At 35.4% G+C, this 72,089-nt stretch overlaps 4 protein-coding genes across 7 annotated transcripts in view; 2 read left to right on the top strand and 2 right to left on the bottom strand.

Moving 5' to 3' along the window:
- Positions 1-2,517, bottom strand: part of LOC133864378 (LOB domain-containing protein 31-like) — a 2,656-nt gene extending 139 nt beyond the window's left edge. The window contains exons 1-2 of the mRNA XM_062300688.1: positions 2,163-2,517; positions 1-401 (exon numbers count right to left, since the gene is read on the bottom strand). The exon at positions 1-401 is cut by the window's left edge and continues 139 nt beyond it. Of these exons, the coding sequence (XP_062156672.1) occupies positions 84-401; positions 2,163-2,447 (603 nt within the window). The 5' untranslated portion in view covers positions 2,448-2,517 and the 3' untranslated portion in view covers positions 1-83. The remainder of the gene's footprint in view (positions 402-2,162) is intronic.
- Positions 2,518-19,920: 17,403 nt separating this feature from the next.
- On the top strand, positions 19,921-23,588 carry LOC133864045 (LOB domain-containing protein 18-like). Its single transcript, XM_062300239.1, has 2 exons — positions 19,921-20,684; positions 23,068-23,588. The coding sequence occupies exons 1-2, from the start codon at positions 20,355-20,357 to the stop codon at positions 23,434-23,436; spliced, it is 699 nt and encodes a 232-aa protein (XP_062156223.1). The 5' UTR covers positions 19,921-20,354; the 3' UTR covers positions 23,437-23,588.
- A 17,388-nt stretch (positions 23,589-40,976) lies between these two features.
- Positions 40,977-48,586, bottom strand: LOC133864586 (pentatricopeptide repeat-containing protein At1g01970). 4 transcript variants are annotated; one of them, XM_062300967.1, is made up of 7 exons: positions 47,482-48,586; positions 45,833-46,697; positions 44,866-44,981; positions 44,186-44,389; positions 43,836-43,897; positions 42,171-42,479; positions 40,977-41,179 (listed from the first exon to the last, which is right to left on the bottom strand). In XM_062300967.1, the coding sequence occupies exons 1-2, from the start codon at positions 47,929-47,931 to the stop codon at positions 45,906-45,908; spliced, it is 1,242 nt and encodes a 413-aa protein (XP_062156951.1). In that variant the 5' UTR covers positions 47,932-48,586; the 3' UTR covers positions 40,977-41,179; positions 42,171-42,479; positions 43,836-43,897; positions 44,186-44,389; positions 44,866-44,981; positions 45,833-45,905. The 4 variants fall into 4 exon arrangements, with proteins under 4 accessions (XP_062156951.1, XP_062156950.1, XP_062156952.1 ...); XM_062300966.1 differs by lacking the exon at positions 40,977-41,179 and having other exon boundaries at positions 41,954-42,479; XM_062300968.1 differs by lacking the exons at positions 40,977-41,179; positions 43,836-43,897 and having other exon boundaries at positions 41,954-42,479.
- Positions 48,587-50,186: 1,600 nt separating this feature from the next.
- Positions 50,187-62,566, top strand: LOC133863901 (brefeldin A-inhibited guanine nucleotide-exchange protein 2-like). The gene is made up of 11 exons (XM_062300040.1): positions 50,187-51,628; positions 53,871-54,188; positions 54,391-54,736; positions 54,837-55,259; positions 55,385-55,677; positions 56,269-56,542; positions 57,932-58,437; positions 58,539-58,860; positions 59,014-59,392; positions 59,534-60,195; positions 61,721-62,566. Exons 1-11 carry the CDS (start codon positions 50,460-50,462, stop codon positions 62,327-62,329), a joined length of 5,301 nt encoding a protein of 1,766 aa, XP_062156024.1. The 5' UTR covers positions 50,187-50,459; the 3' UTR covers positions 62,330-62,566.
- Positions 62,567-72,089: the final 9,523 nt, after the last annotated feature.

The following is a 72,089-nucleotide window of genomic DNA, read 5'->3' as shown; positions in this document are numbered from 1 at the left end:
GTTGCTGATGACTCACAATTCCACTGGACCCCCAAAAAAACCCATCATTAAAAGATACAATAATAGATCAGAGAGCTAAAAATCTAGTGAGGACTTGAAGCCCGGAATCTTACTCCGGGCAAGTACCTAGAGATGATTTCCCTAGCCAATGCTTGGACATCATTATCCTCGAGTTCTTCATCCACCGGATTGAAATAACTCGCTAATTCTGCTGATGTTGGTTGCGGTTGCAGAGGATCAAAATGCATGGACAGGTTAAAGCTGGATGATGCCAAATCTGATGAGGAATGGCGATTTGTAGGTGATGAGCTCTGAGATTGAGGTACAGGCAGCGGAGGAAGGCGTTGCAGCGTAGCAAGACGGGCCTGGACGTATGCTAACTCGGCCTGCAAATTCACCACCTACAAAGCATATAACAGAAGTTTTTATCAATTAATATTGTATTATGACCGTTAAATATTTAATTGAAAAGAAAAATGAATGACTTAGATTGAATTCAAATTAAATAAAAAAAAAAGGGGACAAATACAGATACGTGAGACAACAAAGTTTTCATAGAAAGATATCCATCTCCATCAAATGATGCAGACTATATATGTTTATCAGTACTTTAAAAGCATACATGTAGGATCTATCATATCTTTTTCACTATATATTGTGTAATCTTTATCCAAATATGAAAACTTTGAGAGAGAGAGAGTAGTCAACTCTACCTAATAAGAGGGTAATGGAATTGTACCAAATTAAAGCAAAGAAGAGAGAGCTAGTACTGATGATGGTGCTTTATCTTTCTTCCCAATGGGCCATAAAAATGGAAACAAAAGGCCAAGAAAATAGTAACAATAATAATTGTTCTAATTAATCATGAGATCACTGACTGCACGAGTGACCATACTCCCGTACATAGGCGCGCAATAGACAATAATAATATTACTGAATTCTTGAAAGGTTATGTTTACAAGCGAAAGGTTGTTATCATATCACGCATAAGATTATGCAATCTCAATGATTACCAATTATAAACGGCTGCCGTGAACAAAAGATTATGATACATCTTTTTTACAGGTAACAACTCACATTCATCTGATTAAAAGAACTATATGGCAGCTAGCTAGAGTGCTTTCATGCCAGAAAAAAAAGGAAAATAAAGAAGAAGTTAATAGTTATGGTTCGTCATCACCCATGCAATGAAATATTTTACTTACTAATAGAAGTATAGATAATGGATAATTTTTTAGTGGAAGATCACGGATCCAGTACTATATATTAAGATTATTTACTATATGTAAATAAATATGTACGTCCTCCAGGATATAAATACTGAGAGGGAAAGTCAAATTACAAATATTTGTATATTTCTCGAGTTGCTAAGTTTGCTTGGTAACTCCGGCAAGCAACAAGGCCCCGTAGTCATCCTCCCCAGGTCATGGCGGCTAGCTGCCACTTCTCTCTCTCTCAAGAGTGCAAGTTCGATAGCATGAATTTCACAAATTTTTGTTATTTTGAAAACTAAAAATAGTTCTCTCTTCATAAGTGCAAGTTAGCATGGATTTCATGCAATTTTTATTGAAAATCCAAGAATATATATATAGTTGCAGTTATGAAGAGGAATTAACCAGTCTCCTTGAAAACAAGACCCTGCATCGGCGCACGTCAGCATGTCGACCGATCATAGAAAATGCACCTAAGACTGACTGACAAAACGTGTCAAACAAACAGTAGTGTGAAAACCTTGACCAACTCGGATTACAATATATAAATATATATATATATATATTCTATAGTGCAATTTGTCGAAGCAATTGCAGGAAAAAGTATAGACTTGGGCGTAATTGGCTTTGTCTATACAATTTGAGAAAAACGCAGCAAAAATGACATTAATTCAAAATCTTCTAAAGCAAGAAATAGCCCCTGTTGGGTTACTTCTTCCCAAGAAGCTATACCATTCTTCACATGCCCCAAACCTTGACCCATTCCTACCTAGAACAATATTAAATACTACTTATATATATATATATATAAGTAGTATTTAATATATATATATATATATCCAGGTGCATGTTAGCATAACTTTATAACAAATAAATTTCTATGGAAACAAGAAAAGAAGGAAAAAAAGAAATAGTACAAGTAAAATCGGCAAAACGGAAAAAATGGCTGACCTGCTGTTGGAGGGTAAAGATGTGACCGACACAGCCATAGACGGGGTCTCTAACCCTAGAAAGAGCCTCATAGCAAAGAGTAACGACGGCATCGAGGCGCTTGTGTGCTGGAATGCGCAAGAGAAGCTTGGAGGCATTGCTAGCGCCGAACACCTTGTGAACGGCAGCAAAGTGAGCAGTACCTTGCTCCGAGTCAAAATAGGGCGCAAATATGCAACCGCTAACGCACTTACGCCTCAGGAACTTGCAGGCGCCACAAGGCCCACCTCCGTTGCTTGCACTCATTACTCTCCCTTTCTCCTTTACCACAGAGATTAGCTTCTTTCTGAGTTTAAGTTTGTGGGGTAGACAGATCACAAACAGAGAGAGAGAGAGAGAGAGAGAGTGAGACAGAGAGAGATAGATGGGTATTTAGAGACAGAAAAAAAGGGAATTTATTTATTTTTTTATAAGAAATATTATTTAATAGACTATTATACACTACTATACAATTAAGATGACATGACAGTAAGAATCAGCCTTTAGATCAACAAGGGCTTGTTGATTTAAATGCTGATTCTTACTGTCACATCATCCCAATTATATAACAGTTTATTAAATGACATTTTATTTTATAGGCAGTTAAGGTATCCTACATTGCCAAAAGATATATGACCTGTGGACTTTATAAGTCATGAGCACTTTTCCTCTCTTAAAGCATCTTTTGAAAATGAGTAATGCCCATGGACTTTTACATGGTATCAGAGCAGGTTCCTCGGACGATGATGACCTTCCCTCCCAATTTGAACACGTGTTTGGCCAAAAGTTGCCACACGTAAGGAGGCATGTTAAAGTGTCCCATATCGCCAAGAGATACATAACTTGGAGACTTTATAAGCCATGTACACCCTTCATCTCTTAATGCGTCTTTTGAGAATGAGTAAAGTCCATAAACTTTTACATAGGCATTGTCACTTTGTATTGTTAAATATTTAGTAAACTGTTATAAGGTTCTTATATAATTGAGATGACATGATAGTAAAAATCAGCATTTAAATCAAATTTTGTAAAGTAATAATAATAATAATAAAAAAAAAAAAACTAAGAGCCAACTTTTACTATTACATTATCAAATTGTATAACAGTCATACAACAATTTACTAAATATTATTATTTTCTCATATTTGATTGGATAACATGGAAGCTTTGGTGGTGTGTCATATGAGATCGAGGGTCTAGTTTTTTATATTATATTATTATTTTCTATGTATATTTCCGATTTATACATAATAATAAATTTAGTATGGGTGGTCAATTTTGTTCAAACTTTAAAGCCACGCAAGTCGGGGAGAGAGGGCAATTGGGGTGGGGGGGAAGGGAGCAGCTTGCGTGAAGCAAAAAACATTACATGCGGTGACAGCAGTGTCAACTTCCAACGGCCGCAGTCGAGGCCACGTGCGAATCCCACCCCACGTGGGACAAACATCCTATCTTTTCCATCCATCCATCCATCCGTCCATCCCATTTTATGATTTTATATCTTGTCATTTCTACTTCAGCTATGTAGCTATGTGTGTCAGAGGGCCGGGCGTACGTAGTTTTATTTTTATATAGGAAGGAGGTGTGCTTGATGACTTGATCTATTGCTAAAGCCTAAAGGAGGGTATGGCCGTAGTTCTTGGTTTCACCTAATTATGTGAACTGTGAAGTCTATGCAGTAATTTGCCTTCCATGGCTTCTCTCTCTTTTCTCTCTACTTTCTTCGTTTTACGCTTTGGATTAAAGCTTGCAGCAGTTAAAAGGAGGTTCTTTTTACCAAATCCGGGAATTTTATTGCAAACTTCAATGTACTGGCAACCTCCTTCCATTTCAAGACGAGTTGCCTCTTCACAAATTTGGGATTCAATAATAACTCATCATTTGGATAATAATTTAAAATTTTCTCATAACATCATGCACACATAATACTAAACAACAATATATATAATATATATATATATATAGCGGAGTGATTCCTTCTACACAACTTTTATACAACCAAAAACGGAGCTAAAAGCTTTTATGAGTAAGGGTTAGTGGCCAAAAAAATTTCTTGACATGAGCTAATAGACTAAATTTTTAATTTTTTTCCTTATATATATATATATATATATAATTTTTTTTTTCAACCTTCTATATATATATATTTTTAAGAATTTGGGGGGGGGGATGGCCTTTGCCAATCTCCCCTCTCTTTGTCACTGCACATAGGTTTGACAATTTTTGACATGACTCGCGAACCCAATACGAACATGACACGAAAATATATGGTTTGAGTTTAGCATTATCGGGTTCGGGTCATAATCGGGTCAACCCGATTTTAATTGTGTTTGGCGAGTCAACCCGCTAACACGGTTATATATATATATATATATATATAAACTTCAAGAAATAGCTAATCAAAACCTATTTTATTGATTTATTTTAACTAATGGGTTTCAAAAGATACCATACATCTGATTATCTATTATTTCACTATATCATTTAAATATATATTTTTTTATTTTTTATTTTTTTTAATTCTTAGATTTTTTTTTAATGATAAGTCATTTTTTTTAGCATGATAATTGTTTTTGGATAATTATTTGCCATAAAGTCAACAAATTTTTTGTTCTTACTTTAGGTAGTTCGTACGTATGAGTTCTGTGCCATACACCCCAGAGTTTGTATGGCGTCACCCCAGTAGACCTCATCTTAGACTCTGGCCACTAGATCTGGTCGTGGAAGGTGACCTTACATAAAATAACAAATACAGATTTTGTCATATAGACATACTTTGAAATACAATTTTCCAGATTCATATATATATATATATTAGAATATAACTATGGTGTAAAATGAGTTTTCGTGAGAGAGAGAGAGGGGGGAGAGAGAGAGAGAGAGAGTGAAAGAAAGAGAAACAAATTAAAAAAAGATATGCATGTGTACAAATGCGTTACAAATGTATTTTGCATTTGATTTGCATAATCGGATGAATGAACTTTTCAGTGAATTGATTAACTATTTTAGCCTAAAGGTGAAAATGACTAAGGCATTGGAAATGCTCTAAAAGCATCTTCAACAACAATAAGTAAAATATTTAGGAAAAATGTGTTAACTTTTTACAATAGCTTCTTCTTTTCTTTTTTCTTTTTTCTTTTTTCTTTTTCATTTTTTTTCATTTCTTTCATTTCTAATTTATTTTATCTATATACTCTCTATTTTCTTATCTACTTGTTTTAAAATATTATTTCTCACTCTTTTTTTATTATATTATATTTTTATGAAAAAGAAAAAAAAACAATAAACAACTAAAAATTAACATGGAGAAATAGCAAAATATTTATCTAGTGTGCTACAGTAAATAGCAAAGGTTGTTATTCACTGTAGCGCTGTATGAAGGCCGATTGATATTTTTTTTTTAACTAATATGCAATAGTCAGATCTTCCTGCTCAAGGGTGTCTAAGGGCCAAAGGAGTGTCTCCAAATGACTATAGGGAGATGGCTATTCCATTTTACTTTCTTTCATTTTTAATAGAAGCTATATATATATATATATTCCACTTTTCTAATGGAATAGTTATTAACCATATATACCAAACCTATCATAAGTGTTCATAATTTTCAAGAGTGGTTGAAAAGAGGGGAGAGAACATATTGATCATTGACCAAAGTTGAGAAAACGATATAGAGTGGAGTAGATGGAGATGCATTTCCAAATCAATCTTTGGTGAATTTTCGTTCTCCAAAAATTCTTTCAATCTTGCTCATTGAACTGATTGGGTCGCTAGGGGCTTGGTCATTTTGTTGAAGATTGAAGATTTGTTGGAATTTATAAGTTGATCGGACCAACGAGCATAGGTACGTATCAAGGCAGCTCTTAATAGCAACAACTTCGTTAGATTTGGTTGCAAAAAAAAAAAAAAAAAAAAAAATATATATATATATATATATATATATATCAGCAAATAGGAGTTGGGAAATGGTTGGCAAGGATCTCACCACTTTAATACCACGGATATTGCCTTTGATTTCACCAAATTTATAAAGAGAAAGGGGAAAAGGGGATCTCCTTTACAGAGTCCTATACTAGAACTAATTTTTCAAAGGGAGTTCAATTTAATAGAATTGAGAAGGTGGGAATGTAAATGCATTGAGAAAACTTCAAGGGTCCGTTTGGTAAAGTTTAGAGTTTTGAAAAGGGTATAAGTTCATAGTTGATTAGGTAAGGGACACATTTTGAGAAAAGTTTTGGTGTGCGATTTTTTTTGTTGTTGTATTGTTTTCTATTGATCTCTACTGCATACAAAATTGTGAATAATGAGGAAAACAAAATTAGAAAAAGATATTTGGAAAGGTGAATTAAATTGAATATATTTATATTCAATAAATTTTTAAAAAATAAATAAAAATAAAAAACTGGGATTTTTTTTTTGGGGGGGTGGCTGATCTACCCCCTTAGTTGCGGGGGTGGCTGGACCAACCCTAGACACCTGGGGGTAGCTTAGCTACACCTAGGGTTTTTATTGTATTTTTTTTTTTTTAAAAAAAAAAAACAAATTGGGTTGAAAAGAGTTTGAAAAGAAAATAAGTTGCTGCCAAACATGAATTCTTAAAAAAAAAAATAATAATAATAATAAATGAGTTGAGTAGCTTACCCAAACATGCCCTTAAATTTGGTTTAGTAAAGTTTTGAAGAGTATTTTGTAAAAAAAAAAATAAAAATTAAGAAATATTTTGTAAATAAAATAAAATTAAAAATGAAAGAAAATGTTCCACCATGACGGCGGCATCGCCATCGTGCTGGTGGTGATCTGGTGGCGTCGGATGCCATCAGCCTCGTAAGTGTTAGGTTAACATGTCCTATACTCCTACTTAGCAGACTACAAGTAAAAGCGCAGATTCCAACTTTCAAGAAGTGGAATCTAGCTGTTAAACTTAAACATGTAATTTAGGGGTAAAAATGTAGATATTAGCAAAATTTAAATTTGCATCGGCATAATGCGTTTATCACTTTTAGGTATTCGCATCCGCGCGATTATTGTAGTTATTATCCGCTATCCGTATATGAGATAATAAGCATTTTGAATTACTATCTAAATCTATATGCAATATTATATAATGCGGTTATTAATATATGTAAGCCTAAATAAAGTAAAATTTAACTTATTACATCATTCACGATTATCAACCATAGATGGTCATTCTCTCGTAGAGTAATTGAGATTTGGATTATCCAAAGAAAATAAAAAAAATAAATGTAGTAAGGTATGACTTTGAGATGATAGTGAAAAAAATCTAACATAATGTAAATGTCCTAAACTTATCAAATATATTCAAAATGACATTGTTTTAGTGAATTTAATTAAATATATATAAGATATATTATATATAAAGGGAATGTGAATGCGGTTAATAACGGTATCCGTATATCTTAAAACCGCTATCCGCATATGTGAATAACGAGCTTTGATAATTGCATTCGCATGTGCGGGATAACAGATAGCGGTTAGGTGCGGATGGCGGATGTGGATAGTTATTATTCGCTTGCATTTTTACCCCTAGCGATACTAGTGTCCTTTTGTCTTCCTGTAATTCAGAACATTTCTGGTAGTTGAGAAAATCACGGTTTTATTTTATTTTAAAAAAAAAAGAGTATATGGTCCCTCGCGGGTCAAGTGGGTTGACCTATTTATTAAATGGATTAAGCAGGGTGACCCGTTTATGACACGAACCATTTTATGTCAAACGACTCAAACCCCAATTATCTAATTTCGTGTTATGTTCATGTCAAATTCACAAGTTGTGTCATAAGTTGTCAGCCATAAGTTGAGAGTACTCTATAAAGAGGCTAACAATGAAGAATTAATTGAATACATTTTTTTTTTTATCTACCCACAAATAGGGCTGTAATCAAGTCGAGTTGAGTTGAGTATTAAATGTTCAAGCTCGGTTCATTTAATTTTTTTTGAACACGAGCCGAGCCCAAACTTATCATCGAACTGGATAATTTGTTCAAGCTCTATTCATTTATTTTTTTCAATCAAACTCGAGCTTGTTCACGAGTTACTCAATTAATTTAGTCATTCCATATGTAAAATAAATATCATGATTGTTTAATTTTTTTTAAAAAAATTAATATTAATTATTAGTTATTTAATAGTGAATAAGTTTTATTGTTTGAGTAATTAGAGAAATTAACTCAAATATTAAATAATATAATCTCAATTTTATATGTTTGGCAAATGACATTTGTACACTACTTATATTTGGTGTGGGATTCATGCATATGGAATGGGTCCCACATGAATGCGTCGCACACTAAATTTTTTGAGTGTGTATACAAAGTGTATACAAATATTATTTGACATATGCTTATCTCATGACATGTGCTAATTGTACAATATATGATACATTGTCACTCTAAGATACAACTTCTGACCATCTTTGCTCACGTGACAATTTTTACTTTTACTTTATTTTTTTTTTTTTTGAAAAAAAAACCTTAAAGCTAGCTAGGAGATCACCTAGCCACATGGGTAAGGTGATCAAGAGTTGTGTCTTGGGGTTGTAAAAGATCATCTCTCTGTTTGTACACATACTTAGATTTGGCGTGGGATCTATGCATGTGAGTTGAGTTTTACATGCATGAATTCTATACCAAATATGAGTGTGTGTATAAATATCATTAGCCTTATATATATATATATATATATATATATATATATATATATATATATATATATATATATATATATATATATATATATATATTCATATACACACATATATATGCATAGATAAGCTCACTCATATACACACAGACACATATTTTATATATTCAGACTTACAATTACAATAATTCAACTTATATCTATTACATTATGAAGAATATTTATTTTTATTTTGTAAATACTTAATGCATTTTCATTATAAAAATAAAATTATATAAGCTTAAATTTTTTATTTCAAACTTTATTCATTTACTAAACGAATCCATGTAGGGCCAAAGTAACCTGATGGGAACTCAAACATATTCACGGATAGCTCTACAACCACAAGGGTTATGTTTATATTCGAGGAGAGGGGTTGGGGAGCGTGTTGTACACGGACGCATTTCGGCGCGTGGTACGATTGATTTTGTGGTATTATAAACGAACATGTTACGTCCTATCTGTAACTCTCAGGAAAAAAAAAGGGACTTTAAATCCGAGAATTTTGCCAAAAAACTCAAAAAGAAAATAATAGTGGGGTTGAAACATGTCTAATCACCACCTCTTTTCAGGACTTCCTCACGCGCGCACAATGTGGCGTGTCAAAATATAAATCTCACACGAAAGCGAACTGCGGTCAACGTGGATTGAAATGAAATTTATGGTGAGATGGAACAGCCTAGTCAAGCCCCACTCTCTGAGTAGCACGAAAAACCATGCTGAGGTAAATTTTTACCATATATCAAATCACGACACGTGTCAATCTGAGGCATGGTTCCATTTATCGTCTCTCTCAAGGAAGAAGAGGTCAGCAGTCAGCCAGTCAGCCAGTCAGCCACAGCACATGGGGATGGGGGGAAGTAAGCAACAGTACTGTCTCTCTATCATGTCCCTCATCATCAACAAGTTGCTTCGCTTTTGCTAATACAGTGACACGTACCTTCTTCTTCTAGTCTCTTTCGCGTGTGGGAGAGACTAGAGAAGGAACCTTATTTATTTGGGTATATTCATATAATCCATTTCTTATTAACATTGATCGATGTGATGTATTTTAAATAATTTTTTTTTTAAAAAAAATAATTTTTTTATTGTCTTTATGTTTTTTAAATCATATTCATAAATTTTAAAAAATATTAATTTAGTGTATTTATTTTTTAATTTTTCAATTTTTAATTTTACTAATCCTTTGAATTTTTTCGTTAAATCCTAATAAAGGGATGTCAAAATTCTTAAAATATTCATACTTTTTTCTAGGAAAAAAAAAGACAAAAAATGCAAAGATTTAGACGTTAGTCAGGATTTAACGAAATTTGTAAAAATATTCATGCTTGAATATTTAAGAATTATATATATATATTATAGAAAAAATGATATGAGTGTTTTAGAAGTTTTGACAGGATTTAATGAAAAATTTTAACGACATAGATGGAATTTAAGAAAAAAAAAACTGAAAAATAAATATACTAAATTAACACTTTTTAAAGCTCATAAATATAATTGTAAAAATGATAAAAGATCATAATGATAAGTAAAATTTAACCTATTTCAAACGACTACGTAACATGAGAAATCGACAACTTAAAACACATACGCTACGGGATTTGGTATGAAATAGACATGAGTAGTACTCTTCATTCATAGATCGATGACACTAATTATTCCGCACCAAAAAGAGATCAGGGAGAGTCGTAGTTGTTTTCTTAAATTTGGAGAAGAATTTCGATTTTCAACCCCGGCCCAAAAGATGCAATGCACTTGTATGAGCAATCAGACTGCAAGTGGGTGGTGGTTGAAGAAAAGATTGATCAGATCGAGAAGGCATAGTAGAGACTGTAAGCATATATGGTGCTTAAAAAACTAGTCATTTCTAATCGCTGAAAGTGAAATAGGTCATTTCATGGGGAATATTGGATTAAAATATTTGAGCTTTTGCTTTAGAAACACATTTTTTTGTTTTGGTCTCACTGATCAGTTATATTTATCCCATAACTTGTAGATCGACTAGACGCCTAAATAGCTGGATTTCAAAAACTAACACACTTTTAATTATTAAGGCTCCAAATTTCATTTAAATTGAGACTCTCTCTCTCTCTCTCTCTCTCTATATATATATATATATATATATATATATGCTATGGCAATTGTGAAGCACTCATGCATGTTGCCTCAATGACAACATTTCCCATCAAAGTTGTAAATTCTTAGACGCGCATGCGTTGGCAATAGGATTTATATACATATGGTGTTGAGTCCACTTAGACTAACGTTAATTAATTAATGTGCTTGTAGGGTATGGTTTCCCACGTAAGGGTCCAATTATGTAGAGATAATTAATACTCATGAAAGGTAAATATATTGGAAGATTTTACTATTATTTTTGTTGCTATAATAATATTTTGTGGTGTTTATCAATATATATATATAGCCTTTTGGTTCAGAGGTACACATGACAATTACAAAGTTGAAAGAAGTCAGGAACTCTTATTAGAAACCAATGGTATTCATTATCGTATTTGTATGTCATTGGAAGCCTTTGGCTATGAATTAAATTATTTTGAGTCATGTGATGCACGTTAGCATTGTGAGATAGTCATATGATAAAAATATAATATCTAACGTTAATTTTTGTTAGGTTGTAAATAAACCAGTCCCTTCGACAACCCGTTCGATTTAGTTCGATCCATACTTGAGCCCGATACTGTAAAAACTCGATTGTTATTGTAAAAATTCGCTTGATTAGTAAGTAATACATACCCAACTTGCTTGACAAAACTCGATAGGGGCTCACGACCTCAGTCCTTTAAAACTCGACTGGATCGCTCGTACGGCTCATTAGTCTGACTCGTTAGCTCGTTCATATCTCTTGTGTGTGTGTCTATATATATATATATATTACTAAAAATGAGTTATATAAATTTAAGCATGTATATTAGTAATTAAGTAATCTATGTTATATATGCTACTTAATATTTATATATATGTGTATTAGTTAGCAAGCCAATCTTAAAATTTAAAAGTTGAGCTGCGCTGGACTCGATAATTACCACCCTGATTTTCGTCTTTGAACTTTTTGCATGATGAGGAATCCCTTGCCATCTTTGTAAGGACTCGTGATAAGTTAATTTCTGGATGCCTGATTGATCTCCTTTCAAATCCAGTCAATCACTTTAATTGGTGTTAAATTATCAATTACCTAAAAAACTTAATTAAGTCGATAGAAAATAGAGAATTAAATCATTTCTACTATGCCCAACTATATATAGTAGAGCCAGTTGCCTGCCAAACATCAAAACTGTTCTCCATGCATGGAGGCCTTGAGAAAGCGATTTGTTAAAATTTGACCACGAGGGTGTACAGTACTGTACACAGAGAAGCCCAACCCGAAAATTCTCGCCATTCGCTCAAAGACAAATGTTACCTGGCTCTTCTTTGTTGCTCTCAAAGGTTCCATAGCCCAAATCTCATGGAATTTTCCTTTGATGACTTTGCCTAATTGCCACTCAAGTTGAAATTGGATTCAGTTTTTTCTTCGTAATTTATTTTTTATTTTTTTTACATGTCCACACAAAAGAGGGAGAAGAAAATCGAACTAATAACCTCCGATCTTTTCACCGTTAATTAATAAAATAGATATAACAAGCTCTCTAGTTCGATCAGTTTTTTGTTCTTTTTTTTTTTTTGTTTGAAGATTCGAGTACTCGTAGTCAAGAATTTCGCTTGGAAATTATTGTTTATTCATCCTTACAATGAGGAAGATGCCATGTTCCTAACGTACTGTGTAGCTTACATGCATTAATTGTTTACCATATAATATTAAGAGATGTAATATATTACCAACTTAAGACATAATTTCTGATCACCTTTGTCCACGTGACAATTTTTACTTTTACTTTTTTTTATTTTTTTATTTTTAAAAAAAAATTCTAAAGCTAGTTGGGAGACACCTTACCAAATGGGTTACGTGGTTTAGAGTTGTGTCTTGAGGTGGCAAAATATCATATCTTTAATATTAATTAACGTAAAATAATGTACACATTTTATTCATTGATCATTCAGTTGTATTAATAGTTTTTGAGTTTTTATTTCGTTGATATATCGATCTAATATTGTGGTATTCAATTATTCTAGTTAACTATTTTCAATCATTTTTTTTTTTGAAAAAAAAATGATTGATAACTGAAAAATTAGTTAAATAAGAATAACTAGCTAGCTAGATATTATAAAAGATGTAACTAGGGAGAGATATGCGTGAGTGAGTCACTGTGAGTGAGAGTACATATGAAGTTAGGGACGGAACCAATTAAGACGTTTATCTAGGGTCGTCGGCCAGGTGTAATTCCAAAATAAAATATATATTTTTAACAATTGGTTTACGACTAAATCTTTAAATACTTATACAAAAACATGCTTTATAAAAGTTATTAATTTTGGCATAATTTTGTTTTTACACAGTACGTATGAGATATATAGTATATAGGATGGTTGAATCTCCGATCCAATTGTTAATTTGTTGAAAACAAATAACAAAAGTGAGAAAGAAAATGGTTTAACAAACAAATTAAGGCAACTACGATCGATTGTGATCGATACAACTGTATTGCATTAGATATATTCAAAGATCATAGAATATTTATAGATACTTTGACTATCATATCATGCATGAGTATTAAAGTGTTAAAAATATTTCCAAGAGGGGTCATGATTAGTTGGTCCAAAATCATCTTCCTTTGACTCCTTTAATTACTTTCATATAATAGTGCCTATTATAATCTTCAATTCCTTTCTTCCTAAAGTAGCTTAATTAATTAGATGACACTTAGCAGCTTCTTTGCCGTATGTTTGGGTGACATCCTGTAATTTAAAATCAGAATTTTTGAACAGAAAAATTTCAAAAGAATGATTTATGGTTATACAATTGCATGATTTCTAGGTGTTGACCGCACGAGTGGGGGGAACTCGTGGGTCTGTTGCTACACATTATTGAGCAGTGATGGGGGCAACATTGATGTTCGCAAGACACTACCTAAACACGAAGAGACAGCCTAAGGATTTCAAAATAAACAAAGCACTAGGAAACATGTGTTTCAATACAAGTGGGTCAGCTTTTTGAAACCTTTTAGGGACATTGTTGCCTGGACATCCTACATGAAAAAGGATAATCATACTCCATTTCAACTTGGTTATAATTTTATATTTGATGATGATTTATTTGTGTTGAAACCTAACTTGGACTATCCTTTTACTTTAATATTGTCCCAAATTAACAACAATAAAAAGAATGAATATATTTCCTAGTGGAATAAAGAAACTTGGGAAATTCAAGAGGGAGGGAGACAGAAGAATGAAAATCTCATGCATGTTACTATCAAAATCATGGTAATTAACTTCTAGAAGTGGATATGGCTGATGGCTCCCTTGTATGTGTTGAAGTTAATTAAGGGTTTCAAACAATATTATAGTAGAGGCAATGGTGTCGTTGGGGTGAGAGGGGATAAATGACTCTTTATTCTCCCTAAAAGCATATATATATATACAATTACCAGAGTACTAGTTAGAGACTTAGAGTAGTACTAATTGATGTATATGCAAAGAGAAATGCTATACTTTTTAAAAATTCTCTCTTAAATTTGCCCTCCAAATAATGTCACAATCCTATGTAATTTATTGTTTTGAAAAATGTGTCTCAATCACCATCTCATAAGATTATGACACATTATTTGGGTAGCAAATTTGTAAAATTTCTTTTGAGAAGGGTAACATTTTTCATGTGTGAATGCATGTCCTTAATTACACCTTATTTATTTATTTTTCGGTCTTTGTCCTGCATAGGCCATGAGAAAGTTAACCCCTCGTTTTATATAACTGCTTTAACCTTTATGAAATAATAGCTTCCAGTTGAAATTATAAAAAGAAAAAAAGTGGTACTTGTCCAAAATGTATGACTATTTATGTAATCAAAGTAAGAAAACATACAAACAAAATCATTTAGTTAATTAAAAATGAAAAAAAAAAAATCACAAACATGATAACATGTAATCATTGTGTGTCATGTTTAATTACTAAATTGTGGATTTACGCTTAATCTTTTCTACCTGTAAATAAAACATTTGTGTTTTATAGTTGTTGACTCTTTTGAGGATGGATGGGGATTTTAGCAAGACGCCAGCTTTGGACAAGCGATCGATCTAGACTGATCCTTGAGGAGTTAGATCCGCACTTGAGCGTGGAATTGTGGCATGATTTTGATAATCCTCTTCATGACTCGCTTTTGAATATTTTTTTTTGGGTTATTATCAAATTTATTGCGACCCTTTGGTGATGTGAAACTCTCCGTTAGGTTTCAAGTTATGTTGAGAGTTTTAGCTTTGGTTTGTAATAATTTATGTTTGACTTGGTGATCAGTTTGAGGACGAGACTTTTGATGCTAGCTTATCTTTATGTTATGATGTTTTCTTAGATGTTGCTATGGTATTGTTATTGTTGTGGATATAATAATAGTTACCTTAATGTATTACAAAAGTCTTCTGTTGTAGGATCTGTTGTAGGATCTCTAAAAAGAGCTCTTGATCCCTTGATCTTATGCTTTGGGAAAATTCGACAGGAAGGCATGCATACCAACACCCAAAATCACCTCCCAGAGAAAACCCCAAATTTGTTATTAATTGAACAAAAACCTTTATTCCTCCTATGATATATTGCACTTCCCTGGGTTTAGAGGGACCCCAATGAGTCCCTAGAGTTGACAATCTACTCATTACCAGTACTGCAACATAACTAAACTTAATTCCCATTGCAAATTAAAAGATATATAAGAAGATCATACAAAGTATATATAAGTAGGCCGGCCGGACCCCTTAATTTCCTTTTTAAATTTACCATTAATTCTCCATTAATGGTAATGTAGAATCTAGGAGTAGTACTTACATTCCATACTCGATCCAGTACTGTACGTACGTGCCATCTTCTCAGGGAAGCCAAACAAGTATACCTTAAAAACATTCGTAAATCGTAATGAAATCCTGTTTAACAATTTATATTAAGAGCACATGCACTAGTAGGGAACCGGCAGGAGTTGCCTATCCTTAATTTCATCCTTCATGAAAGGAATTTGAGGCTTATAACCGACCACGCTAGGCTAGGGAAGACTATATATCTTCAATCAATTAGCGACTATTTTCGCAATTAGCGACTATTAGGTCAGCTGGTTGAACTAAAATTGAGGTTGATTTGATTAGCTTAATTACTCGATCGATTAGACAACTTTATCCTTGAGGTTGAGGTTGAACGAAAATGTACTCTAAAAAAACTTAATGTCCCACACAAAAAGCTTAATTAATCGATTCTTTCTCATCATTCACATCCGTAATCTGTTTTTCCTTTTCATCTCCAAACGCATGACAGCATTTGAACCTACCTTATCTGTTTCACGTCGGTGGTAATTAAGTTACCACTAATTAAGGCAGGGCACATGGGATCGATGATTAAGGCATTTTTTTATCAGATTGGTGCAGCTAAACGTTAACGTTCTTCAACTTTTTCTTGTTAAGAATTCAAACCCGACACTTAACTAGTTAACTTGTTATCATGTAGTCGTACAACTGCTCTCATTAGACGTACAACTTCGTTAGCTACGTACGAAACCTGAAATTATGTTATATCAAGAATATATAACAATTAATAATTCTTCGTATATCTTTTGGTTGGAACTATATATTTAGAAAAACCATTATAAACAGTTTTAGATTGGCATGCATGGTTGGCTGCTCTCTCTCTCTCTCTCTCTCTCTCTCTCTCTCTTTCTCTTCAATCTCCAGTATGATTTCTGGGACTTTAAAACGAAATAAGAGCAAGAAAAGTAAAAATAACGTACTTGAGCCCAACTCATTTACTGGTGAATGGGTCACTTTATGCGAAGAGCCCTCTTCTTTTGCTACTTTTGTATTTGGTCCAAGGACCCTTGTCGTTGACCTCAGCCATCAATTTTCCAATGAAATTCTAACGTATAGTTGCATGGTTTTCAGCATAAAACTTATAGGTTTCTAGAATTATGTATTGTGAATATATATATATATTCATCTTCATCTATTAGTTTATTAGCATATATAGCCCGAATCAAATGACTGTATGCGACCCCCACATACATTTTGTGGATTCCAAGGTCAAACCCTACTATTTGTACGTATAACATACTTGCCCACTTGGCGTGACGTGTCTCACGCTCGGCGTTTGGAGTACTTTAATTTTTATTATATATATGTTTTTTAAAATTTATATAGCAGTCCACTTGAGTGTTACGTTTGGTGACATATGGAAGAAAAAAAATTAAGCAACAAAATTTGACAGATAAATTCAATAATTTAGTGACTAATGTGATAAGTGTCAAGTGACCTAACTATCACATATAAATAACTTTTAGTAAAAACTATACCATCCATAACAACATTCTTTCATATATCAATTTTGTTTACTTACTGAAGCTAATTATAGGGGTAAAAATTCGTGTTTGCTTGTCGGGTTCAGGTTATATTGAGACATATGTATTAAATTAAACTTCAACCTTATCCCACTAATTTCATTTTCTGTTTGTTTAAGTTTACAAATCGTGTAAAAAAATTGTCACTCTTAAATGCGACATTAGACACGGTTATAAAACTATATAAATCAACCTGTTTAATTAAACAGATCAGACTTTTCAACTCTAAACCAATAATTTTTTGATAAATTTCGCATCATATTTTTGAGTATTGTGAGCCCTAACTAATCTTGAATACAGCCAAAAATTCTAAACGCCATGGTTAATTGGTCCTGAATACTGATCTAAGCCTCTTCATTGCATAACATATGCGTATGGGCGTCCATGAAATCTGTCCTCTGTACAACAAACACCAATAAACCTTCTGTTGTTTTAGCAAATGAAGCAAATTTCTCCCAAACAAAAATTGAGGGGATGGAGAAGAGGTATGGAACTGTTACAACGTAAGCTACCGGTCATCGAAGGCGGTACGTCAGCCTTAAATAAGGACACGTTTCAGTCAACAGCCGGGACTGTAGCTTCTGTCAGTGCTTCCCATTCGTAACACATGGATTGGACAAGAGCCGGACGGCGCGGTGATCGACCCGCCGTTACGAACTGTTACTGGTTGCTTTTCTTCTTTTTCTTTTATATAATATTATTGAAATAACAAAATAAAAACGAATAATTTTTAATTTTATTACATCAGTTTTTTTTTTTTTTTTTAAAAAAAAATCTGGGAACCGAGAAGGAACAGAGACGTTACTTTCTTTTCAATGGAACGGCGCGTGGGTCCCACTTCAAGATGAGGTCATCTTTTTACCCGGCCGTTACGTTCGTAGTCACCGACTCATACGTGGCGCTCCCACATTCGAGTGGCTCGTGCTTAGGCTTTGAATGCCGAACTCTGGAGTTTGACCTTTTATTAGATTTAGATCGCTAATTTTGCGCTAATTATAGGCTACTACTAGGCACGGAATTCAAGGACAAAATGGTCCCTTCGTCTATCGTTAATTTTGATCTGATCTTATTCCGTACTCGTATTTTATTACACTTTTTTTCCTTTTTCTTTTTTCTTAAACAAATTATGAAATAGTATGATCAATATTATATATGTTTAATTACCATTATATATGAGTTGTCATCCAATCAAAAACACGTGGTCCACCAATTTAATAGTACTTTATAATATGTTCTTTAAGGAATTTTTTTTTGCTTTTTATAATAATTTGATTCAAGACCAAATTAATAAAATGACATTCTCGTCCAAGATAACATTTGAGTTAATTATATTTTTTATTTTTATTTTTATAGAAATAATTTTTTTATAAAAGCGTTGTTAAATGTACTATAATTTTTACTATAAGTTTGTTATAAATTCACGTTATACTTATCGGTTATTACGTTAGATACGAAATAATTGTATTTATTAGTCAAATTTTATTATTTATTTATTTTTTTAATGTTGTGACACATCGAGCACTTATGTGGACCGCGACATGATTTTTAAAGGAATTATAATAAAAGATGTAATACCCAAAAACATTTTTTTTTATTTTTAAATTTAAGGTTTTATTTTTTTAATAAATATTTTCTACGGTAGGTTAACAAAGTAGATACTTTGAAAACCCTTTTTTTAATGTGTATAGTCAATTATAAATGGAAGTTGAAGTGAATGAGTAAGGTTAAAAATTATATTTTTATTTTATAATTATTTGATCACAATGCTTATACGGTAGTCTCAATTAAGCTTTAATTTGAATAAATTGTTGTTAAAAAAAATTAAGAATTAATTAAGACCGTTAGGTTAATCTTGTGAGGTAATTAAAATATGATAAAATCTACCATTATTCTTAAGTGAATATATGTGGTGGGAGTAGAATAAGAGATCATTGTCAACCGGTAATCGATAGTTGAATTGCAATTCCAGTAAGAATGTCATTGGAAGTGAGGTAGCCAAAAAGCTTCATACTATGACAATTATAATGTCGTTGTCATCTTCATCATCAACTCGACCATTAGAGGTAATGTGATGACCCGAGTACTCCTGAGAGCTCTGATCAAATGGCCGGAGAAGATATGGGTAGAACATTTATTTCCATTTCTGGAAAATATAGCCTGACAGACAAACCAGAGCTTCATAATTGGCCTTAATGTTTGATCACACACACGGTTTCATATGCCTCTTAATTCCCTGAGCCTGACACTTGGTTCAGTAGAAAGTAATATTTTATTAGCCACTACTAAAACAAATTACACACTAAAAAATCCAGCGGGCATTCATGTCATTTTACAAACCCATTGGCTTCTGTTTGGCTTTTCATGATATAGAAAAGGAAAACCGAGTCATTTTCAACGTTGAGAGAGAGGGAGAGAAAGAGAAAGAAGTTGGCGTCTTTTCCCCTCCACGCAGCTTAAAACACGCAGTGGCTAGCAGATATAGACAGTGCATTTGACGCGTGTCCACCTTGTAAAATCCAATTCTCTTTGTTCGCAAAGCCGTATAATATATATACAGAGCCAAAGCAAACTCCAATATATATCTAGAGAAAGAAAGCTTTAGAGAGAAAGTTTGAGAGAGAGAGAGAGAGAGGAACATGAGATTTGTTGAATAAATTCACGAGAGGAAGGAAGATAAAAGAAAAAGGAAAGCAGTTGAGAACAATAACATGGGCTTATCGCATGTTTGCTTCACGCAAGCAGCTAAATGTGGGGGTTAAGCCTTTGCTCTCTCGCGTGGCTTTAAAGACTTCTTCTATCCTTTTATATCACAACCCATTAAAAAACTAACCAAAAAACCCACACCCACCAAACCCTAAAACTCCTCCTCCTCCTCTTCCTCCTCCTCCTCTCCTCCTTCTCCTCCCCTTTTCAAGTACTACGTACCCCACAAACCCTAATTATGTTATAATCATACCCAAAGAAGAAAGGAGAAAAAGAAAGAGAGAGAGAGAGAGAATCAAAAACAAATGAGTGCAAACCCTACTAGTAGTGGCGGAAGCAGCGGCGGCGGAAGCGGTAGCGGCGGCGGTGGAGGGCCATGCGGTGCGTGCAAGTTTTTGCGGCGGAAGTGTGTGCCGGGGTGTATATTTGCGCCTTACTTTGATTCGGAGCAAGGAGCAGCCCATTTCGCAGCTGTGCACAAGGTGTTTGGGGCGAGCAACGTGTCCAAGCTTCTTCTCCATATTCCTATGCATAAGCGGCTTGATGCGGTGGTAACAATATGTTATGAAGCGCAGGCTCGGCTTAGAGATCCTGTATACGGCTGCGTTGCTCACATCTTTGCTCTTCAACAACAGGTAAGCGCCACTGTCGATCCTATCTCCCTTGGCATTTTTAGTAGAATGATAGTTATTTTTTGTTCTTTTGCTTTTAATGTTGTCTTATTATTACGTAAGCTACTTCAAGCAGTAATTAATCTTTCAAAGTGGCAAGTGGGTTAACGTTTACTCTTCAAATTTCCACTTTTCAGTTACCCTTTCTCTGGCATGGCATGCATATATATATATATATATATATATATATATATATATATATATATATATATGCGTTTAACATGGAAAGATAGAATATTATAACTCGTATAAGTGTCAAATTCTTTCTCCACATGAGTTAATAACTTTGCAGTAACGTCCATATATAGATAGAACCCTGCTGATTCGATCTAGCCTTTGCATTAATATAGGGTAGCAATACCTGATATATATATATATATATTTATATATATAAGCGGGATGAATTGAATGGGAAAGAAATTAAAGCAAATTTTGGTTTAGGAAACCTAAAAGAAACCAAAGGAAAAGAAAGTACTGTAAGACATGCGGCGGTGCTGAGGAGACTTTTTTTGTGCTCTACTGAAATCCAGGTCTTTAATTAATTTTAATTGACAAATCATGGGGTCGCCGTTACTTCGCGTGCATATCAAAAAGTTGTACCATTTTCCTGTTCAAATTGTGGGTTTTGCTGTTATTAAGGAAATGGTCGGGTCCTTGGAGTTAGGCTTTTAGCGGGGATTAAGATTCATTCCCCATATTCCCCATCTACCATGTAGGTGGGGCTGCCACAAATGTGTGATATAGCTAGTCTTGCATTTTACTAACAAAGCCAAGCTAGCAAGCCCCATGTTAATCCATATTAAAAGAAAGAAAGTAAACAATATATATATATATATAGAGTACAATAAAAAGGAAAAGAAAAAGGATTATCTGTTTTTTTTCTTTTTAAGTCCCTCCATTATAAACCACGTCATTTTGAAACCAGCCAAACTTTTTTCACATCAAAAAATGAAAATAGAGAGAGGTTTCTTTTTTATTAAAGAGAAAAATACAAAATTAGTCCATATGGTTTACCTAATTTGTAATTAGCTTTTTGTAGTATCAAAACAAATTCATAGGTCATTGAGGTATGCTAAAAAAACAATTTACTTCCTACAGCCATATTATGTTCATTGATTAAACAGATTTCATTAGTGTGGCATGTTAGAGCCAATAAAATTATGATACATATCCTATTTAAGTCAGTGTTACATTAGCAATTAGTTAATGAACTGAGATATCCTTGAGATATGCAAAAAAAAATAAAAAATTTACTACTCCCTAGCTACAACCATATTATATATGTTCATTGACTAAACAGATTTAATTAGTGTGACATGTTAGAGCCAATAAAATTGTGACACGTGTCCTATTTAAGTCAGTGTTACATTAGCAATTAGCTAATGAACTGAGATATGCCAAAAAAATAAAAAATAAAAAATTACTCCCTACAATTAGTGTTAAATTTGACTGTAGGGAGTAATTTTTTAATTTTTAATTTTATTTTTTTGCATATTTCAGGGATATTTCAGTTCATTTTAATACCATAAAGAACTAATTACAAATCAAGTAAACCACGTAAATATTTTTCCTTTTAATAAAGTCCAAAATGCACTTTGATCCATATAAACTCAGGGTGGGGAACTTTTAGGCCTCAAATTGGGCTGAGGAGTTGTAATTGTAAGTATCCTACACATAGATTGTGCACCTGCATGTATTGAAAGAGGGGCAAATGTGCTGTAATTTTTTTGACGATGCAGGTTTGATTTTAGTCTCTCTCATAAAAAATAATAAAAAAAAAAAAAAAAAAATTGTACTGTTGAAAAAACTACAGATAGATCCTAAAAAGACGAATGCCTGAAAAGAGTAAATTTTATTCCTCTTTTCGATCGAGTGACGCATAATATGATCGATCAATAGGTTAATTATGCTGAATGTAAGTGTTTTGAGTATTATTAATTAACTGATACAAATCTACATGTGTGCGTAAAACTAGTGATATATATATATCATAAAATATAAGCTACTGGATCAGTTGCCTCTCCCGACAACAACTGTGTATAAGAAAATTATGTTATGGGTCGGTCACTATGTTAAGTTACCCTGTGCCAGAAGAAACCTTCATTTTTCCGCAACGAGGGCACATATTTCGAGTACCCTTTTAGTGTTAAGAAAGAAAATGAAGCCTTAATTATGGATCATTTCCAAATGTTGCTTGATTCAACTTATTTGTCTTCTTTCGCCAACTTAATTAGGAAGTTTGTTTCTAGTTGCGGCCTTTACCAGGAAAACACTCAAAAAGAATTGTGTTAATTAATTTGTTTGTGCTTTTTTTTCTTTTTTTTTTTGGGATAAATTGTTTAAGCAGGTGGTGAATTTACAAGCAGAGCTCTCGTACTTGCAAGCCCACCTTGCAACATTAGAGCTACCATCACCGCCACCCGCTCCACCGCCTCCAACAGCGATGACACCACCACCACTCTCCATCGCGGACCTCCCTTCAGCCTCTGTCATGCCTGTCACGTATGATTTGTCATCACTTTTCGATCCCATGGTGCAACCCTCGTGGGCCATGCAGCAGCGCTCCATGGATCCACGTCAATTAGGAGGCGGCGGTTCATTGTCGGGTGGTGGCGGCGATCTCCAAGCATTGGCACGAGAACTCCTCCATAGACATGGGTCTGCACCCCCCGGATCCACTTCTTCAACGTCTCCATCTCTCTCCAAATTAGACTGACCTCAGTGGGTTCGTGTTGATCAAATGCATGCTAGGAAGAGATCGAGGGCTTAATTTCCATGTTATAATGGGCAAGTAATTTTAGTAACTGAGCTATATTAATTCCGTTTTATTTTTAAAAAGTACTAGTGAAATTCAAATTACTTTATTCATTCTGTTTTATTTTTATAATTATTTGAAGATTAAGTTACACGCTGCAGATAGTTGTTTTTAACTCATGAGTTTCCAAACAATTTCATAGTGAGGAAGTCAAATTATAGTTTGAATTAACAGAATCATTTTGATGAACATTCTATATCCATCTGATTCATAAAGAATGAGAAATTTTGAAGCTGCCAATGTTTTGGTAATTTTTCCTTTTTTTTTTTTTTTTTTTTGTTGAGAAAACATAAATACATATTAATTAAGTGCATTTTAAACTCAATCTCATCTTCTACTCTATTCAAGAATAACTAATTGCAATATCCTTGGGCCCATATTAACAACCCATAGGAACCAAATAGTAAGAAGCTTCAAGGAGGATAAAGCACAAGGTAAAATACCAACGAAAAAGTGCATTTTTTTACTTTAATTACTGTTTTTTTTTTTAACTCTCTAATAGATTCTTTATTATTTTTTCTACTTGCTTTAAAATATTATTTATTACTCTTTATTTTCATGGAAAAGAGAAAAACAATAAACAATTAAAAAATAGGAAAGGGGAATAATAAAATATTTAACTAGTATGCTACAATGAATAGCAAAAGGTTGCTATTCACTGTAGCACTTTATGCATTTTACTTGGTCTCTAGCTAGAAAAAGTAGTCATATTAGCTAAATATAGCTAATATGGAACTTAATTTTACCTAATCTACTTGAGATGAATTAATTAATACATCTCACAACTTTTATTTGCTACATCAATATATAGAAATAAAATCACTATTAATAACCATTTCTGGGTATATAAGGATTTGACCTATTCAACCAATAATTCTCTTCGAATGATCTTATTTCTTTCTCGTTCTTTTCTTCCAAATCAACAAAAAATGAGATCTACTACAAAGGTACTCAAGGGCAGTGACAACACACCCGCGAAGGTAGCATAGAATCTTATTGAGCTCATTAAAAGAAAAAGTCATCACTAATAACCTTTAACAACAACTGATCATCGCTAATAAGTCGTCGCAATTGCTTGATCAAAAGACTATCGCTGATAATGTTTGAGATTGTCACAGATAACTTAAGAACCTAAACCGATATGTTGTCGTTGATGATAAATTATCATCAACAATTCACTATTTCTTCACTCATAGTAAACTATCTTTCTTTTCTTTTCTTTATATATATATATATATATATATAGATGCTCATAGTAAACTATCAGCCATGACATATCGCTCATAACTTTGTAGCTTTTTTATTTTTTATTTTTTATAAATTTTAAATTTTATTTATATAATTTCTAATTGCCATTGAACTTGAAATGGGTCCAACATCCATACAAGTATTCAATCAACAGATACTCATAAACACAACACTCACATTAATCATAGTTCCGAAACTACATGAAAATGGAAAAAAGGAGCATCAACATGTGTTTGTATTGAAAAGATCAAAGTTATTCAGTTTTTCAGTACACATACACATCTTTAAGTTCTAAAGCATTGCTAAAATTATCACCATTGTTGAAGTCTGTGTATGCATGCAGATTGACCTTATTCCTTCAAAAACAAAGCAGTTCAAGTATACTGGGAGACCATCTCCAAGAAGCAACCACTACTAATTAATAATGTCAGCCACTTCAGAAATTTCATTATAATCGATCTTCTAGATGTTGAGTGGCACCATCCTTTGTCTGCAGCAGTAAGTCATAGCTAGCATGTGAAATAACATGTCTTAATTCAATTTTTCGGTACACGTACACGTCTTTAACATATATATCTCCTGGATTTCAGCTGCAAGTAGATTTACAAATTCAGCCGTCCATATTTTATAATGGATAAGGTAAATATCATGCCAAGAATAATATTTTATCAATTCAATCAAAGCAGAGTAAAGATCCAATCAGTTGATTTATGGGTTGAAGCTTTGTTGAGTTGTTGAAGTTATGCATCACTAGAAAGGCCACAGAGTAAAGATCCACGTGATGTGTTTTCCATCCATTCTGACGGAAAGAGCTAACGGAGTGGCCATTTTGGGAGTCGTTGGCAGTTTGGGGGGCCAGAGTCGGAGTGTTGGCAGTTTAGGGGGCTATCCGTAAAACGGGTGGTAATTTGGGGGGCTAAATTGTAATTTTCTAAAAAAAAAAAAAAAAAGGAATGTGTGTTGTAAGTAGCTAATATGAAAAGTCACTTAAATCATGTCATGTTAACTGGTGTGAAATAAGTATGATAAATAAGTGTACAAAGTAGCATTACTTAAATTAAATATATGAAAGACAATCTAAAGTTAATGAACTTTGTGATACATACTAATATTGACTTCGTGTTGAAAGGAACTTGAATGGTGATTCCCATGGTGAAAGGAACAAAATTTTCTTCCTATATATATATATATATTGAGTTAAATGAAGATTTCCTTCTTTTTTTGCAATTGATTGACAATGAATATGCATAGTGGCACATAAATTAATGTATGTAAATTTTGTTTATTAAAAGGAGCAAAGCATTTCCACTCTACAATGCCATATTTAATTCTTAGTGTCAATATGGTATGAGTGATGAGTGGTTGATTATACAATTGTGTTAGCCAATTTCAAATATTCCAAAGAATAAAATTATGATAACACACTTAGAATCATCAAATGGAATGATTGATTTGATAATGAGAACAAAAAAGAAGATAAAAATATAAATTCGCGGAATGGTTTGATAAAAGCACAATACTTGAAGAGTAATTCAATAATTTTCCCTAAGAAAAATGAGTGAAAATAATTTAGTAATTTTCGTTACAAGCAAAGACTCCACATAAAAGATAATTCAGGTCAGATTCATTTTCAGTGTCCCGTTTGACCCAAATATACATGGGAAGCACTAGCAGCTCTCCTTCCTTGCAGATTAAATGCTGAGTCTCAACAATTTCATTCTAAGGATGATTCTTTCATTGTGACTCTAGCTCTCAACCATCCAAACCTCACAGTTAATTAAAAGACAGCTCCTATTATTTATGACATTTTCAACACCATCCCTGCTTCCTCTTGGAAGGCTAAAAAAAGTTCACGAAAGTTCGAGTTTCTACCTCCACAATGTGACAAAATGGGCCGCATTCAAGAAAAATGTTAGTTGCATTCTCATATCATTTCCTTCTCGTCTGCCTATCTGGCTTGATCATGGAAATGACCCCCTCCTCTAGTTGTTTGAAAAAAAAAAAAAAAAAATTCTATTTATTTGTTAATTCCTTCACCGGGGTCTAAAATCATATTTTTATTTATTTTTAATAAATAATCTCAAACTCATTAAAACGGGTCTAAAATCGCATGGGCCAAATCCAGTGATAAAGCTAATGGGCTGCCATTGATGTTTAAAACTCAGATAGCCCAGTTTATATATTCTTGTCTTTTACTGGGGCCCACCAGCTATGAGTCTTGAAGGGTCAAAATTCACCCACGTCAACTTAGACTACTCAGTGGGCTTAAACAAAACAAAAACAAGTAACATTATGTAAAACAAAGCGCTTTTATTTTATTTATAAGGTGCGTTTTTTTTTTTGGGGGGGGGGGGGGGGGGGGGGAAACAAGAGCTCATCGTCGTTCTTCTACATTCGTCTGACCTAATTCACAAATTTCTTAAAACCCTTGAAAGTTGAAACAAACCAACAGTGACAGAAAAAAATGGAGTCGTGAATCCCAGTCCTTATGAGAAATATTTGCCATCTGAGAAAATTCTACACGTTTAATTGAAAGTGTTAAGAAGTCTCTGCTTGGTTGATATCCAAGAGCAGAGTTATGGGTCTATTTATAATGAATGAATTTACAAGGGTACATGCAGTAGGCTTGGTGAGCCAAAGAGTAAGACAATTACAGGAAACATAAGACAAACAAAAGAACAAGTTCCTATGCCTAATCATATATGAATCTAAGCCGAGTTTAAGGAGAGTTCAACAGAAAACATTGAAGCCATAAAATTAGGAAAAGGGTCAGCTATGTATGCTGCTAGGATCTTCTGCAGAGTAGTGTGAGGTAGCTGTTGTGACCTTCTGCAGTGTTTAGAGTAGTTGTAGGATCTCTACTGAATCAGAGGAAAATTAGTAAAGTAAGAATGCTGCTTAGGGTTACCAAAATTCTCCTTTTCCAATTGAGTGTGAACTAGATGGTTAGTTGGAGTGTTGTCCCGTTTCTGGTTCTGCTCTTCCTTAACACCCTCCCGCAAACTGAGGGGTGGCATAACCCTCAGTTTGTTCCTAAGATAGCAGAACCGATCTGCAGTGTGACCTTTGGTGAACAGGTCAACAATTTGTTCAAGAGTGGACAGATAGTGAAGTTGGATGTAACGGTTTGCTACCTTCTCACGAATAAAATGAAAGTCTACCTTAATGTGCTTGGTCCTTGCATGAAAAACAGGATAGGAGGCAAGTGCAAGAGCTCCTGAATTGTCACACCAAAGAGTAGGGGTGAGGTAATAGAAAGGTGTAATTCCTTGAGGAGCATGCGGAGCTAAAATAATTCAGCAGCTATGAAGGAGAGGGATCTATATCCGGCTTCAATGCTTGAGCGAGAGACAACATGTTATTTCTTTGCTGACCAAGAGATTAAATTAAGACCTAGAAAAATGCCATAACCAGTGGTTGAGCGCGCTGTCATTGGGGTTTCCTGCCCAGCCCGAATCACAATAGACAGTGAGTGCAATGGAACCTTTGCAGTAATGAAGGCCAAACTCAATAGACCCTTTGAGATATATGAGCACCTTTTTAGCAACTGTTAAATGAACAGATGTGGGAGAGTACATGTGTTAGCAGAGCTGGTTAACAGAGTAAGCAATGTCTGGCCTAGTGAGAGTAATAGAGCACCAACTATGTGTCTATATTCGGCTGGATCAGCTAGAGGGTCACCTTCAAATTTTGACATTTTTGACCCAGCAATGCAGGGAGCTCTATAAGGTTTGGATTCAAGCATATGTGTAGTACGGGTAAGAAGATATAGAACATACTTAGTTTGTCGGAGATGTAAATTGGAGGAATCCTGAGTAGCTTGAATGCTTAGGAAGTACCCGAGAGGGCCAAGGTCCTTCATAGCAAAATTTGTCTTTAACTTGGTAATGAAACTGTTCATGATCCCTTCATGATTACCTGTAAGAATGATGTCATCGACATATACAAGAAGGAACACATGCACTGAATCAAGGTGATAAGTGAACAGTGAATGATCTACTTGAGAACCGCAAAATTCGAGATTCAGCAATGCTTGTGAGAGGCGTGTAAACCAGGCCCTTGGTGCCTGTTTTAATCCATAGATGGATTTGTACAGCCTACAAACATGATCAGCATAATCAAGATCAACGAACCCTTGAGGTTGTTCCATATACACCTCTTCATCTAAGACTCCATGGAGGAAAGCATTAGAAACATCTAGTTGTTTTATTTTCCAACCAAAATGTACAACTAAAGCAAGAATCAACCGAATGGTAGAAGGTTTGATCACAAGACTAAAGGCTTCATAGTAGTCAACACCACTTAATTGATCAAAACCTTTGGCAACTATCCTAGCCTTAAATCTGTCCACATTTCCATCCGGCTTCTAATTGATCTTGAAGACCCATTTATTGCTTACTACATTATGGTGAGAGGGTCTGGGATAGGGTTGGCAATTTTTGACACGACCCGCGAACCCAACACGAGAAAATAGGGTTAGGGTTTACTGTAATCGGGTTCGGGTCATAATCGAGTCAACCCGATTACAATCGTGTCTAGCTGGTCAACCCGCGGGTTGACCCGCCAGACACGATTGTGACCCGGTTAAGTTAAAAAAAAAAAAAAAAACTAGTCTAAGACTCCAAAACGGCAAAACTCTAATTGTCTAACACTCTAACAGTCTAACCCGAAAGGAGAAACTGAGATTCTGAGAAGTGAGAACAGTGAGAACTGAGAAGTGAGAAATGGCCGAAACGGTGGAACCCTAGCCTAGCCTGTCGCCCGCCCGCCCGCCTCACTCCGCACGCCCGACCGGCACGACCGTCAACCATCCGTGATCCGGCTTTTTCAGTTTTCTGGTTTTCCCCCTCTTTGGCTCTTTCTACGCCAAACTTTTCAGTTCCTTCTCAAGGTATGGGTGTTGGTTTGGTTTCCTTTTGAGATTTAGGTTTGATTGGTTGGTTGAAGAAGCTCTAACCGAATGGTGTTTAAAGGAAAATACTGTGGGTTGTCTATTAATTTGATTTTTCTTCCCCTGTTTCGGTTGGAGAGTCAGAGGACCGAATTGAATTAAGGTTTTTGATTTGGGGATTTTTGGGTGTTGATTTCGGTGGTAAGGGTCGGTTATGGCTTGATCGATTGGTGTTTTGTTTTGTTTTGTTTTGTTTTTGTGTGGTTCTACTCTCTCTGTCTCTCTGTCACTTGGTACAAGGTGCGTCTCTTCTCTTTCTTCCTCAACTGCTTCGCTTCTCAGACTCAGAATATGGGAATCAAATGGAGCACATGATTATATTGTGCTAACCAGCTTGCTAGCTGTGGAAGTATATATATATATATATATATATATAGAGCTGATGCTTTCTATACTTCCTTCTGATTTGATGATTTCTATATTTGGCTTGTGAATTCATATATCTACGCTTGTGTATGTAACCAAGGATTTGAATCATAAATTTTACCTGTGAAATGCACTGCAATGTGAAAGAAAGAACCATTCCTCTCTAAGTACTAATAAATTGCTCTCGGATGTCACACCAAACCAATTGAAGGTTGAAACAATTGAAATTGATGTCGGGTCGGGTCGTGTCGGGTAAACGGGTGGCACGTTTATTAGTCGTGTTTGTCGGGTCATGTTCGGGTTACCCGATTATTAATCGGGTCGTGTTCGGGTCGCGTGTCACAACCCGATTAATAATCGGGACGGGTTCGTGTCAGACCCGTTTATGTAATCGGGTTAGTCGGGTTGACACGAACCCGACCCGTGAACCCGAATTGCCAACCCTAGTCTGGGACATAAGGTCCAAGTCTGGTTGGAGACAAAGGCATTATACTCAAAAAGCATGGCTTGAGTCCATTCCAGGTAAGAAGCAACCTGCTTATATGTGGAAGCTTCTTGGGGTAAGACAGAGGTTAGGAGTGCTAAAATGGGATATTTGATGGTGTTGAAGAGTTTGAAACCAGGGAATTGTTTCGGTTTTAGAGTTCATGTTTGTGACTTGGTGAGCATTTAGTTAGCAAGTTGGGCAGGTGATGATGAAGTTGGTGATGGCGATATTTCCTGAAGTTGAGAAATGTGATCAGAGTGGGAATTGAGTGATATAAAGTGGTTTCGGGACTGGTGGTGACAAAGTTAGTAGCAGTAATTTCTGAGGTAGAGTTCTGTTGTGAAGATGAGTTTGGAGATTGTGTGGTTGGATGAGTAGCAATGTCTAATTGCATGAGATTGTTTTCAGCATTGTTAGGGGTGGATTCTGTAGAGTGACTCTGTTGTGGCACAGGATCAATGGATGGTGTGGCTGCATTGAGATGGGTTAAGGCATCATTGGAGAGAGAAGTGAAAGGAGAAAGAGGTAAATCAAACTGGACAAATGGTGAACTAGGGAGAAAAACCAAGGACTCACCTGAGGAAGCAGTGACTTTGCAAGAACCTTGTGAGATGAACTTGCTTTTTGTTGGAAAATGTGTTTCATCAAAAATAACACTTTGAGAGAGATAGAATTTGTTGGTTGTACGATCAAGACATCGGTATCCTTTTTTATTTCCCCATAGGCAATGAAAATGCAAGGTTTACTTCTAAAAGAAAGTTTGTGAGTTGTATATGGTCTTAGAAGGGGATAGCATAGACATCCAAATGTTCTAAGAATGGTGTAATCGGGTGCTCTCTTCGTTAGTTTGGAAAAGGGTGAATCATGTTGTAAAACAGATGAGGGCAACTGATTAATGAGAAAAATGGTAGTTAGGAATGAATCAACACAATATTTTGATGAAAGACCTGATTGTGCTAAAAGAGTTAAACCAACTTCCAACACATGTCTATGCTTCCTTTCAGCAACTCCATTTTGTTGGGAGGTGTAAGGACATGTTAACCTATGGAAGATCCATTTTGGGAGAGGAAATGCTTGAAAAAATTGATTGGATGTGTGTATTCTCCCCCATTGTCAGATTGAAATTGTTTGATTTTAGTGGAGAACAAGTTTTCTACAAGTAATTTGAATTTGACAAAGCAACCATAGACTTCACTCTTACTTAAGAGAGGTATAGCCAAGTGAATCGGCTATAGTCATCAACAAAAATAACATGCTCTCTACATCCACTTACAGAGGGGATATGAGATGTCCATACATCAAAGTGGATGAATTATAGAGGACCTAAAGTACACCTAGTAGAATTACCAAAAGGAAATTGCTTTGATTTACCAAGTTGACAAGCTTTACACACTTTAGACTTGTCAAATGAACCAGTGAAAGGTAATTTCTGGTTCTTCAAAAGATCCTGGAAAACAAAAGAGGAGGGATGACCGAGTCTTTGATGCCACACCAAGTCGATGGTCTTCACTCCTACATAGGCAACAAAGCCTTTCCACTTATTTAGTGATTTTTGATGTATAGGAATGAGGTAGAGTCCATTCTCACTGGGTCCTTGGAGCAGTATCCTTTCCGTTAGGTTGTCCTTCACAGTAAAATTTGAACCAGTTAAGGCAAACCAACAATTGTTATCAATGCAAAATTTGTTGATGGAGAGAAGATGGCTGAAGCATTGGGGCAATGTAAGACATCTTTGAGTAAGAATTGAGGATGACTAGGGAAGGAAGACTGAACAATGGAAGAACCGAAGTTTTTGATGTTCAAACCTGTTCCATTACCTACTCCAACCATGTCTGGGCCTTCAAAGGGTTATGGCTAATGTATGTTGGCTGCATTCGGAGTAATATGAGCATTTGCACCTGAATCTACTAGCCATTTTTCAGCTCCAATTCTTCATTGAGTTGAGCCACCATAGTTGCCAATTGGCCAGGTAGATGTCTTCCTTGGTAGGAGTAGTTCATTCTGTGGTAACAGTTAAGAGCATTGTGGTTACTCTTTCTACAGATTTGGCAGGTAGGACGAGGAGCAGCTGGATTTGGATTGACTTGGGCATTGCCTTTATTTTGTAAAGGTGCTGGTTGCACCAAGGAAGCTTGCTGGTTTGATGCAAAATGATTTCTAGAAGGGAAGCCAGTGTTGTTTTTGGGAGGAATAGGTTGGTGTGCAAAATTGTTTCTTGGTGCAAACTGTGGATTTTGTGAGTTGGGTCTTAGAGGATACTTGGTCTTTCTGAAGGAAGAGTTTGGCTAAATGAAGTTGGATTGGCCTGACTTGTTGGTGTAGAAAGCAAAGGTTCCAGGTTCGGTTGTAGGAGTTTGCTGTTGTTGATTGTCCAGCAACATTTCATGATTCAAGAGTTCAGATTGAAAATTACCAAAGCTCATTCCCTGTTCCTGTGTAGTGAATGAATGAACTGTGACAAAGGTGTTGAAGTGAGGTTTTAAGCCACTAATCACATAGGAGATGAGGTCATCATCTTCAATAGGTTTCAGTGCTGCAGAGAGTTGATCTGCCCACAGTTTGGCCATGTTCAAGTACTCGGTGCAGGTCTTGCTTCCTTGTTGCAGATTCTGCAACTGTCTCTTCAAGTGTGAGATACGAGACTTAGATTGAGATATACTTGGTAGCAAGTGGTGTCCGAACTTGGTAGGATGTGTTGACTCCATACATTGAGGAAACTAGTGTTGGAGCCAAGGAGTTGATGATCCAGCTTAGTAGAAGCTGGTCCTTCTTCTACCATGCAACATAGGCAAGGTTTGCTGTTTGAGTGTTGTTTTCACCAATGATAAATTGAGGAGGACATTGATAAGTTCCATCAACCAGTCCTTCAAGATCATTACCACGAAGAATGGGCTGGAATTGGGACACCCAAGCTAAGTAGTTAGGGCCTCCTAGTTTGAAGAGTTGAGACAGGGTTGGCATGGTTGAGAAAGTTGAAGTGTTATCGGTTGGTGGGTTGGCAGAGGATGAGGTTAATGAGCTTGTGCTGGCCATGGATTGAGCGTTGGCTTGTGGATGCTCTGATACCATGAAAGTGTTTAAGAAGTCTCTGCTTGGTTGATATCCTAGAGCAGACCTATGGTTCAATTTATAGTGAATGGATTTGCAAGGGTACATGCAGTAGGCTTGGTGAGCCAAAGAAAGACAATTACAAGAAACATAAGACAAACAAAAGAACAAGTTCCTATGCTTAATCACACATGAATCTAAGCTGAGTTTAAGGAGTGTTCAGCAGAAAACATTGAAGCCATGAAATCAGGAAAAGGGTCGACTGTGTCTGTCGCTAGGATCTACTCAAATTGCTAAAATAGAGCATCTTCTTTATTTGTAATTGTCAAATATTTGCCATTTGAGAAAATTCTACACGTTTAATTCCCAAACAAAGACAATTAAAATTTGCTAAACATCTAGTTAAGGTAGGATAACTCGTACTCAAATTGCTGAAACAGAGCATCTTCTTCATTTGTAATTGTTAGCTGGTCCATGAATTGAATCGATCTGTTCATTGTAAGCGAACTCTTTGATCTGACGAATCACATCCCCGGCTTCAGCAAGTATAACAACACTGATCTTGTTTCTTTTGCCAGTGGTGTGTTTCAAATGCTCCATCCTCCAAAACTTCCATAGCTCCGCCACAGTTTGCATTTCCCTTAGGGTTTTGGCCAACAATACGTGAAATGGAAGCAGCTTTTCGGTGGCAGTGAGCTTCTTAGTCTTTACACAATCAACCATTTTGCTCTGTGACTTCTTACTCTTTTTTGCTTGCACAAAATCGATGGCACGGTTCATATATTTCTTAAGCAAATGGAGAGCTTCAGCCTGTGTTGGATTCTCATTCAAGCGAATCTCCATTTGCTTCTCTCTCTCTCTCTCTCTCTCTCTCTCTCTCTCTCTCTCTTCCTCTTCCTTGCCCTTTAATACTTTCCCTTTTCCCTCCATTTTTTCTCTCGCTCACAAGAGCTCTCTATCTAGTTGTTTATTTATAAGCGAATGGGATCGTGAAACTTCGTGGGCTACTTTGTTTTATAACGGAATTGATTCTCTCTCAGTTGGAAATTCAAATTCTTAGAGGCTGTTTCAGTTTACCCTCTAGAATTCCAAAGAAACAGAGTTTGCTAATGTATGTGCTAATGGCCTATAGCTAGAAGGGGATCCAATGAGGTCCACCAGTACGTGAGTTTCTTTCGTTTCCTATAATATATATATATATATATATATATATATATATATATATTAAAAAAATGTGGTTACTCATTCAAAAGTTGTGTTTCCACCATGTAGTTTTGGATTATAATTACCAACTAATTAAATCATAATTTACATAGCAATTTGTGTAAAAAATGGCATTATGACTCACAATTATTCCCATCTCTTCAGGAAAAATCATGCTAGTAACGTGGCACGCACCACTTCACATTTTTTATGAAAAAGAAAAAAAAAATGAAAATATGTCTGAAGTTTTTGTCTTTGTCAAATTCCTTCCTCCAAACAGGCAAATATTCTACCAAAAAAAAGAAAATCTCATTCAAAAATGTTCCATGTGAACATGGATATGAGAAGCAAAGATCTCAAATGTTATATGAGAAGTTAAAATCTCAATTCCATCCTGTGATGTAGAAATTCCATGAGAACATGGATACAAGTCAAAACACTATAAAATTTGCTAAACATCTAATTAAGGTAGGATAACTCATACTCAAATTGCTAAAACAGAGCATCTTCTTTATTTGTAATTGTCAAATATTTGCCATCTAAGAAAATTCTACATGTTTAATTCCTAAACAAAGACAATTAAAATTTGCTAAACATCTAGTTAAGGTAGGATAACTCGTACTCAAATTGTTGAAACAGAGCATCTTCTTCATTTGTAATTGTTAGCTGGTCCATGAATTGAATCGATTTGTTCATTGTTAGCAAACTCTTTGATCTGACGAATCACATCCTCGGCTTCAGCAAGTATAGCAACACTGATCTTGACCTTTGCCAATGGTGTGTTTCAAATGCTCCACCCTCCAAAACTTCCACAGCTCAGCCACAATTTGTATTTCCCTTAGGGTTTTGACCTTTAATACGTTAAATGGAAGCAGCTTTCCGACGGCAGTGAGCTTCTTAGCCTTTGCACAATCGACCACTTTGCTCTATCACTTCTCACTCTTTTTTGCTTGCTCAAAATCGATGGCATGTTTCATATATTTCCTGTGCAAATGGAGAGCCTCAGCCTGTGCTAGATTCTCATCCAAGCGAATCTCTATTTGCTTCTCTTCCTCTCTCTCTCTCTTCCATGTCCTTTGATACTTTCTCTTTCCCTCAGTTTTTTCTCTCGCTCACTGGAGCTCTCTATCTAGTTCTCTATTTATAAGCGAATGGGAATGTGAAACGTCATGGGCAACTTTGTTTTATAACGGAATTGATTCTCTCTCAGTTGGAAATTTAAATTCTTGGAGGTTGTTTCGTTTTGCCCTCCAGAATTCCAAAGAATCAGAGCCTGCTAATGTATGTGCTAATGGCCTATAGCTAGAAGGGGATCCAGTGAGGTCCACCAGTACGTGAGTTTCTTTCCTTTACTATAATTTTTTTTTATTAAAAAAAATGTGGTTACTCATTCATAAGTTGTGTTTCCACCACATAATTTTGGATTATAATTACTAACTAATTGAATCATAATTTACATAGCAACTTATGTGAAAAATTGCATTATGACTCACAATTATTCCCTTCTCTTTAGGGAAAATCATGCCAGTGACGTGGCAAACACCACTTCACATTGTTTATAAAAAAGAAAAAGAAAATTGAAAATATGCCTGAAGTTTTTGTCTTCGTCAAATTCCTTCCCCCAAACAGGCAAATATTCCCCCCATAAAAAAAAAAAGAAAAATCTCATTCAAAAATGTTCCATGAGAACATGAATATGAAAAATTAAGATCTCAAATGTTCAATTCCATCCTGTGATGTAGAAATTCCATGAGAACATGGTACAAGTCAACACTATAAAATTTGCTAAACATCTAGTTAAGGCAGGATAACTCGTACTCAAATTGTTAAAACAAAGCATATTTTTCATTTGTAATTGTCAAATATTTGCCATCTGAGAAAATTCTACACGTTTAATTCCCAAACAAAGACAATTAAAATTTGCTAAACATCTAGTTAAGGTAGGATAACTTGTACTCAAATTGCTGAAATAGAGCATCTTCTTCATTTGTAATTGTCAGCTGGTCCACGAATTGAATCGATCTATTCATTGTAAGCGAACTCTTTGATCTGACGAATCACATCCCCGGCTTCAGCAAGTATAGCAACACTGATCTTGTTTCCTTTGCCAGTGGTGTGTTTCAAATGCTCCATCCTCCAAAACTTCCATAGCTCCGCCACAGTTTGCATTTCCCTTAGGGTTTTGACCAACAATACGTGAAATGGAAGCAGCTTTTCGGTGGCAGTGAGCTTCTTAGTCTTTACACAATCAACCATTTTGCTCTGTGACTTCTTACTTTTTTTGCTTGCACAAAATCGATGGCACGGTTCATATATTTCCTGAGCAAATGGAGAGCCTCAGCCTGTGCTGGATTCTCATCCAAGCGAATCTGCATTTGCTTCTCTTCCTCTCTCTCTCTCTCTCTCTCTCTCTCTCTCTTTTCCTTGTCCTTTGATACTTTCCCTTTCCCTCCATTTATTCTCTCGCTCACGGGAGCTCTCTATCTAGTTCTTTATTTATAAGCGAATGGGAATGTGAAATGTCATGGGCCGCTTTGTTTTATAACAGAATTGATTCTCTCTCAATTGGAAATTCAAATTCTTGGAGGCTGTTTCGTTTTGTCCTACAGAATTCCAAAGAAACAAAGCCCCCTATTGTATGTGCTAATGGCCTATAGCTAGAAGGGAATTCAGTGAGGTCCACCAGTACGTGAGTTTCTTTCCTTTCTTATAATTATTATTATTATTTTAAAATGTGCTTACTCATTCATAAGTTGTGTTTCCACCACGTAGTTTTGGATTATAATTACCAACTAATTGAATCATAATTTACATAGCAAATTATGTGAAAAATTGCATTATGACTCACAATTACTCCCTTCTTTTCAGGAAAAATCATGCCAATAACGTGGCACACGCCACTTCACATTTTTTAAGAATAAGAAAAAAAAATTGAAAATGTGCCTAAAGTTTTTGTCTTTGTTAAATTCCTTCCCCCAGACAGGCAAATATTCCCCCCCATAAAAAAAAAAAAAAAAAAAAAAAAAAAAAAAAAAAAATCTCATTCAAAAATGTTCCATGAGAACATGGATGTGAGAAGTTAAGATCTCAATTCCATCATGTGATGTAGAAATTCTATGAGAACATGGATACAAGTCAAAACACTATAAAATTTGCTAAACATCTAGTTAAGGCAGGATAACTCGTACGCAAATTGCTAAAACAAAGCATCTTCTTCATTTGTAATTGTCAAATATTTGCCATATGAGAAAATTCTACACGTTTAATTCCCAAACAAAGACAATTTAAATTTGCTAAACATCTAGTTAAGGTAGGATAACTCGTATTCAAATTGCTGAAACAGAGTATCTTCTTCATTTGTAATTGTCAGCTGGTCCATGGATTGAATCGATCTGTTCATTGTTAGCGAACTCTTTGATCTGATGAATCACATCCTCGGCTTTAGCAAGTATAGTAACATTGATCTTGTTTCCTTTGCCAGTTGTGTGTTTCAAATGCTCCATCCTCCAAAACTTCCACAACTCAGCCACAATTTGCATTTCCCTTAGGATTTGACCGGCAATACGTGAAATGGAAGTAGCTTTCTGGTGGCAGTGAGCTTCTTAATCTTTGCACTATCGACCACTTTGCTCTATAACTTCTCACTCTTTTTTGCTTGCTCAAAATCAATGGCATGGTTCATATATTTCCTAAGCAAATGGAGAGCCTCAGCCTGTGCTGGATTCTCATCCAAGCGAATCTCCATTTGCTTCTCTTCTTCTCTCTCTCTCTCTCTCTCTCTCTCTCTCTCTTTTCCTTGTCCTTTGATACTTTCCCTTTCCCTCCATTTTTTCTCTCACTCACTGGAGCTCTCTATGTAGTTCTCTATTTATAAGCAAATGGGATTGTGAAACGTCATGGGCCACTTTCTTTTATAACTGAATTGATTCTCTCTCAGTTGGAAATTCAAATTCTTGGAGGTTGTTTCGTTTTGCGGTCCAAAATTCCAAAGAAACAGAGCCTGCTAATGTATGTGCTACTGGCCTATAGCTAGAAGGGGATCTAATGAGGTCCACCAGTACTTGAGTTTCTTTCCTTTCCTATAATTTTTTTTTTTTTTTTTAAAAAAAATGTGGTTAGTCATTCATAAGTTATGTTTCCACCACGTAATTTTGGATTATAATTACCAACTAATTGAATCATAATTTACATAGCAATTTATCTGAGAAATTGCATTATGACTCACAATTATTCCCTTCTCTTCAGGGAAAATCATGCCAGTGACGTGGCATGCGACACTTCACATTTTTTACTGGTTTGTGAGTCAGCTACGAGTTGGTTATGGTGATCATAAGGGTCAGATACTGGTTTGTGAGAATCAGTGTGAGGTATAGCTTTAACATTTAATTCCCAAACAAACACAATTAAAAGTTGCTAATACTGAAGAGAAAGGTAGATCTAGAGTTCGGTACGACACACAAGCACAACGTAAACACAATTAAGTTTCTAATTATGAAATGAAATATTGATAAGCTACTTAATATCTAGATAAGGTAGGATAAGAAGCAAATGACTCGTACTTAATTGCTAAAATAGAGCGTGATTATGTTCTTCATTGGTAATTGTCAGCTGGTCCACGGATTGAATCAATGTGCTCATTGCTAGCGATCTGTACGAACTGACGAATCACATCCTCTTCTTCAGCAAGTATGACAACTCTTATCTTGTTTCCTCTGCCAGTTGTGAGTTTCAAATGCTCCATCCTCCAAAACTTCGAAAACTCCACCATAGTTTGCATTTTCGATGTGGTTTTGACAGGCAATACGCTGAATGGAAGCAGCCTTTTGGCGACATTGAGCTTCTTACTCTTCGTACGGTGGACTTTTTTCCTCTTCGGCTTCTCACTCTATTTAGCTTGTTCAAATTCAGTTGCACGGCTCCTATATTGTCTGAGCAAGTGGAAACCCTTAGCCTGTACTGGATTCTCATCCACAAGCATCTCCATTTGCTTCTATCTCTCTCTCTCTCTCTCTCTCTCTCTCTCTCTCTTCCTTTGGTACTTTCCCTCCATTTCTCTCGCTCTCTCTCTGATTCACTATATATAACCGAATGGGAATGTGAAATGTGGATCACTTTGTTTTATAACCGAATGTCTCTCTCTCAGTTCGAAATTCCTTGGAGCTTGTTTACTACATATTACAAAGGAGATGTCGTCGTTTTGCCCACCAGAATTCCATATAAATAGAGCCACTAATTGCTAATGTGCTAATATCTTCCGAAGGTTTATTATTTATGTGATATTCAAAGTCGTCGTCATTTGCCTTACGTTTTAATATTGAGCGCCAAAGAATATTGCCAATGTCTTGAAAATGAATAATGCCGAATGTCACAACGACGTGAATGAACAGTTATCACGCTGGTGACGTGGCATGTGCCACTTCACATTTTATATAAAAATATAAAAGAAATTGAAAATGTGCCTGAAGTTTTTGTCTTCTTCAAATTCCTTCCCCCAAACAGGCAACTATTTCCCCCCCCAAAAAAAAAACTCATTCAGAAATGTTCCATGAGAATATGGATATGAGAAAAGTTAAGATCTCAAATGTTATATGAGAAGTTAAGATCTCAATTACATCCTGTGATGTAGAGATTCCATGATAACATGTATACAAGTCAAAACACTATAAAGAGCATCATTAATGTCCATCAGTGTGAATTTATGTATACGCCATGCATAATCAACTTATCATAGGCTAGTTAAATGCTTAAGTAAGATTTTCAACTGTTAGTCCAGAGTTAATCTACTTCGGTTATTGGCCTTCCTCAGTTGTTGTGTCACTCACCTAATTTTACTCAATTTCTAAATAAGTGATGCGACTTCTTTAACCATATATTTTGTATACGTATTAAGATATTCATGGCTTGTTTAGTTTAGTTCAACAATTTTTATTTTATTTTATATAGAATTAAATCACACATTATGGAGAATGATATAAGAGACATAATTACTAAGTCATTTCTATTAAACATATATTTTTTAGACTAGTGTCATAATTAAGATTAGAGACTTAATCAAAAGTAGACGGACGCAGCCGCTTATGTAGCCTATATGCAACAACAAAAGTAGCTAACTATATATACATCAAAACAAAGCTACACTACATGAGTTATTTTTTATCACTATATCAAACATAATACATAAAGTGAATATCAACATTCACATAAAGGACATGCCAAGACTCGGCTTCAAACAACCAAATTGCTGGATTGGTCACCTTTAGTACTCCAGTGACCTCCCCCATCAATCACAGTTATGATTTATAGGCCCATACTTTCTTTTCAGCAGCTTTGTTTTGGATAGTCTGAAAAATGGTTTTGTGAAAAAGGTAAGTCCACAACTTAATATGTCTAAAAATAATCAATTGAATTTAAAATTATGAAAAATTCTTAATAAATTTTGTACAACCACATCAATGCAAGAAATACTATATATTAAACAAAATGCATTAACTAATATATATATATATATATATATATATATATATATATATATATATATATATATATATATATATTTTCTTTTAAACTCTTCACGGAATAAAACCATATCATTTACCTTTCCCTTTTAGCTTCTTCCGTACTATTTACCCATATACGAAGTAAAGTTAACATGCCCCAAAGGACATTTATGTCGCATCCCGCGGCCGCAAGATGAACACAAACTATTTAAGAAACCTTTAAGGTCCCTACTGATAGCCCACAAAGCACTATCCTTTGACTATTTACAAAGCACCATTATTTCTTTTCACTATTTTGCCATAGGGTTCAGCTTTTATGTTACACATGAAGCTTTAAAAAATATTCTTTTAACTGTAACTTCTAAATATTTCTAATGCATGTGCAAAAATCTTCTTATTCTTCTTCTTCTTCTTCTTCTTTTCTTTTCTTTTTTTTTTTCCTTTTTCCTTTTTCCTTTTTTTTTAATGCAGTTTAATCTTCAAACACATAAGAATTTGATAGTACAAATAATTTTGCAAAATTTTAGTACTAAAATGACCTGGGTTTTTGTAACAGTTGCCTTCAAATGTTATGTAAAATCAATGAAAGAAAAATGGAAAAGAAAAGAAAGTGAGGAAGAAAAGAATGAAACTTCGAGAACTTGTATTGATTTAGCCACATTCAAGAGGGCCAATCTCCTAGCACATTCGAGAGTGCAAATCTCCTTTGTTCAAAAAACAACAATGATCCAAGCTATCTTCCATCAACCAACCTACGACTATTTATACAAGTAACGAAACGTAAGCAAGAAATGTGAAACGGCATTACAACTAGAAACAGATTTAACTACTGCACGTGTGTAACTTCCTAACTGGATTTCAGCTGATAAACGTAATCCACTCCACCAAGCAATAGGCGCCACGTGTACTGCTCCTTACCGACCCGTTACAGTTTTACTTTCCTCAAAACCGATGGCATTGAGGGTAATGTCTCCGTTGAATCTGTTATTGGTGAACGCAATCAGGCAATTTACACAATCTGTAAACGTGGTGGTTTCAGTCTCCAGTAATGTATGGGAAGCAGTCTCGCACTATCTTCTCAATTATTTCAAAAGCCAACAATACAACGTTTTTTGTGGTCATCATAAGCTGCAGTTGTGAAGACCTGCATAAAGTTCACATAGTAACAACAAGCATTAAGAATACCTCAAGCAGAGTAGTTTATCAAATCACAATAAGCAGCACTGAGGTCCAAATAAAATTTTCAAAGATTGAAGATCGTTTCTTATAAAGAATATAGATTGAATAAATTTCATACCATGAACATGCTCTTCCATCCAGATTTGACATTGTTGACACGAGATTATACCATTTGGGAGACGCATCTAATGATTAATTCATGTGAACGTTCACATTTAATCGTGTTTAAAAGCCTATAGAATTGCAGATGCCTAATCTTGTGGAGGTGAGGAACAATAAAATAAAGCAATATTTTGCTACTTGTGGTAATACTAAGGTAGATTACCATTGTAGCAAAATATGTGTTTTAGATTAGCGGAAAACAAGTTGTTGGAAGTGAAAAGCGGATGCAGTTGTTTCTTCCCCGCCATCTTTCCCTCCTAATTTGAGGACTATGCGTCAGTAGAAAGGTCACAGAATTATTATCTTGCAATGCAAGAACTAAAACCAGTAAACCACTCTAGAAACAAACATCATCTATGAGAAAATTTTGCATTTATGGGTGAGATCTCGATTGAAAAACTGATCATTCATTAGTAGAACCATAAATTCCAGAGTAATGGCAATCAATCCTCCCCCATATAATGCAAAAATTAAGCAGCTAATACGATACCAGGACTGAAAAAACAATAAAGTTAAAAGTAGCAGTTTAGATCAAGAATACGTCCCTAAGCATACAAGAGAACTCATTCAAAGCAAATAAGTATCTATGATAGAGAATTTCTGCTGAAATAGGTGCATTGTGAATGATTGTAGAGATGGAAGGGCAATGTTATTGATAATATTCCACTTGAGGTAGGAATCACCGTTATACACAAGGTGTTTGTTCAAATACTTCAATGCCTCTACTCCTAATCTTCTATTCTCTTAAATAGACACACTCCTAACATGTTTAACATAAGTGATGACACTCCTATCAACCTAACAACCAATTGATAAACCAAACAGAACGATAAAGATAACATCTCATCTCTAATGAGATGGAGATAACCCTTTTCCCTTATCCCTTATTCTTATCCCATTGATAGGATTACTCCCGGTACTGAGGATTGGGATTCCTAGTCTTGCGAGTAGAGTCCCTATTATCAATCTATCCTGGAAATTTGGAAAAACTCATCTACACAGTGCAGAATGATTGCATTGTGAGATACAAGCAGTGAGAATATAGGTCATCCATAAAGAGAGTATAAGCACAATAATCAGCTTCAGCTAACAATACACTATTGAAAAGAAACCATTCAAAATAAGCTGCAAAAAAAGAAACTCGGCACATAGGCATTACCTGAACGGGTACATAACTGCTAGGTCCTGGCACAGGAACAGGAGCAGGAGCAGTCATTGGTACTGGCAGAACACGGTATGAAGCATAATTTTTAATATTGAGGTCAACTAATCTGCTTAGGCAGTATGAAACTCAATAAAAGAAAGATTCATGTGAACATCTTTTTGGTATGTTAGAGAAATTTTTTAATATTGAGGTCAACTAGCTCTTCTTCAAAAGTTTGTTTGCTAGCAGTATGCCAGAGTTCTGTTTTACCAACCCAAGAACTACAAAAACTATGTAAAATCTAGCATATTTTAATCATCCTATTCAGATTTATGACAAAACCAAGCATCAATAAAGAAATTTACCTGACCAGTGCTCTCAAGTCGGCCCTTATATACAGGTCCAAATCCCTTTCCCCTAAGAAAGACTCTGGCCTGAAATTCTTTGTTGCAGCCACAAGCTCAAGAAAAGTGAATGTTTCAGCAGCGACATTGATACCAAGCCCATCCTTGGGGCCCGGTAATTCCTTTTTGAAGCCTGCATTGTTCTTGATCTGAGTCTATCAGCTCCTACAAATTCCATCACAACAAAGAAATGCAGATCCATAAGTATCATGCAATTCCCACCTAGACACTCAGAGACAATGCTGTATTTAAGACCTAAATTCAGTACAGATTGCAAAGACAACAAAATCCCATCACGAAGGCAATATGAAGGGAACTACTATAAGCTATAGTCCAAACCAGTATGTAATCAATAAAATATAGAAAAATCTCTCAAACCTTTGACAAATGCTGGTCACAAATTCAAGATAAGTTCATACAGATGATTATTTAGAGCATAGTTCTCAGCCACAACCAGCAGATATTGTTCAAGAAGCAAAGCAATACATAGTGAAAAGTACCTTAAGACAGGAACATGAATATTTTATTTGTCATATGACCACAGTTCAAACAGCAACACATGAAAGAATAAAAATTAGTTGCAATATTAAGAATAACTGGTCAAAAGGAGGCAAAATCCTTAAAGAGTACATAGTTTCTACCCTTGAACAGAATTTCAAAAACAAAAATTAACTAGTTTCTCTCTCTTGCCCTCCTGTTGTCGGACTTCAGCTTTCTTCTTCTGCCAGAGTCAGTCCAGTGCAATGTCAGCATCTCCCTGGAAAAGAAAATAAAATCCATAAATTTGTGACAACCATATGCATAAACTGTATGAATTGCAAAAAACAGTTTACAAGAGATGTGCTCATGTAAATGCAAAACTAGATACCGAAGCACCGGGCTAAATAAACAAGAAGAAGTGAAAAATACAAGTCCTATGGAATGCATACTACCCCTATTATATACAATGTATAAAACAAGCACACCACAAAAAAGAAAAAGAAGAAACAAAAAAAAAAGGTTCAAGCAAAAAAAAGAAAAACAAAAAGAAAGAATCAATCAAATGTGTAGAATTCCATTGTAGCCAGCTAAGGTGAAGAGCATTCACAGACACAGAACACTAGAATATCTTAGAGAAAGTATGTCGCAACCTCGCTCGCGAAAAAAATTATTGATGCCTGTGTATCAGCAACGACAATTTTGTCATCGTTGATAACTGATAACCAGTTATCATCAACAACATTTTAGTAGTCGTTGATAATGTGGTAGCTAAAGACCAAAATTCTTGTAGTGTCTATATTGTACTTATAAAAGTTTGCACGGTAGAATGGGGTGAAGGAGATGACCAATTACGCTCTCAATGGGCAAATGCCAAGGGTAAGAAGTGATTGATACAACGACTGGCTTGACTTTAAGTCCAAGTCAATTGAAACCCCATACATTTGTAAAACCCACCTCTGTGTTGCAGATCTAACATGGATACCGCACCCAGCAAGAAGATGGGGGGTAAGGACACAAAATGCTATGTCGACTACATGTAGAGGATAAAACCACCTACATATATGTATCATCAAAAGTACATACAGCAACCACAATGAGATGGAAATAAACAAAATCTCATGATCTTACCACTTCAACTTTCTTGGCAACTGAAAGAAGCACATGTACATGAGACCAATAATATGGCAAGAAAGACTGGAACCTAGGAAGAGGGAACTTTGAAATTGGCTTCACCTACAGCATATTCTCTCAAGACAAGCTCCACTTCTTCTACTACCCCTAATCTCTGAAACCACCTAGCCAGTGTTTCTGAAGCTTCTTTCCCAAGCATAATTCCATCTCTTTCTAAATTCACTAGAAATTCCAATGCCTTGTTAAGCTTGTTCTCCTTTTCATATGCAGCCAACATCAAAGCTACACATTTATCACTTGGTTCAAGACCAGCCCCTCTCATATTTTCAAATGCAATAGCTGCCTTTTGACTTTGGCCTGCCATTCCATATGCGTTTATAAGGAGCCCACACATCTTAACATCAGGAGGTATACCACCACACTGAAGTGCATCAAACACTCTTTGAGCTCCTCTAGAATCACCAGTCATGGAATATGCTCTTAACAATGCCTTGTAAACTTCACTTCCCGCATATATTTCTTGGGCATCCATTTCTCTAAGTAAAATTTCTCCTTGCAGGGGCACTCCAGCTCGGATGTAGGCCATGATCATTGAGCCATAGGATCTTTTATCCAAAGGTTGCCCAAGCAGCTTGAGTTCTTCAAAAGTTTCTTCAGCCAGCTCAAGATTGCCAGCTTTGCTGTACATGTGAATCATGGCAGTTAGAATTACCTGATCGCAGATGAAACCTTTACTCTTCATGGCTAAGAGGGTCTTTTCAGCCTCTTGAAGTCGGTTTTGCTTCCCATACCCATGGATTATTTTAGTGTAGTCACGAACATTGGCTTCAAAAGATATCTCTAGGAGGGCAAGTTCCGCCACCTAAGAGAAGTGACAAAAGCCATGAATTCACTTCAGATTGTAAGGAGTTTTAAAAAGTGAAAGCATTTCATCTAAATGCACAGAAATATTATATCAAAATAAGGCAATTTCTACAAGCAAATCAACATTTTCGATGTTAATTGCAACAACAAAAAAATATGCAGAAGCATCGGACGAAGAAAAAAAAAAAAAAACTATGCTTAGTATAGGAACATATTAATGCACTGTTTTCCCTATAAAGTTCTTCAAAATAAAATGTGCTTATCTTCCTGAATTTTCCTTAGCCAACAACCATTTGATTGGTGGTAGACAAGAATTTTTTAAACAGAAATCACAACTGTCAAGCAAAAGTAAGGATTTAAGATATGTATCATATATTATCAATTTATTCCAATTTTTTACAACAGAGATCTCGCACCTGCTCTCTCTCTCTCTCTCTCTCTCTCTCTCTCTCTCTCTCTCTCTCTCTCATAAATCCATAAAGATTTCTCCCATATGGTCTTCAACTCATAAATCCATAAAGATTTCTCCCTGTATCGTCTTCAACTTTATATGAGAATTTCAAATCAACCAGATACAAAACACGCTACAGTAGCAACTGACAAGCCAATTCAAACCAGAAATTCTCGCTCTCTCTACATATACATATGTACATAGTGCAAGTCCTGATCAGGTTGAGTTAATGAAATCAATAATAGATAGTGCAACTTGACCGATCAGGTATGAGTTAATGAAATCAACAAAGACCCAAAAATGAAAATGAAAATGAAAAAGTGAGAAGTACCTCAAGATAAAGTGGATGATCCATTGTCCTCAATTCTTTAAGAATTGCAAGCCAGTCAGCTCTCCTGGGCTTCATAATCCTCACCCAAGCCGCCAACAAATCAGACAAACTGCCTTTCTGAGGAGAGAAGCAGATTATCTGCCTCATGAAGGCCTTGCATCGATTGGTCATCTTGGGAGGGAGTTGAGCAACAGCCTTTTTTTGTGCTTCTGTGATGTTAGGTCCTATCTCTACCCACTTAAACCTTGGTTTCTCCACTTCGATTTCTGTTTTTTCCATCTCTTCCACATTGGGAGCAACACATTGGCAATCGATTTTGCGAAATCTAAAATTTGGTGGGGTTTGCAAAACAGAGTTTCCCAATGGAAAATAAAAGGTCCTCCTAACATCATTGATTAATGGGAAAGTTGAGTGGGGATAAATGAGCATGTTACAAGCATAGATGCCCATGACCAACTTGAAATATCAAAATGCAGAAACATATATCATGAGTTATTTTGGGAAAACTGAACTGAGGCAATCCCTCAATTTGTAACTGCAAACAAAACTATAATACATGTACTGAAGAAGATACGTCAAGGGTATCAGGGTATTCGAATTAACAGATGATAATTCAAATTGGCGACTGGTAAATTCTGAACTAGTGAATAAATTTTGAGATTACAAAGCTCAATAACAACATAAGGAAATTTGTATAACCAACCATATGGAAATGGATAATGGAGAGAAGTTGGGGAAGATTGACAAACAACTCGGTCACCCAGAGAAGTTAAAGCAGTAGGAAAATGTTCAGTATTTGTTCTAGCTATTTGTGTGGTGAACCACTCGGGAATTTAAATCTTACCCAGATGAACAACTGGAGATTTCAGACAGCTAGTGAAGCAAGAGTAAGAGGAAACCAGACATGTCGTTATGTTAGCAGAAAATTTGCAAACCTAGCCGTCAACATCATCTGCCGTTATAAAGGGTCCTGATTACGGTTCAAATTTGAATCGGGGTGGATGGATGGCTCCTGCTATCGGCCTGGCTGAGGATAAATGTGGAAGTTGGTAGGACTTGTTGTCCAATCCAAATGAGATATGTTGGGCCTTCCAATCCAAATGAAAGGTCATCTTTTTGTTAGTGCGTTGATAGAAAGGTCTTTTTCTTATATATATATATATATATATATATATATATATATATACTTATTTATTTATTTATTTTAAGGGTCTGTTTGGGTTTGCGATTTAAAAAAGTGCGATTTAAAATAACGATTTTAAAATATGCGATTTGAAAAAAATGATTTTTAAAAACGCAATTAAGCGTTTGGCAAAATCGCAGTTTAGCCTTTAAAATCGCGAATTTACCTTTAAAATTTTGCGTTTTCAAAAAAACATCATCTTATCTGCGATTTGAAAAATCAGATTTTCTGCGTTTTCAAATCGCAATTTTTAAAAACGCAGTTCCCAAACGATCTATGTTCTGCGATTTGGTTTAAAATCGTACTTATTGTCTACGAAATCGCAATCCCAAACGCACCCTAAAAGGATAATAAAGTTTTGATGGACGAGTCAAAGTCTCAAATTATGGTTAATGATGACCTTTCATTTTATTCTTTTAATTTGGTAGGCCACGACTGACAAAAGGAAATTTAATCTTAGATTGCACAACATTATAATGAAAAACAACGCATGAATGCAATTGAGGTCATACGTATCATCATTTACTTCATTCAAATTGTTTGAATTACAGTGAAACAACAAAAAAAAACAAAGGTTAAAAATCATTTTAGTACTTTTGATTTGTAGAATTCAAGTGCACATTACACGAAAACCTTGCAGTAGCGATGTTGATATATTATTAATGATTTGTTTACACGAAACCTTTATAATAGTGATCTTAAATCTTTGATTTGTTGTCTTTCATTTTCTCTTTGATTCTTTTATTGGTGCAAGTCAATGACTGATGATGCAGAGAAATTATCAAACATGTAGAATAATTGTCACTAATGGTGAGAATTGCGTTTGGTATTGCGCTGGTAACGGAGATGAGAAAGCAAGAAAATTATTGGGTAATTAAAGTTATGATGGACCGGACAGCAGGCAGGAGCGTGATTCGTCGAAATATACTACAGATATGAAAATTGATCGGGACGGTGACATTCAAAGAGTTAAACAAAACATAAATCAAATTTGAATGGAATAAATTCTCCATTGTATCTATGATATTGTTTTGTTAAAGCAACTTGATTTATTTTTATAAAATAAATAATAATAAAAATATCATTATAAATAAATAAATCATGTTGTTCTTAAAATTTTTCATCAAAGACCCACACTGACAAAGACTTCTATTGCATGTTGTAGTGTGAGCAACAATCGCACAGATGACAGAACCGATCTTCCAATTTTGCTATTCATTTTCTCGTTGCAATGACCCTTACCACAAACCATTAAAAAGAACAATACGAAGAACTGAAAAAATGCAAAATTTCAATTCACACACTGATCTGATCACCTTCACGAATTTGAAATTCCCAGTTCTGATCAACAGCTAATAATCGTATAATACCATTCCAAATTTCCAAACCCAAAACACCCCCTTTCACATCCCGCATTATTTTTTCACATATCATCAACAGACAAAGACAATGGCATTTCAGTCATTTTCATACTAAAACTTGGACTTTAATAAAAAAATTAATAAAAAACCCAAACTCGATCTAAATCTGAACCCCACTCTTCGTCCAAGCGGAAGCTCACTTCTTCCCCTTACCCAATTGGCCAATTCCCTTTGTTTCTCTGAAACTTTGATGCGATCAGAAGCTTTAGCACCTATTGAACTCGTCGCCGACTCACTGAGTCAACTCGCCACCGTTTCTCGGCGAGCTAGCAACATCCTCCTTTACCGAGCTTCCACAAGGCAAAACCCTCTCCGTTTCCTATTCACTCTAGATCTGATTCATTGAGCCGCCCCTCCAATCTCCGAACACGGGAATGGCTTCTTCGGAAGCCGATTCCCGGCTAAGCCAGGTGGTCTCCCCTGCGCTCGAGAAGATCATCAAGAACGCTTCGTGGCGCAAGCACTCCAGGCTCGCCCACGAGTGCAAGTCCGTCCTCGAAAAGCTCGCTTCCCCTTCTAAGCCCGAGGCCGAGCCCGATTCCTCCGGCCCAGGCCCACTCCACGACGGCGGCACCACTGAGTACTCCCTCGCCGATTCCGAGTCCATCCTTAGCCCGCTCATCAACGCCGCCAACTCCGGCGTTCTCAAGATTGCCGATCCCGCCGTCGATTGCATCCAGAAGCTCATCGCCTACGGATACCTCCGCGGCGAGGCCGACCCCTCCGGCGGCGACGAGGCCAAGCTCTTGTCCAAGCTGATCGAGTCCGTGTGCAAATGCCACGATTTGGGCGACGACCAGGTAGAATTGCTCGTCCTCAAGACGCTCTTGTCGGCGGTGACCTCGATTCCACTGCGAATCCACGGGGACTGCCTGCTCCAGATCGTGAGGACGTGTTATGATATCTACTTGGGGAGCAAAAATGTGGTGAACCAGACGACAGCGAAGGCGTCGTTGATCCAAATGCTGGTGATCGTGTTCCGGCGAATGGAGGCGGACTCGTCGACGGTTCCGATTCAGCCGATCGTGGTGGCGGAACTGATGGAACCAGTGGAGAAATCTGATGCGGACGGGTCCATGACTATGTTTGTGCAAGGGTTTATCACGAAGATAATGCAGGACATAGATGGGGTTCTGAATCCCGTTACGCCGGGGAAGGTGTCGCTGGCCGGTCACGACGGGGCATTTGAAACGACGACGTCGGTGGAGACGACGAACCCGGCGGATTTGTTGGACTCAACGGATAAAGACATGTTGGACGCCAAGTATTGGGAGATTAGTATGTATAAAACGGCGTTGGAGGGGAGGAAGGGCGAGTTGGCGGACGGGGAGGGGGAGAGGGATGAGGATTTGGAGGTTCAGATTGGGAATAAGCTTCGGAGGGACGCGTTTTTGGTATTCCGGGCGCTCTGCAAGCTGTCGATGAAGACGCCACCCAAGGAGGCCCTGGCGGATCCACAGTTGATGAAGGGGAAGATTGTGGCGTTGGAGTTGTTGAAGATTCTGTTGGAGAATGCGGGGGCTGTGTTTAGGACTAGCGAGAGGTATCTCTCTCTCTCTCTATTCTCACACGCTTGTTTAATATACTTATGCTACACTTCTGCTCTTTCAGTATTTCTTCTGTAAACGCATATATGAATTACTGTTGGCTAGACAAACATAATGTTTAATATTGTCAACTGAAGATATGAAGATGTGGTTCGGTAACTAAATTAGAGTTGTCATGGTTTTAAACTTAGGCTCCGTTTTTAAACTTACTTATCAAAAAAAGTTTTCAGCTGAAAATATTTTCGAGGAAACTACTTATTTTCTGGTGTTATGGACGGAAAATGTTTTATGCCTGAACATGTATACCATTTTACGGAAAAACAATGGGATGTTTTACGGTTGACCAAAAATATTTTACAGTTGACCAAGTTCTCCAAATGCAGCCAAACTTTGCAAAATACTGAAATGTTTTACAAAAAACATTTTATGTCAAAATAAATGGAGCTTCGTATTTAAATAAGAAATAACCACGCTGGAATTTGAGATGGAATGTTGAATTTTTGATAAGTCTTGATAAATTTGTTGTAATATTGTCATTTTTGTTTCTCTGGTGTATACTACATTGTTTGGAGAAGGTTCTTGCTATGAGAATTTAAATGGGGAAAGTTTCGGGGTGGACAAGGGATATTGTAGTTACTAGAGATCATTATAGCTGGTAGGATGTTTGGTGGCTAGAGGTGAGATGTAGTCAAAATTCAGATCTTGTTTGCTGCAAAGTATGTTAACAAACTGTATGTTGAATCTCCAAGTGCAGTTGGATTTAATGTGGTTGGCGGGAATAATATAATTCTGACATTTTGGATTTCCTTGGTGCTAGGAGGTTTCTTTTCGCAGCCGTTATTGCAATTGGCTTTAGAACAAAGTATGTGTTTATGGTGCTAGTATTAGACGTCCTAATTGTATATCATTAGCTTCACAAGAAGCTGTACTTTGAAGAGATAGTTTTGTCACTTCTTGGTTCAAGACAAGTTGTTGTTTGCCTTGATGACTGTAGTACTTAGAAGTTTGGTGCTTTTCCTGTGCAGTCTAAACTTGCTCTGTGTAGGTATTTTAGTATTGAGCCCATCGAAAGCGTTTTTATTTTTTTGCTTTTAATTGAGGTTCCCAAGTTCCAACACTTGGATTATTATATCCTTGACTTTGGTTGGTGTATTCTAAGTTCTTTAAATCTTATGATCTTGGCTTGGTCTCTTGACAAATGCTGATGGCATGCCCTAGAAACAAAGAGCTGACAAGTTTCTTCTGCATTGCGATCTGGCCTCAGCTCTATGGAACAACATTTTCTCCCGCTTTGGTATTTCGTGGGTCATGCCTAGGAGTGTGCTTGACTTAGTTGCTTGTTGGTGGAAGTCTGGGAGATCTGGGAGCGCTACTTCTTGGAAGATGGTGCCTATTTGCCTTTTTTGGTGTATTTGGAGAGAAAGAAACCTTAGGTGTTTTGAGAATCTAGAGAACTCCCTAGAGGAGGTGCTAGAGTTGTTTCTCCATACCTTGTATGTCTGGTCGATGGCTTATTTGTACCCTTTATCTATCAGCTTTACTGAATTTCTTGCTTCTTTTTCGCTTTCTAGTTAGATGTTTCCTGTTGTATACTTCTAGTGTACGTAGGGGCGCCTTACGCTTTCAATAAAACTATCATTACTTATCAAAAAAAATTTTTGCATTGCCCTCAAGAAGTCAAGAGAAGCAGTTTACTAGATCTTGCTCATTCACTGAATTGTCCTGCTGCTTATGCTATTTGGTGGAATAAACTTTGGCGAAAATCTATTGGACTTTGTTTCTTATAGATCTATTGCCTAGATACTTGGTTTAGGCATTATCAAATGATGGGAGCATGGTTACTTTACAAAAAGATCTGTACAAAGCTACCTTTTGAATCAGCTATTCTTTACTTGGTATTCAGTCAATGATTAATCAAATTTAAACATGCCTCCCAGCAAGAGTAAGCTGAATTGTTTGCTGAACTGCATTTTGCTTCTTTCTTTTCTTCAATTGGCGTATACATTTGAGCATTTATAGATCTGCAAGTCTTGCTTCGATTTCTTTCACGAGTAAGCACATTTCATCATTTTAGTTGCCATTGCTGAAAAGTTTTGTTCCTTTTTCTTTATTTTTTGTTTGTTTGTTTGTTTTTTTTTTTTTGTTTTTTACACAGCTTTGTGCTTTGTGTTTTTCCCCTACTAGTGAAGTTCCTAATGCCAAATTTGTGTTCTTCTCTACATGCTGGTGGTGAAACAGGTTTTTAGGGGCCATTAAGCAATACTTGTGTCTGTCATTGTTAAAGAACAGCGCATCGACTCTTATGATTGTTTTCCAGCTTTCTTGCTCCATTTTCATTAGTTTGGTGTCAAGATTTAGAGCTGGATTGAAAGCAGAGATTGGAGTATTTTTTCCTATGATTGTTCTCAGGGTTTTAGAAAATGTTGCTCAACCTAATTTTCAGCAGAAGATGATTGTGCTTCGGTTTCTCGAGAAGCTCTGTGTTGATTCACAAATCTTGGTAGACATTTTTATTAATTATGACTGTGATGTCAATTCATCAAACATATTTGAGAGGTATGTTCTGTTTCATCCTGCAGAATTTGCACATTTTGATACAATTGTAAGAAATCATGTACAAGAACAAGAATTTCAAACTTCACAGCAAATCTTGTTCTTAAATTGGTGCACATCCTTTTGATACTTTGAGAATGATTGACTTGGCCTAAAAGTTAACATTTGTATGTATTATTCTTTTTGTTTGGGCTGCTCTTTCCAGAATGGTCAATGGACTTCTTAAAACTGCACAAGGTGTCCCTCCTGGTGTAGCCACCACACTGTTGCCACCACAGGAGTTGACCATGAAACTTGAAGCTATGAAGTGCTTAGTGGCTATTTTGAGATCAATGGGAGATTGGATGAATAAACAGTTGCGAATACCAGATTCTCATTCTGCCAAGAAATCTGAAGCAGCTGAAAATGGTCCTGAATCTGGAAGTCTCCCCATAGCAAATGGAAATGGGGATGAGTCTGTTGAAGCGTCAGATTCTCATTCTGAAGCTTCAAGTGAGGCTTCTGATGTTTCGACAATTGAGCAACGGCGAGCTTACAAGCTGGAACTTCAGGTAAGAGAATATGTAAAGTTTGGGATGCAAGCATATCTATCTCACAGCCATTATGTGGTTTTGCTATTGCCCGTGGAATCTAATGTAAATTTTGTGGCAGGAAGGTATATCTCTTTTTAATCGGAAACCTAAGAAGGGGATTGAATTTCTTATAAATGCAAACAAGGTGGGCAACTCGCCTGAGGAGATTGCAGCTTTTCTTAAAAATGCATCTGGTTTGAAAAAGACTTTGATAGGTGATTATTTAGGAGAAAGGGAAGAGTTATCCCTGAAAGTGATGCATGCCTATGTGGATTCTTTTGACTTTCAAGTTTTGGAGTTTGATGAGGCAATCAGGGCCTTTCTTCAAGGCTTTAGGTTGCCTGGTGAGGCACAAAAGATTGATCGAATCATGGAAAAGTTTTCCGAGCGTTATTGCAAATGTAATCCAAAGGCTTTTATTAGTGCTGACACAGCCTATGTCCTTGCTTACTCCGTGATACTGCTCAACACTGATGCTCATAACCCTATGGTGAAGAACAAGGTGTGTTCACATTTTCCGTATGATCTTATCAGATGTTTCAGATAGAATGCTGATGAAGCCCTCTCTCTCTCTCTCTCTCTCCCACCCTCCCTCCCTCCCTCCTTCTGGGTCATTAAAATGTGCAGATGTCAGCTGATGATTTTATAAGAAACAATCGAGGCATAGATGATGGAAAAGATTTACCTGAGGAGTACCTGAGGTCACTCTTTGAACGAATAACAAGAAATGAGATTAAAATGAAAGGAGATGATTTGGCTCCTCAACAGAAACAGTCTATGAATTCGAACAGACTTCTGGGCTTGGACAGTATCCTGAATATAGTGATCCGTAAGCGTGGAGAAGACAAATATATGGAAACCAGTGACGATCTTATTAGGCGCATGCAAGAACAATTCAAAGAAAAAGCTCGCAAATCCGAGTAAGATGAACTTGGTTTTCTCTTATGCTCCAAGAGTTTGTTGCTTTACCAATGTTTGCCAGTGCATACAGCTAAACTCCCCTTAGACTAAATATTAGGATCTTGGTCTTAGAGATATTGTATTTCCACTGTGCTTTGTCTACCTGGTATATTACTGGCATGTTGCTGGTGTTATTTTAAGTGGCCAATGTCCGAGTAGAGCAAGGTGTATGGTAGTGCATACAACAAAGATTTTCCTTCTTTGAATAAGTTAACAAATAAGAGACATGTGGCTAATGTTTCTACACTTAGGTCATCTTTCAAGTTTGAATTTTATCGCTGTTATTAATATATGAACTTGTGGGATGAAAGAAAAGGATAACATGAGACATGAATGTACTTCAGAAAAGTGAGAGATGCATATCTTGAATTTTCATAATGGTCAAACATTTTTGAATGGATCAGTATAGTGAGGAGGACAATCTCTATGGGATGGAGTACATGTATAATTTTTTATTACTGTTTCACTGTTCTACTTGCCTGGAATTTCAATTTGGATTATACTTACTTTTAGCTTTTCGTATTGATATGCACTTGCTTGGTGATTTGTAGGTCAGCTTATTACGCAGCAACAGACGTGGTTATCCTTAGATTCATGATTGAGGTATGCTGGGCTCCTATGTTGGCTGCCTTCAGTGTTCCACTTGACCAAAGTGATGACGAAGTAGTAATAGCTCTGTGTCTTGAAGGCTTCCAGTATGCAATCCATGTTACTGCTGTGATGTCCATGAAGACTCATAGAGATGCTTTTGTGACTTCCCTAGCAAAGTTTACCTCTCTACACTCTCCTGCTGATATCAAGCAGAAAAACATTGATGCAATTAAGGTTGGTGTGTGCTTTACTATTATGGATGCCACAAAGGATTACTTATAAAAAAAAAAAAAAAAAAAAAATGGATGCCATAAAGGATTAAGGTTGGTGTGTGCTTTACTGTTATGGATGCCATAAAGGATTAAGAGTAAGCTAAAAATAGTAATGGTTAATGATACTAATTGAGTCTTACGACGTCTGTCAAGAGTTTCTGTTAATGGAATTTACTTATGTTTTTCGGGATGTAAGGTTATTAATCGTTTGCTAAAATTCACATAGCTTTTAATTTGGAGTAGAATACATATGCTGCATTTTAGTCTCTGCTTTATCGTACCAATTAGGATAATTCTGTTACTCTGTGTGTGTATGTGTGTGTGTGTGTATAAATTTTTGTCCGTATCCTTTTTGTTATGAGCTAGCTGATGGACTACTTTCCATTTCACACTTAACATGTCATCTGATAAACTCCATGCTGCTACTAGAAAAATACAAATTTTTTTGTGGATAGATATGTTTATTTTAAGAATAAATTAGAAACCTTGCTTGATCTCTGCTGTCCAGATCTTTTTGTTGTCTACTGGTTCACTTTAAAGAAGTTGCGCAAATATGAAGAAACAATAAGTAAGCAGTATAGAGACTAAAACTGATTGGTCTTTTTGTTCTTTTTTTTCTTTTTTTGTTCTTAGAGGTAAGAATCTGTTCTACTAAAGTGATTGGATGGTATGTCATATGTGATGCAACATCTCACAGGTCATTTTGTAAGATTTAAAATGCTTCAAAAGTTACTATGAATTTTTAGGAGATGAGGATAGGAGTACGAGACATACTAGTCCAAGAAAATATCTTTTGTGTATAATCCTGCATAATCTCGATTATTATCGATTCCTTGTCTTTGTTCACTCAAATCTCCTTGTCAGTTTGTATCACAAGGTGGAGGGTAGGTTGTGTGTTTAAGACCCACTAGGTGCATGGTTGTAAATTTGAGAGTGTATTTACCAATTTCACAGACACATGTTCTCGGACATTTAGATTTGCGTGTGTGCGTGCGTATCTTGTTTATGACTTGCTTTCTGAGATATGTATTAGTAGTGAAAATGTATCCTCTGACATTGGAATCTAGTTTTTGAATAATGTGAGCAGTAAAGTTTTTCACATTAAGCAAATGGCCATTGCTTGTGGACCTGACACATGTTCTCGGACATTTAGATTTCAAAATAGCGTAAATATGTGCGTGCGTATCTTTGTGTATGACTTGCTTTCTGAAATCTTTAGTAGTAGTGAAAATGTATCCTATGACATTGGAACCTAGTTTTCCAATAATGGGAGCGGGAAATTTTTTTACATTAAGCAAATGGCCGTTGCTTATGGACCTGACAGTGTATTTGGCATCTATATTGTTAATAGGCAATAGTAACAATCGCAGATGAAGATGGGAATTACTTACAAGAAGCTTGGGAGCATATCTTGACATGTGTTTCTAGGTTCGAGCATCTACATCTATTGGGAGAAGGTGCTCCTCCAGATGCCACGTTTTTTGCTTTTCCTCAGAACGAGTCGGAAAAGTCAAAACAGGCTAAGTCCACCATCCTTCCTGTCTTGAAAAAAAAGGGACCTGGGAGGATTCAGTATGCAGCTTCTGCTGTGATGAGGGGTTCCTATGATAGTGCCGGTATTGGTGGCAATGCTTCTGGGGCAGTTACCTCTGAACAGGTCAACAATTTGGTCTCTAATTTGAACATGTTAGAACAAGTTGGTAGCTCTGAAATGAATCGAATATTCACAAGGAGTCAAAAGCTAAACAGTGAAGCAATAATAGACTTTGTCAAGGCCCTTTGTAAGGTCTCTATGGAGGAATTGCGATCCGCATCTGATCCACGGGTTTTCAGCCTTACAAAGATTGTTGAGATAGCGTATGAATCACCCTACTTCCTCTTTTTCCTTTCTTGGGCTTATCTTATCTATGTTTTCATTGGTATCTATCTGATGGCCTGTTTTGTGTCCTTAATAACAGGCACTATAACATGAACCGCATCAGGCTTGTGTGGTCAAGCATCTGGCATGTGCTCTCTGATTTCTTTGTAACCATTGGCTGTTCAGAAAACCTCTCTATTGCAATATTTGCAATGGATTCATTACGCCAGTTGTCAATGAAATTCTTGGAGCGAGAAGAATTGGCTAATTATAATTTTCAAAATGAATTTATGAAGCCTTTTGTCATTGTTATGCGTAAGAGTAGTGCCGTTGAAATCAGAGAATTAATCATTAGATGTGTCTCCCAAATGGTATTATCTCGTGTCAACAATGTCAAATCTGGATGGAAGAGCATGTTCATGGTATGATATTTATTCAATCTATATTCTTTGTAAGAAACGATCTTCAATCTTTGAAAATTTTATTTGGACCTTAGTGCTGCTTATTGTGATTTGATAAACCACTCTGCTTGAGGTATTCTTAATGCTTGTTGTTACTATGTGAACTTTATTCAGGTCTTCACAACTGCAGCTTATGATGACCACAAAAACATTGTATTGTTGGCTTTTGAAATAATTGAGAAGATAGTGCGAGACTACTTCCCATACATTACTGAGACTGAAACCACCACGTTTACAGATTGTGTAAATTGCCTGATTGCATTCACCAATAACAGATTCAACAAAGACATTAGCCTCAATGCCATCGGTTTTCTTCGGTTCTGTGCAACAAAACTTGCAGAAGGAGATCTTAGCTGTTCATCAAGGAATAAGGACAAGGAAGCTTTTGCAAAGATTCATCCATCTTCACCTCAAACAGGAAAAGATGGTAAACAAGATAATGGAGAGGTGGATAAGGATGGTCACCTCTATTTCTGGTTCCCTTTGTTGGCTGGTAAGGAAGATGCATAAGTTCTCATGTCTCTTATCATTTGGATGTGCTTGAGTTTTCAACCTAAAAGCCATAAACAAATTCTTCTAATGTCAAAGAAACATGTTTCTAAAAATTTTGATTTTGAGTCTTCTCATTGTGCAGGTTTGTCAGAACTTAGCTTTGACCCTAGGCCTGAAATCAGGAAGAGTGCGTTACAAGTGCTGTTTGATACTTTACGCAACCATGGTCACCATTTCTCTCTTCCTTTGTGGGAACGCGTGTTTGAATCAGTCCTATTTCCAATATTTGACTACGTACGCCATGCAATTGATCCTTCTGGAGAAAACTCACCGGGGCAGGGAACCGATAGTGATACAGGTGAGCTTGATCAAGATGCATGGCTTTATGAGACATGCACGTTGGCCCTCCAACTAGTTGTAGATCTTTTTGTCAAATTTTATAACACTGTCAATCCACTCTTGAGAAAAGTGCTGATGCTTCTGGTGAGCTTTATTAAGCGTCCTCACCAAAGCCTTGCCGGTATTGGTATTGCTGCATTTGTCCGTTTGATGAGCAATGCTGGGGATCTATTTTCTGAGGAAAAGTGGCTAGAAGTGGCTTTGTCATTGAAAGAAGCAGCTAGTGCAACAGTTCCTGATTTCTCTTTCATTGTCAGTCAACATTCTTTATCCAGCCAAATTAATGGAGAGTCTTTCGTGTCTGACATGCCTGATGATGATTCGGAGAGCCTAAGGACACAACAAATCTATGCCTCCTTATCTGATGCTAAGTGCCGAGCTGCTGTTCAACTTCTACTGATTCAGGTAGAATCTTTCTCTAATGTTGCAAGTTAGTACAGATGCCTTCCAGCTTAAGAATATGTGGACATGACATGAGCTTAGTCAGTCTGTCAATATACCTGTTTTGCATGATATATATGCCTCTAGAAGATGGTTCAATAGAATTGTTTGAGTTGCCCTACAGTGTTTATTTCAGTAAGAAATATGCGAGTGTTGATAAGTAAATATATAAGATTCTAATACTAACTTAATTCTTGGTTGACATGCACTAGATTAAAAATGTGTTTTTTAGTACTGATGCCATCAATGTCACGGTCATCAAATAGCACTGAAATAACTGAAATTTAGCTATATGTGGGGTTTTTAACTTACATATTCTTTGCACTTTCTTAGGAAATGTGAAAGAAAATGCAGAAATATTTAGACAGCATATTATATTAGTAATGTCTTCTAAAGGCAAGGGACAAATGCACAATAGTAAATGTCCTAAACAATTTATGTAAATGTTAAGAGTGTGCATAATTCAAGAACCCTGCATCATGCCTGAAATTTATATCTAGCTTGATAGTTGGTTTTTGTGCATGTTACATGGTAGATACTTTCTTAATGGACAAATATGCTAAAGCTAGTAAGTAATACAACCTAAGGTTTTTTTTTTTTTAAGAGAAATTTTATAAAAGATGAAGGCGCCCATGGGAGTATGCAAAAGGACTCAAAAACAGAAAGAGCAAAAAAGACGAGAAACAAGAAATAAACACCCACAAAGACCCAACCACAGCAGACAACCTAATGTTTTCAGAGTTGTGATATGACCAAAAAGTTTTACATGGCTTTGAATTTTATTGTAAGTGCGATATTGCCAATTGAGGTTCTGGTTGACCTTGCACTGAATTTAAAATTATAATTTTTTTTGGTGAGCTAAAAAACTTAAACTTTAAATTTTGTTGGAGTGGAGATATTTTATATAAAATGTTGGAATTGATGGATATTTTGAGAATCTAGTTTTGTGGGAAGATATTATTTTGCTATCGAATTATTCTTCCCCTCTCAAGTTACAGCTTTATCCCCTTCTAAGTGAAAAAAGGCCAATTTTAAAAATTTCAAAATGAGCAAAAAATCAAAGTGGAAGTGGAAGGCCAAACTTATAAAGTCCTAAATCACATTGAAAGTTAAGCTTTTTTGGGTTGTTACATTTGTCGGTCCTTTAATTCAAATATTTGCTGCCATGCACACTAAAGTTGGAAGTATCATGACTGTACATTGTCTCACACCATTCTATGAAACATTGGCGTGGTTTGTCCTAACATTTCTGCCAAATGACTTAAATATTGAAATTTATATTTGATTGAGATTATCAAAACTCAATGAGACTGTAAAGATGAAACTGAAAATTTTGGGATGATTACCACATTATTCATTTATTCACTATCAACTTCATATTCTTTAAGGAAATAAGTAAAAGAATAACCATTGTGTTTTCTTGAAGAGTATGGTTGCCAATTTGGAAAAGAATAACAATTATGTTTGTGTTTTTGCGGCAAATTTGCAGGCAGTGATGGAAATCTACAACATGTATCGGTCTCATCTTTCAGCCAGAAACACCTTAGTCCTCTTTGATACTTTACGTGATGTGGCATCCCATGCTCACAAGATCAATAGCAATACAACGCTACGTTCAAAGCTTCAAGAGTTTGGCTCTATGACCCAAATGCAAGACCCTCCACTACTACGGCTTGAGAATGAGTCTTACCAAATTTGCTTCACATTCTTACAGAATCTTATTCTGGATAGGCCTCCAAGTTATGACGAGGCCCAGGTGGAGTCCTACCTCGTGGACCTTTGCCAGGAGGTCTTGCAGTTTTATATTGGAACTGCTCAGTCGGGACAGGTATCTGAATCATCTGTTGGGCAGACCCACTGGCAAATTCCTTTAGGTTCGGGAAAACGGAGAGAATTGGCTGCACGTGCACCTCTTATTGTTGCTACTCTTCAGGCCATCTGTAGTCTGGGAGAGAATTCATTCGAGAAGAACTTGGATCGGTTCTTCCCCCTTCTTTCAAGCTTGATAAGTTGTGAACATGGCTCAAATGAGGTCCAGGTAGCTCTCAGTGATATGCTTAGCTCTTCAGTGGGTCCTGTTTTGCTTCGATCTTGTTGATTTTTGTGAGATAGGACCCTTTGTTGCAGATGTATGATATTGTTATCCAAGTCTTCTGGCTCTTTTTTTTTTTTTTTTCCTGATAATTGTTTTCGGAAATATATAGCTTCATAGTGTATGAGAGTTGGCCTGGTTTTGGATTGGCTAGTGCTTCTGAAAGTTCTGTAGTTTAATCAGGGGTGCGGCTCCTCCATTTAGATTTATAGATTTTATCACGAGTTCTGGTGTTGTATGTTAGTCAAATAGTTCCAAAAGAATAATTTATTGTAAAAAAAAAATTTAAAAAAAAAAAAAAAATTGCTATTCACTATTCAGTGCATAGGAGGTTTCCCTAGCCTATGATATACATTCATCATAGATTATTATTATTATTAACAGGGATGTTTTTCATAAATAAATGCACCGTGAGAGCTCGTCTTTGTTGATAATGGGCTTTGTAATATTCTTCTACATACGGTATATAGTCAAGAGTTGCTAAAATGCATGTTAGCCCAGGACGTCTGTAGGGCTATAATATATCAGGTTGAACCTCATTTTCGTTATTATGATTATTTAGAATGGAATCCTTGATTACTGCGGCTTGGAGGACAAGGCTGCCTTTGGGCTATTGATGCTATTTTTCTTGGCTTATAAACCAACTTCTTTTCTTCTCTAGCAAAATTTGTTGTTCCAATTGAGCTCCACAAGTCATTAAGTAAAACAAACACTCGAAGGCTAGAAGCTAACCAATCAATCAAATCTAGGGGTGGGCAAAATATGCAACTGGCTACCAAATTGTCACCGATTTTTTACTGACTAATTTTAGTTCGGTAGTTAGTATAAAATTTTGTTCCGAAAGTCAATTCGGTACCGAACCGAACCGCCTTTTAACCAAACCAACGTAAACGAAACATCATTTTTGCAAGACAGAAACAATGTTGTTTAGTTTGATCTTTTTTTTAAAAAAAAAATCAAAATCAAAATCAAAATGACGTCGTTTCATTACAATTAAAATGACGTAGTTTTGAAAAACTATATATTCATCTCTTTCAGTTAACCCCAAGACACATTCCCCATTTCGCATTTCCCCTCTTTCCGCAATTTCGCCAAATTGGCGAACCCTAACTCTCACATTCGAAGTCGATGTAGCTGCCTGTCGCCCCCTCCCCCTTGGAAACTGATGAAAATGAATGATTCACTGCTAAAGTGGTTTGGTTACGAGGTTTGTGAAGTTGGCCTTGCTGAAATCAAGAGAAAAAAGGACTGAAAATCTGAAATCGGGTACTTTCCTTTAAAATAAGCATATAATGATATACAACTTCCCCTTGATATACAGCTTCTGACTTCGATCTGTTGTATCTAATTATACATGGTCAGTCAAATAGGTTTAATTTCCCCTTTATTTGTTGTTTCTACAAGAAAATCTACGTATTTGTTGTTTCGACTTAACCGCTTTAATCGAGAATTTCGTAAATATATCAATTGTTACGCAGACAAATATATAGATATATTTTCTTGTTATACTCATGTTATGTTATAAAATATTTCATTTCTATTTTAGATTGTGTTTATTATATTTTTTGTGTATAGTAAAAATATAAAACATAAAGAGAACAAAAATTCTCTTTCTAGTTGGCAGATTAAATCATATTAGTAGAATCTCTAATAAGGTGGCCCATGGCTTAGCTCAGGCTGCCGTTAGACAGTTCACAGATCAAGTTTGGATAGAAGAAATTCTTGAATATATTTGTGATATTGTTTTGTTACATCAATCTGCTCTATTTCTCTGATTGAGTTATAGTGTTACTGTATTATTAAAAAAAAAAATTACAGTTATTAAAAAAAAAAAAAAAAAAAAGAAAAAAAAAAGAGAAGAAAAAAAAAAGAATTGAAAGAGCGAGCATATTATTTGAATGTTTAATTAGTTGGAGAAGTGGACTGAACCAAAAGAAGTTGGAGCATCCCTTGAGTCGCAAAATACAAATGGGCCCTTCTCATACCTCACCTTAAACCTTTGAAACCAAAAAACAAGTGTTTTATGGACCAAAAAAGAGTGGGCTTCCACAAGGCCATTCCAATGTAAACTCTATTAGTCAATGAATTCCTTCGTTTCCCTCTCTCTCTATCTACAAATGTTTTTTTTTTTTTTTTTTTTTTTTTAAAGGAAACCTCTAAGATGGGGCCACTTCGTACACTCATTTTTTAAGAGCAAACTCCGGACCCATACAAGACGCTCCCACACAAATCAAGTATGACTCAACTCCGCCCCGGGTGTGGCATCAAATAATTATTTGCACCAAAGAAAATTCGAACATCAATCCGGACACATATTTTATGTAAATGTAAAATGTCTAATGAAGTAGCATATAAAGTTGTATAATATATGATATATATCAGTCAAGTCAATTTTAGACACTCTTGGTCGATCATGGGCAATTTATAAGTAGCGGCTTCTTCTTGAATATTTTGTAACTATATATACTCAAGTGCATGCGCCATAGTTTTATATGCCATCTAGCTTGCATTATCCATTTTTCAATGAGCTATATATATATATATATATATATATATATATATATATATATATATATATATATATATATATATTAAAGGATGGAGATCTAGCTACTTGAATTGTCACTCTTTCTCGAGTATCTTAGATTCTTAATTAGCAAAGGCTTGTCGAAAGCCATGATTTTGTTTTCTTTTCTCTCGTTAAAATATTGGATATTTTTAGGTTCCATCGTTTTCCATGCCCGTCAAATGGAAATTTTATCAAGGCAAAAACAAATAATTTTTCTCATGAGAACTTTTTGTTAGGTAAAAGAAACCATATAATTAAGTAATTAATATATACCTCCAAGTTATCATTGAAGCTACCACATTGTCCCTGCAGATTATTTCTTAATCTGTTCGAGCAATCTTTTTCTCATATTATACTGCCAAAAATTACTTTTCCGATGTCTTATCTAATTAATTATTATTACCAAAATGTTTGGCACTTCCAAATAGGTTGGAACCTAGCTAATTGCTTTAGGAAACCTTTCTTAATTAAGATCATATATATTAACGTTTTTTTTTTTTTTTTAAATCATTTTTCTGGTTTAAAAAGAATGGGTAGAATTAATCAATACGGACCAACTGTACGTTTGTCAAATGAACCATTCTAGTCATGCATTGTAATATAACTAGGATTATGTTACCTTCTATTTTTTTTTCTAACGACGGGAATTACTCCTTTAAGGTAGGATCACTTCGTGTATTCACTCTTGTAGGGCGAAGCCCGAACCCATGTAAAGCGCTCACTTCACACGGATCGAATAAAACTCCGGCTTCTAATTGATATGTAATCCAAAACAATATTTAGCGGTTGCCCTAAAAAAAGATGCTAATAAAAAGGTTAGAAGCTAGCCTGGAAGGAACAATATATATTTTAGGGTTTGAATATATGAAGAACCTTACATATATCCACAAATGAATGCAACGAGCTAGAAAACGTCGACGGAACAAGATTAGAAGAAGGTGAAGGGATGAGGAGTAGAATGATTCCAAATCGATCACTATCACTCACATGGAAAACTGGGTTTTGGTCGGCTGTTTAATTAATTTTTCTAAAATATTCCCATTGCTCGATGCTAGCTACTTTGATTAATTAACTAAAGTTTTGAAAAGTTTTGTTGATTGGCGTTGCATCGATGACAACAATTGGTGCAACAATCTGAAGCCACTATGAGTGAAAAGCGGCTTCTGAGAGAGTGAGAACATGCAACATTTATGTTTGATTCGAAGCAATAGGTGCCCTTCACATGTGTGCTCTCTTTGAGGTGGTCCATTGTCTATCTCTTTGGATTAGCTTTACTGAAATTATTGTTTATTAATGGACGTGATAATGGCTTTTATTTGTTTAATAAAAGGGTCGACGATCCCTCCATTAATTAATTAATTAAGCACAATTGGACCATCTCTGAGCTTTCATTCATTTCTCTTCTTCTTCCCAAAGGCAAGACTATGTCTTTCTTGAAGACTTCGATCATATATATGTTCACAAGATTCAACATATATAGATCGAGTCATACACCCCGTGAACTTTACGCTACCTGCTTCAACTTAATTGGTTGAACCTTGTGAATTTACCCAAGAATTCTGGTGATAATTATGACCAACTTTAGAATATATATATCAACACTAATTATAATTGCCATACGTTTGTGCTAGCTAGGAATTCATGAAATAGCTAATGAGGATATGGAAGCAACTTAATTCAAAGAAAAGTACTTCTAATTAACAACCATTATGATATATATCTTACAATGAAGAAAAAGTTAGGACTTATATTAGAATATCTTTTTTAATTCGCCTTCCATTAATAGTGAGCACGGGTGGAGCCAGCCAGAGGTGGCGAGCTAGAGGGGGTTGCATTAAGTAATTAAAAATTTTTAAATGACATAGCAACATATCCATTACGTGTGTAAGAACTAATTAATAATTTAGGAAAAAGATAAGAATAAGAAAGAGAGACACAATTAATTAAGGTTGTTCAGCCTATGGCCTACATCCACACGCCAAAACTTTTTCTTGACTACATATTTCCTTTATTTAATTTGATTGTATACAAGACTCTATTTATATATAGAGAAAGAGTCGTTTGAACATTACAAACATCTTCTACTTTTACATTAACAACAATAAATATAATTTATCATCTTGTAATGTGCTCATGTTTGTAACTCTCGTCTCTTGAGTTCTTGTAATTATTGTCTCAATACGCCCCGCAAACCTAATGGTAGATCACAGACGTTGAGGTTTGATCTTAAACATCAAAGGGCTAGAAAAAAAAAATGGTTACTATGGTCTGAATTGAAACATCGATTTCTATGACCAAAACTTGGACTTCGGCGACTCTGGCCGGCATCAGTAACCATGGCCAAAATTTGAACAACGGCAACTTTTGGCCAGAAACGGCTACTGTGGCCGAAATTGGACCAACTATGGGCTTAAAACCTCTTTGGGCATTTTTTTTTTTTTTTTTTTAATAAGAGAGAATTTGGTGGTGGTATTTGCTGGTAGAGGAAACATGGCAGTGTGGCATGTCATCTTGACAAAGAGAGAGACTCACGTACGTGGGTGTGGGAAGAAAAATAGTTCGGGCACAAGATGAGAAAACCCAAGAAAAAAAAAATTGCAGACAATGGATATTTGTAGGCATTTTAATTTTAGTTATGATTGAATATGCAAAAGGATGAGTGAACAAAAAAAAAAAAAAAGAATTGACACATGATCGAATATTGGTGTTAGCCGATAGCTCTGATACCATGTAAGAACTAATAATCTAGGAAAGAAATGAGAATAAGAAAGAAAGACACAATTATAGTGGTTCGGCTTATGACCTATATCCACACGTCAAAGTCCTTTCTTGGATACATCTTTCATTTATTTATTTGATTGTATACAAGACTCTATTTATAGAGAAATAATCTAAACATTACTGGTCTCTTCTACTTATACATTAACAACAATATAGATAATTTATCATCTTATAACTCTTGTTTCTTGAGTGCCTGTAACTCTTGTCTTTTAAATGCTTTTAACTATTGTTTTTTGAGTTCTTATAACTCTTGTCTCAAAGAGTAATGCTACACATCATCCCCTTGTTCTCCCAAATTTGATGTGGCTCTTAAAATCATCATTGAATTTATGATAGATCATTATTGAATTTTGATCCAATGGTGATTTTAAGAGCCACATCAATTTTGAGAGGATAAAAGGTGGACAAGAAGATGATGTGTAGTATTACTCTGTCTCAAAACTGCCGTTAAATGATCTGTGAAATAAAATCTTAATTATGAGACGAGAGAATGCCGTACATTCCTCCTTCCTTTATGTGAACAACTGAGCAATTCCGTACCCTTCAGGAGTCTCAAATGAAACATTCTAATCCCAAACTCCAACATCTTTAAATATCGAAGTTCCGAGTTGCGTTCATTATATATGCATTGCCTTTCCATACCGGTTACGTAAACAAAGCTAAACCGGCCTGTGTGTTTATATATAGTGCCCTGTAATATGACAATCACATACAATATGGTTTTAGATGGAACACGCTCAAATTTTTAATCATTTTTTCAATATTTAAATCGATTTTTAATTATTTTTTCTTAAAAAAAATATATATATCTTTTGGTCTTGGTTTATTTAAACCAAAATCCTAACTTTGCCACTTATTGTGAATATTTTAGTTTGTTAAAAAAATGTTGAACATATAGCCTACGATGATGTACATCCTAACCCTAATCGGGGTGCCAAGATACTGTTTACCCCCATTCTTTAGGAATCCAATTCCTACACGTACAGCTATGGGGCATAAAGTCGAATAACAAAATAATCACTCAATAATATTTGAGCCAACATGCATGTACATTATAATAAGTTATATATGTCCAACCCGTCTTAGTAAACTAAAACCCATACTCAATGGTAGAGGCCGGGTGTACATGCGAATGCAGTTAATTGTAATATCTACGTACAACTGCATCAGCAAAATGTGAATATTACGTTTAGATATCAAAATCTGCATAAAGTTTTTACTATCTGTGCCGCACGGCTATTAAATGCGATTATTATCCGTGGGTTGCAGAAACATGCGGTTAATATCCACCCAGCAAACCTCTAGCTAGCAAGCAATTAAACTTCTATTCAACAGATTAATAGATCAAAAAAAAAAAAACCTTGTTTTCGGTAAATTTCTCATCAAAATTTTATGATTAGCAAACAAATTGGACTATTTCTAAAAATATATAGTAAGCTATTTGACACATATTGTAACAACTCATCTCCAACGACACAATATTGTCCGTTTTTTGTTCTCCTGAACCAGACTTCCTAGGAGGTCACCAATCTTGGTACTGATCGCATAAGCACACTTAACTGCGAAGTTATGATAGATTCATGGTTATTACGGCTTTAAAACATGTGTCAAAAAAATGCGAATATACATATAAGTACATCTCTATTCCCATACTCAAGCGATGTGAGACGTCACATATATAGTAATCTTGATCCATCATAACTCTATCAAGTTATAAAAGAGAAAAATTGAATAAACTTCACCAAATAATCAATCTAAAGTAACTGATCAATTAAAATCTTGGCTAGCTCAAGTAATGTTACAAATTTCTTTTGCATCTCTCTAAAAATGATGCGACTTTTAAAATTACTATTGGATTAAAAATCAAATAGTGATACATGACAAATCAAATAATAATTTTAAAATCATTTTATTTGTGAAGAGACACAAAAGAGACACAAGAGGTCAGAACTTCTAACATTACTCGACTATCTCTTCTACGTGCCATGTTTGTTAAACCAATTAGGCGCTATCGCCATGCTATATATACGGCACTTGGCAAGTGTAGAAAATTTATGGTATATATATATACATGCATTCTCATTTACCACCAGCTCTGACTTGAATAATAATCCTGAAATAGTGAAATTTAGTTTTTCTTTTGTTACAAGTTTTTGTTAGGCTTTATATATATATATTATGAAGAATTAAAATGAAAGTATATAGTGAAAATAAAATGCAAGAGAGACAAATGAAGAAGATGATTACTTTTTTTATTATTATTATTAATGGTGGACATTGTCACGCATTGAGGTGGATATTAGTGAATTAATCGTGATGAAGACGACTTGGATTTCAGTACCTCCGAAAAGAGTTGTTGGGAAACGTTGACTGCTTAAGAAAACGATTTTTCCTTTTTTAATATATATATATATATATATATAATAATAATAATAATAAAATGCATTTTCTAGCTTCTCTTGTCATTTGTTCGTTTGTTAAGAGATGGATCGATATTGGATGGTTTGCTTGGTTATCACTACGTATTTTAAAATACTGTATTTTGTTGGCCAAATGTGATGAGAGAGATGAAAGTAACGTGCGAGAAGAAGGCGGGCCGGTCGCCCCGGAGAGGACCCCCCGATTTAGATTCTTATTCATCCAATATTATTCACCAACCCTTTTCCATTGTTTATACAATCTCTCTCTCTCTCTCTCTCTCTCTCTCTCTCTCTCTAGAGTTGAATTAAGCAGATTTAGGGATGATTATGGCTTTTGTAAAAATTGGCCTCTCAATACATAGTAGAGGTGCCTCTTGTTAGGGTGTGTTTCGCATTGCGATTTAATTCGTATATAAAATTATAATTGCAATTTTAAACCAAATCGTAAAAAAATGTATAGTACTTTGAAATAAAATTTGATTTGAAAAATGTAAAAAAGGTCTTTTTCAAATCGCATGCAATATGTGCTTTTTTGAAAACGTACAATTTTAAAGGTCAAACTGTGATTTTGCCAAATGCTTAACTGTATTATTAAAAATTATGTTTTTAAATTGCATATTTTTAAATAGATATTTTTAAATCGTACTTTTTGAAATCACAAATCCAAATAGATTCCTTATATAATCAATTCCAAATGATTTGGTGCAATGTTAACTTATATTCTTTCAGTTTCAATTTCAATAGATTGTTCATCCTCCTGCAAGATTCCTTTTAAAGAAATACTATATATTACTAATTTCTAAAGCTTATAATTAACACTCAAATTTACCATTATTTGGAGCTTTGATATTCTGTAACATTTAGAACACTTATTTAATTAGTAAAATTAGCTTATTAGATTCTCCATGTATTTCATATTATTCTTCTGTCTAGAAAAATCAACTTTTTAAAGGAACATCTATCAATGCATTGTTGTCTAAATGAAGCTAGAGAGATATAAGTTTCCAAAATCAGTTTCCTTAAATTGAACTCAAAACTCAAATAAAGCAAATGAACTATAGAGCATTAACTTTTCAAATAAAGTAAGGATAAATTAGAAAAATTATTTAAAAATTGTGTTCACCGATTTTCCAAAACAGACAACATGTGGGATATTCAAAATGAATTAGAAAACCAATCATATGGGATGGAGGGAAATAATATCCAAAATGAACAACTATAACATGATTTCTTTGAAAATAAATGAGGCCTAGCTAGAGTATGTACATAATTATAAGTACTATATGTACTCGATTAGATAAATGATTATTGTATAACTTTCGTACAACTTTAATAACTTTTTTTATTTTGTTTATGATCAACCATTTGATCTGTTTTCTTATATATGGGCCCTAAATATCTAATGGTTGATTTTAAAAAAAATTGTTAAAATTGTACAAAAGTTATACAAAAAACATTACTCACTCGATTAATAAGTGAATTATAAGGATATAGAATTTTCAAAAATCTAATCAAGCGTATGTACATGTTGCACATGTCAAGAGGTCCCACACTAAACATGAAGAAACCCAATTGCCAAAAGTCTATAATATATCCAAGATTCATATACCAAACACAGATTTGGATAACCGAACGGCCTTAATATTAAACCATTTATTTGGCATTGATAGTAAACATATATATATATAAATTTTGAAATTTGTAAGGTATAGACTTAAAGCTAGCTATATGGAAATTAACTATATCTTTATAATTAACAACTACATTAATGTATAATAGATATACATTTGACCTTAAATATTGTTTTATTAATCTTCATATTGGACACATATCGAGCTTATTAGATCCTATTCACGTCCTTTTCTTCCTCTCTTCTGGTCAAGAAAAGAACTCAACTAGCTATTTTATTTTTTTATTTTTTTTGTTTCGCTTTTTACATCACCTCTCAACCACCAAGAGATGAAACGAAAAGAAAAAGAGAAAAAAAAGAAAGAAA

This window comes from Alnus glutinosa, chromosome 3 (genome assembly GCF_958979055.1).
Source record: "Alnus glutinosa chromosome 3, dhAlnGlut1.1, whole genome shotgun sequence".
Classification (NCBI taxonomy): Eukaryota; Viridiplantae; Streptophyta; class Magnoliopsida; order Fagales; family Betulaceae; genus Alnus; species Alnus glutinosa.
Note: the sequence above shows the minus strand (reverse complement) of the source record. Positions and strands in the feature narration are given on the sequence as shown.

Bases quoted from the DNA above. Each gene is read 5' to 3' on its own strand.
- LOC133864045 (XM_062300239.1), top strand. From the start codon at position 20,355: ATGAGTGCAAACCCTACTAGTAGTGGCGGAAGCAGCGGCGGCGGAAGC. The intron at 20,685-23,067 runs GTAAGCGCCACT...TTGTTTAAGCAG, and splicing joins TCTTTGCTCTTCAACAACAG to GTGGTGAATTTACAAGCAGA.
- LOC133864586 (XM_062300967.1), bottom strand. From the start codon at position 47,931: ATGGGCATCTATGCTTGTAACATGCTCATTTATCCCCACTCAACTTTC. The intron at 46,698-47,481 runs GTACTTCTCACT...CACTTCTCTTAG, and splicing joins ATCATCCACTTTATCTTGAG to GTGGCGGAACTTGCCCTCCT.
- LOC133863901 (XM_062300040.1), top strand. From the start codon at position 50,460: ATGGCTTCTTCGGAAGCCGATTCCCGGCTAAGCCAGGTGGTCTCCCCT. The intron at 51,629-53,870 runs GTATCTCTCTCT...GTGGTGAAACAG, and splicing joins GTGTTTAGGACTAGCGAGAG to GTTTTTAGGGGCCATTAAGC. The intron at 55,260-55,384 runs GTGTGTTCACAT...TAAAATGTGCAG, and splicing joins ACCCTATGGTGAAGAACAAG to ATGTCAGCTGATGATTTTAT.